A 72,089-nucleotide genomic window follows, 5' to 3' on the forward strand; every position below is an offset into this window, starting at 1 on the left:
CAAAGTAATTACAAAGAAAGCAACAAACGGTGAATTTTTTTGACGCACATGAGAGAGACGCTAATGAGGGAGTTGTCTGGAGACACGCCATTTATTACAACCGCTGCCGTCACTCCAGGGATTGGGCTTCCCATTAGAGGCGTGAAACGAAGATATACTGTCCGCCCCCGCGTTCCTGTTATGTAATAGACGAGAGGACTATGGACTCGGGAAGAACACAACGCACTCGAGTGTGATCTTGTTGTTGTTTTACCGATAATGACACAAATCATACGTTGCCTTAGCAAAAACTGATTATGCCTGTAATTAAAGACGACGATGTGACAAAAATCATAACGTAGCTCATAAAATTAAATGATTCACTCTGATTACTGTCTGCACAGTGGTTTATTTTGTTAGTTAATTTACATTTTCAACCATAGCGGGGTTTTTTGTTACTACTGACTGCGATGTCAACGAAACCGATATTCGTATCGGTGGGATTTAAGGCAAATTTTGATAAAGAATGGCACAAAAATCACGGTAGACAGTATGGGTACTTTAAATGCATTGTGAATCTTGCTTCTTGCTTGAACATGACTTCGCGCTGTAGTTTTTTTTTCCCTCGCGTTATTTACGAGTACACTAAAAACGTGCTGTCTTGCATGTGGACATGTCCGAAAGAACAGACACCACGCTTTCATATAACTGATTCGCCTCGATGAGCAATCAATCCATCACCTTCAGTGCGGCTGCACAGTTAAGTTCGACCTCCTGCGGGAATCTCAAAGTAGCGAGCATGGAGTGTGTGGACGGGGACAGCGGCCTGGTGGCGCTAGGCGGGAATGTGGGTCAGCCGGGAGGCATGACGAGATATTCCGCGCAGCTGCGCTAATTATTGTGTCCGGGTGGCTAGTTATCCGCAACTGCCTAGTAAGCAAGAGGTCCCGAGTTCGAATGTCCACACATTTTCACTTGTTGCCGCTGATTCCGCACAAAGCTTCGAAGCAGCTGATTTCAATATTTCCTTCCATTTACTTTCCTTTCTCCACGTTCAAAAAATGGTTCAAATGGCTCTGAGCACTATGGGACTTAACATCTGAGGTCGTCAGTCCCTTAGACTTAGAGAGCCGGCCGAAGTGGCCGAGCGGTTCTAGGCGCTACAGTCTGGAACCGCGCGACCGCTACGGTCGCAGGTTCGAATCCTGCTTCGGACATGGATGTGTGTGATGTCCTTAGGTTAGTTAGGTTTAAGTAGTTCTAAGTTCTAGGGGACTGATGACCTCAGAAGTCAAGTCCCATAGTGCTCAGAGCCATTTGAACCATTGAACCTAGACTTAGAACTACTTAAGCCTAACTAACCTAAGGACATCACACACGTCCATGCTCGAGGCAGGATTCGAACCTGCGACCGTAGCAGCTGCGCGGTTCCGGACTGAAGCAGGCCTTTCTCCAGCTTCACTTTACACAATGTTGTCTTTATTTGCTTGCTATAGAAGGAAAAGCCAGGCTTCTCGTTATATGTTTACACGGGAATAGCCGATTCTCGTTTCCATGACTTTCAGTACACTCAGCATTAGCACATTCCTGAGATACACTAGCAGAAGTTTCAACGTTCAACATTAACCCCCTTTAAATCATTGTACACTCATTGCCAAGAGCTTCTCAATACTACAAAAGAAGTATTATAAAAAGAGGTATTCGTTCCAATATATTGATTGATACGAAACTAAGCGAGTCTTCTTCTTCGCCCTTCCTTTCCCTGTGCCTCTGCGAGGTCGGCATTGGTTTATAGGCTGAGGCAGTGTTAGGGACAGTGGGTGGTCAGGTGTCCTTGACGCCACAACTTCCGCCGGTGCGGAATCTGAGTACCCCATCTGCCTGTGTCCAAAGTAATCTCATATTCAGGCTTGAGAACGTTTTCTAAACGTTTGCGTTGCGGAACGTGGGTACCCGCCTTGCATTCACCAAGCTGAATGTGGAAAATCGTCTAAAAATCACATCCGCCTAGCTGGCTAACCAGCGCTCGTTAATCCTCTGGGCCAGGGCTGGGAAATTGTTTCGGCTCAAAGGCCCTTGTGGAAGCGCAGCGTGGAGGAGGACCACACCTTCCAAAATAATAGTATTTATTACTTAACGTTACATTTCAGAACGCGTCTGTTCTTCATTAAAGACACAACATTTATCATTTATTCTACGTTTCTTGGGAGGGTTCACGCTTTCACTGAATTTGAAAATTTATATGTTTACTGTTGCACAGACAGAACAGAAATAAGCCACACCAACCGGAATCGTATTGTTCGCACAAAGCATGTTGACATTCGGCGCTGTGCCCGATGGGAGCGACAGTAAATTGGTCATGCTCCTATCAGCGAACTCGCCGAATGTCAACACGATTTGCTCGAACAGTATCTACACTGCGCATACGTCTTGATGTATCAGTCCTGGTTGACATCTGTCGCGCACGGGTAGCAAATGTCGATTCGTGGCTGATTTTTGTGACTGTCTTGGCGGGTCGCTTGTGGCCAACGGGCCGCTATTTACCAACCCCAACATGTTCCGTGTCCCGGCGGATCATACAAAATTTAAGGAGTATTAAGCATATATTTAAATTGCTCACCCATGTTTGTTCTCCAAGAGTTTTCCATATCGGCGGTTCTGAACGCCCTGAGGGTGCTGGCATTCTCACATACGTTAATCACGGACGGTATAAGCGACTACGTGTTCCGTCTATGAAGAACGCATCGTAAAAATGTAGGTAGGCTTTTCGTGTTGGATAGTAACGCCAATTAAGAGCTCCCGGGCAGAAATAACAACATAAAGCGTATTAGGATCTTGTAGGGCTAAAGAATACATACAAAGCCTCCAACCTAATGTCCTCCATACCTGTTACCGACGTTAATGCGGTACTTCACACTCACAGTATCTACTTCTTAACTGATTTTCCTTTTATGGCTCAGGCTTTCTCAGCTTGGTGCATTACCTTGGTGCAACAGCTAAGGAAATTTTATAGTTCCTTTCCTTTTCTCGGAGATGAGAATGGGAGGAAAGATAATTAGTTTTCTTTGGTGCTTTGTCTGTCACTATAAAATTAAGAGATATTAAAAAGAATAGACCACTACACAACTTTGAAGGAAAAAGGACGGGTTATTGGCGTCTCTGCTAAAACACTGAAAACTAATTAGGCGCTCTAAAGGAAGTGTAAGAAGAGAAAAGAAGGTAGTCACATATTAAGATTGTATTGTACTGTAGATTGTCAAACATGCTGGATGTAGCAGGACTGTAGGAATTTGGAAAAAGCTGCATTAGAACAGGAAGAGATCGACAACTGCATTGAAAATACAGACGACTTTAGAACGAAGCTGTGAAAGTCACGATTTCTCGAGATCTTCCCGTGATGGGCAGTTTCTCTTTCTGCATTTAGCGTTACTTGTTTTCTGTGATTGGATACCTATTCGGTCTCCACCGTGTCGTGAAAAATTCGCGTGGGATGGGCAGAAGCAAAGCACGGTCTACACGTGTATACAGTACAAATGTTGGTCTGCTTCTTAACTGTTTACGTGATGTTTCTCAAGGCCGGAATGGCGATGTAACTAAGCATGTGTCTGGACCGGTGTGGAAAACTGCCCAAAAACCACACACATCCTGGTTGCGTTAGAATAACAACTGTAATTTGACGCGTGTTATGTCCATGTCTGCATTATCTATCTGTATGCCAGCGCAGCGTTCTTCACTGTACACTGTAACAAGCGTCTATTTTTTTTTTTTTTATAAGCTGGGCTTAATTATAAACGGAAGTCACGTTGTAATCTACCTGACTGCGCTGTCTGCATAAGCTGAGATCATGCTTCGCGTTTTGTAACGCGGAACACGTAGTACCAGCTCCATAGCAGCTTCCTGTTGCGAGCGAGGCGAATGGCTGGTCACGAATTCGCCACGCACTCTCTCCAAAGCAGGTAATCAAGCAGTCTTCGCCCTTCTCGTGTGTCGGAAGGACGGGGACAGAGGGCTCTCCTTCTGACGGCCACAGCTGTTTCACGCATATAAACGCCGGTGTGGCGTTGGCTACATCAGCTGGCGCCAGGTCGCTACTCGTTCCGGCGCCAGTCGCGCGTTAGTCGTCGTGGCGTCTATTTCTGGGCCGTTTTCCCGTCTCGCGTTCCGCCCTAACGCGACGTGTGTCTGCAGCCTGCGCTGCCTCAAGAGCCGGGCTATAAATTACAGTTACCGCGTTTCTTCCCCGCCCTGTCAGCTGTCGACGACTGGCGCCTTTCCTTTCATTATGCGCCCGGTGTGCGTCCGTCGATCATGCGCCGTGAAATGTGAATAGGCCGCCGAGACGCACTGTCCGCGGGCTTGCACAAGCACGGCCGCTGACGTTTGTTTTCCGTCAGAGGATAAACGCTGCCAGCGTTGCCGGCCGCATGGAATTACTGGCGGCCTTGGCGCCACGCCGCCGTCCCAGCGCGGCTCAATGAGGTCATCACTGTGCGACGTTTCTGTTTATTGTTTTTATTTATTTGATTTTAGGCGTAGTCCATTTCACCAGATGAAATTATGTCACATAATGATACTAACAGGACATATGTCTGACGTCATTTCCAAATGTAAAACACATTATATTACAAAAACAGATTTTGTAAAGATAAACAGTAGTCTACAAAGTGGATTGGTTAGTCTTGAATAATAAAATCTTGAAGCAAGTTAAAAAAAATGGTTCAAATCGCTCTGAGCACTATGGGACTTAACATCTGAGGTCATCAGTCCCCTAGAACTTAGAACTACTTAAACCTAACTAAGCTAAGGACATCACACACATCCATGCCCGAGGCAGGATTCGAACCTGCGACCGTAGCGATCGCACGGTTCCAGACTGAAGCGCCTAGAACCGTTCGGCCACAAGGCCGGCTTAAAGCAAGTAAAACCGTTTAAATATTTAGGATGCGACATCACTTCCGAATATAACCATGATGTGGATCGAAAATTAGATGAATTTACTTCCATATGTGGAACCACCGCAAAAAGTTTGCAGAGTAAAGAGAAGAAAAAAATCAGCGGAAGTTTTATACAACAGCCCTTACTTATCTAACAACTTATGGGCAACAATAAGACAGCAAGAATGTGGAATACAAGCTCAGGAAAAGAGATCTCTAAGAAGAGTGAAAAGATATACAAGGGAAGATCGAAAAAGAAATGAGGATACAAGGAAAGATTTAGCAATATAAAACTTAAACTAAAAAATGAAAGAGAATAGGAGAAAAGGGAAGGAACATGTAAACCATACAGATGGAGAAATATTCCAGGAAAAGTTTCTCCATTATTAATGCAATGGAAGGAAAAATGTAGGAAGACCATACAAGAAATGGAATACCGTACCAGACGATTTGCCTAATACATGAATTGAAGAAGAAAGAGAAGGAGGTGGAGGAGGAGAAGAGTTGTATATTCGTCTGAATGCAACATTACAATAATTTTAGTAGAAAAATCTACTACACAGATGTCCCGACAAACTTTAGGTACTGGTTCTTTACATCAAAACAAGAAATAAAGTCTAGTCATTTTGAGAGAAAGTAGTATGAACCAGAACAAGAAAAAATATAGTAAACATGGGCTGTAAAAAAGTCATACCTTAAGAGCCATGAGCACTTGCTTAGAATAAGAGATGTGTTTCACATTAGCGAAGACGAACAAATGCTCTTAAGGTATGCGCTTTAAACACCATGTTTACTAGACATTTCTTTCTTGTTGTGATCATTACTTCCTTCTTCCAAAATATGGAAAGCAAAGACCTTGCTTTAGAAGAGGTTTCATAATATCGGAGATCAAAAAGTACTCATACCTCTTATGGTAAACATTTTAGAACCCATATTTACTATTTCTGTATAAGAAACCCGTTCCTAAAGTTTGTCAGCGTCTTTTCTGGGACACCTTGTACATACAGGGTATCTCTCCTAAGATTTGTCAAGCGCGTTTTCTGTGGTATTTCGGCAGGTGTTTTCAATTTCGTTATTACAGTGCGTAGTTGCAGCTGGTCCAAATAATTACTGCTCACCGTATCTTTCACACTACGCCCAGTGTGAGCTGAAAACGTCGCTTTGTTTCCCTTTGCGAACAAAATCATTTTAACGGAGAATTTTACAAGGTCTTTCGATAGAGTGGTTCCCAATGAGTCTAGTGCGATATTCTTTTTATCGATATGTAATAACAGGAACAGTAAAATACGAGGAATAAGCTGTATCCCAGCAGCGACAGCAGCGTCCTTGCCCGCGCTGACATTTACCGCCTTGGAGCAGCGCTAATCAATCGCTGCTGGAGTACCTGTTCTTCGTATTTTACTGTCCCTGTTAATACTTATAGAAAAAACGAATAATGCACTACATTGATTTTGGGCCGCTATATCGAATGGGCACGTACAAATTCTCTTTTAAAAATGATTTAGCTTCAGACGGATAACAATGCGACGCTTTCCGTCGACACTGTGCGTTGCATGAAAGACGCAATCAGCAGTATTTGCTTAGAGGATTCCAGCTACACACACACTGCAAAAATGAAATTGCAAGTATCTGCCGAAACAGGAGAAAATGCACCTGATGATTCTTCGGACACCCAGTACAACAACCGACGAAATGCCAAGTACATTTGGAAACGGACCTCTTCTTGAAACTAAGAGAAAAATAACCCTTAATATTTAAAATATTATGCATTATAATTGTTCTTGGGTGACTGTACATATACTAATAGAATATTAGAAGTACAATGTCCTCTTCAGTGAGGCAAGAACTGCACTTTAGAGAGGGCATTAATTTTTAAAAAGTGACTAGTTTTTATAGCAACAGTTTCTTTTCTCGTGTTATCCGAACTGAGAAACAAGGAGTGGTATCTGTTCCCACGTGCCTTTGAAGTTACGGTCCACGTCTACTAACATGATCATTCCGTGTTTGCTTGGGTGGTGAGCGCATCATGAAAATCACTGTATGGTAGGGGTATTTCAGTGCGAAGTGGATGTTGATTTTCGCCAGTCGATCTATATGTTCATTTTCCATAGTAACCACATGTTCTGAAATCCACTGTAGATGAGTCAGTTGATGTAACTCCTGTAATCTGTCGAGACTCCCTAGTACATCGTGTGCCTGGGGATTTGCAGTCTTTTCCTCAGCTGCCATCGTAAGAGATTGCAAGACATTCGTCGAGTCGTTACATATTAAAATTATGCCGACTTGTAAGTCGACTGTGTAAGTGTGATAATTTATTGCGTCACGGTCGCTTGAAATATATAATATTCACATTACCAGTTTCGGCACCAAATTTCATCTTCAGATGTGGTTAATCCATTGAAAATCATCGACAAAATATGCAATAGTTGAGGCGTTGTCTGGAACAACGACTAAACTGAAATCTAAGTAATCACGAGGAGATCAGTGTCAACAACTTAGAGACGGAGCACGAGGTCGGATTAGGGAAGGGTGGCGAAGGAAATCACAAGTTCGGATTAGGGAAGTATGGCGAAGGAAATCGATCGTGCCCTTTCACAGGAACCATCCCAGCATTTGCTTGAAACAATTTAAGGAAATGATGCAAAACCTAAATCAGGATGGCCGGACTCGGGTTTGAGCCGTCGCCCTCCCGAATACAAGTGCGCTAACCACTGCGGCACCTCGCTCGGTAAATCCAGTCAGTAATTCTTACATACAGTGAGACCCATATAAACCTGGACTACTTTAATGAGTGATAACATGTGAACAATAATGGGACAGATGTACAATTTTGGGATACTGTAACTCACAATTTGGAGATTACACGCATACATACATACATACATACATACATACACAAGGGGTCACAGAAAGCGTTGGAAGAGCCCTCAACAAGCATCGATGCACAGCTGCACTCGTTTCACCATATTCTACAAACGTTCTGCCAAGTTTATCCACGCCAGTGTTGCTTATTTCGTATGTAATGATGGCCTCAAGGGGTTCTGTAGTTGTTCGTGATCTCACCTTTTAAGATACGACCGCAAAAAAAGTCCGGGACTGCGGGGGGATCAGGTGACTGGGAGGTCCAAAATTTTTTTCAGATTGTTCTGTCATTAAAAAAACCGGTTACTAGAAGCTTGGAAGCGTTAGACGAGTGCCATGTTGCTCCATATTGTTGTAATTAACTGTCTGTAAGTTCGACGTCATCTATCTGCTGCACGAACGTGTTGAAGATGCCCTCATAACATGTAGTGTCTACGGTCGTATCAAAGAAAATGGAGCCAACAATTCTGGAAGCTGACATGGCACACCACACTCCACTCTTCTCATCACGCAGTGGTGTTTCGTGGATGATATGGGGGTTTACATCAGCCCAGTATCTGCTGTTGATATGTGTTGATGTAACCTGAGAGATGAACCATTTCCCATCTGTAAACCACATTACGAAGAGAATGTCCAGATATTGAATAAGAAACTCCTGAAACCATGGATGGTAATGCATTCTTTCATCACGATCTTTTTCTTGCAACGCTTGCATCGTGTGCCCTCTGCATGGTCACAATGCCGATTTCTTCTGAAAACATATGCCATATGAAACGCCTGTTTCCTGGCTCAATCGACGGAACAATTTCGTTGGAGAGTTCTCCAAGCGTCTTCGAACATTATTAATAACCGCTGCAGTCAGTAATTATCTATGTTTACCCCTGTCACTGTTCAGTAAATCAGTTGTTTCCAGCTTCCTTACAGTTGATATTGTCGCCGTTGCTGGAACATCGCGCATACTGAATTCTCTCCGGAGTGGCCCTTGTGTTGTAATCAATTAGTATATTTTCACAATAAACACCCGCTCTCGAACTGTGTGCAGCGTGTTTCTGCCTACTAAAGACTGCAAATGTGTGGTGTCACCGCCAGACACCACACTTGCTAGGTGGTAGCCTTTAAATCGGCCGCGGTCCGGTAGTATACGTCGGACCCGCGTGTCGCCACTATCAGTGATTGCAGACCGAGCCCCGCCATACGGCAGGTCTAGAGAGATTTCCTAGCACTCGCCTCAGTTGTACAGCCGACTTTGCTAGCGATGGTTCACTGACAAAATACGCTCTCATTTGCCGAGACGATAGTTAGCATAGCCTTCAGCTACGTCATTTGCTACGACCTAGCAAGGCGCCATTATCATTTGCTATTTATCTTGTGATGCATGTACCGTCAGACCGATGTTCACCAATTATGGATTAAAGTTAAGTATTCCAGAAACTACGTACCTTTTTTGCTAGTCTCAATTCCTTGTCATTTTCCAGACCTCACGCCAGCCTGCGCGAGTTTAAACGCGTGCCTTTCGGCTTCCTGTCATAGTGGATTGGCTGTCTTGCCAGTCCACAACAAAATGAATCACTAATTTGCTCGTTATTGTCAAACGGGGCCGAACTACACACTCACAGTCTTCACAAATCGTTGCCGACGAGGCTGCGAACGAAATACGACTAACGGGGAAAGCCCAGCATCACACCCAGGGTTACTGTAACTAGCTGAGACCTCGTCAGGACAATCTAAGATAGGGTGTAGAAATGAAGAAAACAATTAATTGAATATAATCACTTTTTACTCAGAAGACAATTACATGGAACTTATTGCTGCAGTTTTTGTTGGTACATCACATTTTTCGAAAGATTTCACCTTTTTCAGCAAGTCCTTTTTCCGTTTTGCCCATACTACTGGAGAAGTCTGGTATTTTATTGAATGATGGGGCTAGATCTAGAAGATGCTTACTTCGTCGATACAGGATGTGCCACATGCAACACCGTATTTTACGCGACCTAGTCGACATAAATTTGTTGACATAAATAAAATTAACTGAGGCTGAATTTACATACTGCGCTAACAGATAGCGTCACTTTAATACTTGAGCCAAGCTGATAACAATATTTTGCAAAATCGGAACAATGTAGGGTCTTGTCGGAATATCGTGACAAGACGGTCCGTAACGGTGAAGGTCCCGCTTTATCGGGACGGATGGCAATCTTAATTATACCGGACAAAGTACCTCATGCGCAGTAACAACAATCGGCTTGTCGTAAACGTGCGGTGCTTCTGGTACTCTTAGAGCTACTGCGATCATTAAACCAACTGGCCGGCCGCAGTGGCCGAGCGGTTCTAGGCGCTAGAGTCTGGAACCGCGCGATCGCTACGGTCGCAGGTTCGCATCCTGCTTTGGGCATGGATGTGTGTGATGTCCGTAGGTTAGTTAGGTTTAAGTAGTTCTAAGTTCTAGGGGACTGATGACCTCAGTAGTTAAGTCCCATAGTGCTCAGAGCCATTTGAACTGTTAAACCAACTTTCCCGTTTCTATGAGCTTTCGGAGGGAAATAATGAGCCACTGAAGTAGTCCAGGCTGGTATGGATGGCTCTGAATTACACTCACGTTATATATTCTAAAACCGCAGTATTTTGTTTATCGTATTGGCTCGATAATAAGAGGCCACTGCGTCTAAGGCGTCCTCCTAAATTTCGAGGAAAAAAAATAACTTTGCCCGAAAATAAGCTGCACGCTGAATGACAACAAAAAACTAGCAGAAATTCTGTTGTACTTAAACGTAAGACACAGGTACGTGTCGTAAATATAAGACATTGGAATGTAGCAGATTAGTGCCGTGTTTTGTGTTATTCACTCTCATCACATTCAGTACCGTTGTTCATTCTACACTTTACTCCCAACATTTTCTTTACTGTCTTCTCACAGTGTAACATCCTCGCTGCCATCCATCGCATTCGATATAGAGCATTTCCTGCACCCCTAGGCGATGGACTCTAATGAAGTGGAAGACAAGGAAGCGAGAATTCACTCCCACAGAAGGGTGACAGGAGGTTTCTTAATCTTATCAGGTGATGTAGTGGCATGGATGTCTTCCAGCAGCCAATCTGAATAAATTTTTCGAAAGTTGTCTTTGCATAGCTTAATTATGGCCACATCTAGCACCTGTGTTTTTGAAGCCATTCCTCCGTGAATTACTTCAAGGTCGGTCTATTGTGCAACAAGTTTATCTTTTACTTCAATAGTTAGATGTCCCTTAAAAGCATCAAAAACTACGATGGCTCTCTTAGCAAACAGCGCCACAGGTATGCGGTTAAAATCAATAGCTAGCCAGTTTGCGTTGTTCCGTAATAAAATACCTTGCTGTCTGTTCGGTTAGACGCTTGTTCAGTTGTTGCAAATGACCTTAAACATTTTACAGCAAGGGTATGGTAGCGGTTATAACTCGCACAATAACTTCTCGAGGGTCTAATTTGGATAAAAAGTGCGACTCATTTCTTATTTTCTGATCAGTACACTATGTTGTTGTGGTCTTCAGTCTAGAGACTGGTTGAGGCAGCTCTCCATGCTACTCTATCTTGTGCAAGCTTCTTCATCTCTACCTACTGCAACCTACATCCTTTTGTATCTGCTTAGTTTATTCATCTCTTGGTCTCCTACGATTTTTACCCTTCAGTCTTCCCTCCAGTACTAAATTGGAAAACCCTTGATGCCTCAGAACGTGTCCCACCAACCGATCTCTTCTTCTGATAAAGTTATGCCACAAATTCCTCTTCTCCCCAGCTCTGTTCAGCTCCTCCTCATTAGTTACTTGCTCTACCTATCTATTCTTTAGCATTCCTCTGTAGCACCACATTTCGAATGCTTCTGTTCTCTTCTTGAACTGTTTATCGTCCATGTTTCGCTTCCATACGTGGCTACACTTCATGCAAATACATTCAGAAAAGACTTCCTGTCACTTAAATCTATAGTCGATGTTAGCAAATTTCTCTTCGTCAGGAACGCTTTCCTTGCCATAGCCAGTCTACATTTTATATCCTCTGTACTTCGACCATCATCAATTATTTTGCTCCCCAAATGACAAAACACATCTGCTACTTTAAGTGTCTCATTTCCTAATCTAATTCCCTCAGCAACACCTGATTTAATTCGACTACACTCCATTATCATCATATATCCCCCTCTGAAGCCACTGTCCATTCCATTCAACTGCTCCTCCAAGTCCTTTGCTGTCTCTGACAGAATTACAATGTCATCGGCAAACCTCAGGGAATTTATTTTTTCGACATGGATTTTAATTCCTAGTCCAAAGTTTTCTTTTGTTTCCTTTACTACTTGCTCAATATACAAATTGAATAACGTCGCTACAACCCTGTCTCACTCCCTTCTCAACCACTGCATCCCTTTCATGCCCCTCGACTCTTATAAATGCCATCCGGTTTCTGTACAAATTGTAAATAACCTTTCGCTCCCTGTATTTTACCCCTGACACTTTCAGAATGTGAAAGTGAGTATTCCAGTCAACATTGTCAAAATGCTAAAACCGTAGGTTTGCCTTTCCTTAATCTAGCTTTTAAGATAAGTCGTAGGGTCAGTATTGTCTCAGGTGTTCCAACATTTCTACGGAATCCAAACTTATCTTCCGCGCGGCTGGCTTCTATCAGTTTTTCCATTCGTCTGTAAAGAATTCGTGTTAGTATTTTGCAATCGTGACTTATTAAAATGATAGTTCGGTAATTTTCACAGCTGTCATCACCTGCTTTCTTTGGGATTATAATTATTGTATTCTTCTTGAAGTCCAAGGGTATTTCGCCTCTCTCATACATCTTGCTCACCATATGGAAGAGTTTTGTCATGGCTGCCTCTCCCACTGCTATCAGTGGTTCTAAAGGAATATTGTCTACCCCTGGGGCCACGTTTGGACTAAGGTCTTTCAGTGCTCTATCAAGTTTTTCACGCAGTATCATATCTCCCATTTCATATTCATCTACGTCCTCCACCATTTCCATAATATTGTCCTCAAGTACATCTCCCTTGTATATACCCCGTATACGGTATATTTGACTGAAATTTAGCACATGTACGAGATTTTGAATTGAAGAAAATTATTTGAACCGTTGGATGCTTCGTATTTCGATCTGAATGTACTTCGGTTAACTCGCTGTTCCAGAGAACACCTCAATTACAGTTAGGTGCTTTGAACACCGTGAAGCCGGCTGGAGTGGGCCTTGCGGTTCTAGGCGCTACAATCTGGAAGCGAGTGACCGCTACGGTCGCAAGTTCGAATCCTGCCTCGGGCATGGATATGTGTGATGTCCTTAGGTTAGTTGGGTTTAATTAGTTCTAAGTTCTAGGCTACTGATGACCTCAGAAGTTACGTCGCATAGTGCTCAGAGCCGTTTGAACACCGTGAAGTCTAAAATATGTCCTCGAATGTACATCATATCGTCACACGACAAAATAATGATAATAATATTAATAATAAAATACAATAAAATAAAAAATAAAAAAATTAGAAAGGGCAGTTGTTGCTAATGTGTATAAAAAGTGGTTGGCTGTATGTTCATGCAAAAAGCCAATAAATAAATTTAAAAAAAACGCCAATACCGTAGTTCTTCCCCGCTCCCCAGCCGGCCGGAGTGGCCGAGCGGTTCTAGGAGCTACAGTTTGGAGCCGCGCGACCGCTACGGTCGCAGGTTCGAATCCTGCCTCGGGCATGGATGTGTGTGATGTCCTTAGGTTAGTTAGGTTTAAGTAATTCTAAGTTCTAGGGGACTGATGACCTCAGAAGTTAAGTCCCATAGTGCTCAGAGCCATTTGAACCATTTGAACCCGCTCCCCACTGCCCCCACTACCGCGCCATCTGAGCAGGTCCTCAGTTGGATCCACGAAACTGAGAGCAACTTGTTCCAGTCTTCGCAAGGCATAGCAGCGAGCAGTATCGGGAACTGTAAGACCTCGTTGTGTGGGTGCTCTACCTGGGGGGCGGCGTATACATCCCACCTCACACTTCCGCAAGTTTTGCAATACCGGTGGCTTCGGCTCATCCTTGGGTCACTCTCGTAGCCCAGGGTCCGAGACTTGCACTACGAACTCGACACGCCAACTGTCCAGGAACTTATCATCTCCCACACATGCAGACCTTTGCACAAAGTGGACACACTGAGGCCTTCGACAAGACAACAGGACTACATAGGTACAGTCGCTCCTGCACATTGGCACCGCGTTCAGGTACCTCGAGCCATCGTCGAGGCGCCACAATGAAATAGTAAATAGAGCAAAATGAAGTCAACCTTCATCTTATACAGCCGGAACGCCCACCGCAGAAGGGTTCAAAGACCTCTCCAAGCCTATAGCTCTTCTTATGCTTAAATAAAGTGTGAAAGATGGTAGCACTTCAGCACACAACTACCCAAAAAAAGAGGGGTGGGGGGAATTGAAACCGTGTGCTCTGAAAGGCAGTCCAATATACAGAGTGTTCGGTGGCGGACAAGTAATTTATTAATAAGTTTCTTAACAGCACACACTCAGTTGAAAGATTCATTATGTACGTAAACTGTAACGGAGCTCTAGAGATTTGCGTGTTTAGTAACTCTGTCTTCTCCGCGCCTCGTGGCAGCGGAGCGAACCGCCAAGAGACGCGGCTGTGGCAGACGAGTTGCGCATACCGGGTGCCTCTCGCGAAAGCTCGCGCCGATTGTCTGGGGCGTTCCGCGCACGCAACCCTGGCACGTCACGCGATCGGCTCGGCCAGGCGCCAGCGAACGACGAAAACGGCGGCGTCCAAGAGAGCGGCGCGACGCTACGGGCTGCGCCCAACAGGCGATTACCGCGTTAAAACTGTACGGAAAACACTCTTCCCTTCCCTGTATGTATATTTTTTTTCGTTCACAGCCGCCGAACATACCACCGCAGCGGCACACGTGTTGTTTTTAGCAGGCTGCGGGACCCCCCGCGGCGTTTCTCGCCTTTCGCGTAAATCACGCATTTTAATCTATATGCAAATTAGGGATATTCCAGGTGATATAGCGCTCCGCGCCAAAGTTCTGCGGTGCGGGGGCGGCCGGCCGCGCGCTGCCCACAGGGGACACCGCGTAGAACCGCGAAGAGCGTTTCTATTTAATACGGCGAGGCGCGTGTATATTCCGCGCGTCAAGTGCACGACGCGAGTTACGAGGTGGGGCGGCGCCGAGTGGGCTGTTTACCGCCGCGGGGCAAAAGTGTGCCGAAGCCGCCGACGGTCGCCGAGGCCTGTCAAGCCGTAACAAATGTCTAAATCCTTTCTCTGCCCGGCAGCCGAGGGTGGTGGATAAAAATGTAATATTCATTTCTTTTAATTTAACTTTTGTCAGGGAACGGGGCCGCCTGCTGCGGCTGTCTTTTTTAATGATTTATGCGTTTCCTCGCAGCACGCCGGGGAGAGGGGGCGCTGGGGGAGGCAAATTGAGATACTGGTACACGACGTTTCTCTGTGCAAAGACAGTTATCATTGTCCTCGTTGAAATGCCTGAAGATGGAAAATTAACTCTGCGGAAGAGGTAGCCTTTAATAAAGGTGTGGCACAGGTGGAGTTTTTATTTACTTTGATTTATAGAATTCCTTGCAATCGAACCGACTTCCTATCTGCTTCGGTGCCTGATTAAAGAGCCTAATTTCAGAGCTCAACTATGATTTGCACTAGGTTTTTGATTTTTTCTGTGTGATTCATCACAACGTTAAGCATTGCCGAAAACTGGCCAGTTGCGCTGTGGTTCGGGTTCAGCGTTAACCTGTAGCTTTCCCTATACAGGGTGTTCGAGGAGGAATAGCCAATATTCAGAGATGTGACAGAAACTATCTGTCGACGCAAAAATGTCCAATAAACTATTCTAACTATCTATCGCTTGAGCCTTGTCCTGCAGTTACACAGGGTCAGCCATTGTTAATCGCATTTGACATGTTCATGTTTAAGAGGTGGCCGGATACCCTTCCTGCCGCCACCCCGTACCCCCCCGGACGGAATTAGTGTACCCCAACTGTCTGCCTCGAGTGCAATCCATGGAATAGTGCAAACGTGTTCAGATGTCTGCACGCCGTGGAACTGAGGCGGAAGGTGGGGATCAGCCCTGTATTCACCTAGTGGAATGTGGAAAACCGCCTAAAAACCACATCCAGGCTGGCCGGCACATCGGCCCTCGTCGTTAATCCGCTGGGCGGATTCGATCCGGGGCCGGCGCGCCTACCCCAGTCCAGGAAGCAGCGCGTTAGCGCTCTGGGTTACCCTGGCGGGTAAAAATGTCCAATAAACGTGGGCTCTAAAATGCATGCCTTGAACGCTACGAGTACAACACTGTGAAACAAGTCTCTTACTGCAAGCAAAAATGTTCAGTGAACATGGGCTTGCCTTTAGAGCTCTAAGCATTTCTCCATCTTGATTACTGGTCTTCATTACTGCGAAATACATCTTATACTTAACAACTGCTCATAGTTCTTAAGGAACTCATTTTCCAGTCCAACTTTACTGATTTTTCCTTGTTTTGGCTTATACCACATCTTACCAATATATGGCAAGCGAAGAGCTTGCAATAGAAGGGATTTGTTTCACAGTGTCGAAGAAGTGCTCATAGATCTTAAGGTATGTATTTTAGAGCCTTTTTTACTTCGAAAGATCGTTCCTGCCATATCCCTGAATGTTGTCCATTCTTCCTGGGACAGCCTGTATGCAGCTGGGAGAGTCTGGTCACATATCACGGTAATGCAGGGCTGCCTGCTTTATCTCGGTGGCAGATATCTCAATGTTGACAGGAGTAGTTTAGAAACCGAGATTCATGCGCTCAGATTTTGGGCAGTAAGAAGAAAAGCACAAGAGGATATAGCTGACGAGTAGCGCATACCCGAGATGAAGCGTTATTTTTACCGTGGACTTCCTTAAAATTGGAGCAAAAACTGTTATACGGATTAGAGAAGCAAGATATTCCCGAGGATGACTTGTACATAGGTGACATACTAAGCGTTTTTCTGTAGGAGTATATTCTGAGACTGGCGTTCATCCTTCACTTCCATTCTCACTGAATCAACGCTGTAAGATAATCTAGCCTTTTCATTGATAAGTTATTACCTCGGATGTCCAAGAAGATCGTACCTTCTTAAGTACTGCGGTGCTCATACCGGTCTCCCGTCTAAATGCGTTTATATTCTTGAGATAGTAGTCTGTGCTTTGTCGGACAGATACTAGAGTACTGCCTTCAGGAGAAGCAGCTCAGTATTTAGACTGTGGGAGATTTCTTATCCAGGGGCCTAAGGAAACTATCGGAAAATACAACTTCCTTTCTAATTGGACCCCTACTTTCGGTGTTGCGTCTGGAACTGCTGTGTACTCTGTAGATGCTAACAATTTACTGTTTTTATGATGTTTTCTTTCTCGTTTCGTACTTTTCAGTTTCGTTTATACCACTTTTGCGTCCTGCATCCTCTTTCAATTGAATCCTCCCCACAGTAATAAATAATGGAAATTGCAGAACTGAGTATGTCCTCATTGTTTTATTTCTTCATTTACCTTCTAGTTCTGCAGATTTTTCCAGTGATCAAAACTACTGTATTTATACAGCACTGTGAGATACGTCAGATTTTACACAATTAAACAGGTTTCGTAGACTGTTGATCACAAAACCGAATATACAGTATCTAACTGAATAGAAGTACTTATCAGCCGTAGCAGTTAAATAACCCGAATTGAGAGACACTGGCTCCAACTACCACAACATCACATTTAGTTCGATAACCACATTATTATTATTATTATTGTTATTATTTTTAATATTATTGTATTATCTAAAAACAACTGGCTTTCTTCGATTAATTGCTTTCATTATACGTAACAGTCTAGTAATATCAATATATATTATTGTCATTCGCTCATCAAATTTCCACGCTGCGTTATGTGCATCAATATTAATTCTTCAAATTCGTCCTCTTTCATTTTTTATCCACATCCGACTTCTTGTGTCACATAGTGCTACCTCTAACATTTATTTCACGGTACACAGGTCGGTAATCAAATATTGAATTATACTGCACAAGCTTCTCATAAATAAAACATTAAATGGAAAACATTATAACAGCTCTACTTAAGAAAAAAACATTCCTAGACGGTTACTTCTCGTGCCACAGGATTTCAAACTGTGATTTTCTTAATAGTGACAGGTGGATACAAGTTCTTACTAAGACGAACTTGAAACATTTTAGCACGTGGAAGTAAGCGTTGTACAGAGAAATATTAGTAACTGGCAATAACAGTTCTTATTAGTATTTGTTTTAACGTTATTCGAGAAGCAATACAAAGAACAGACGCGAGGGGTCAGTAAGCATTTAGCCGGTTTCACAATACTTATTAATTGAATCGCGTATGTATCTTGATCAAGACTTATCCTCTCACATGGATATGACCTCATTTTCCAACTGTCCTTTGTGATGAACGCTTCAGTTCTCCTTTAGCAGGTATTTTAAATTAACTGTAAGATTGTTGGTAAGGTTGCTAGTGAAGTGTCCCTCATTACGTCTCCGACGCAGTTTATTTCCGCTGTATGAGTAAGCACCGCTTACGATGCAGAGCTGACTAGCAATTATCTTAACGACCTCTACGTGCAAACACTGAAGTATGATTTACTTGCCGGGAAACGGAAGGTGTCTGCCGGCACTTATTACTGTGCGAGTTATCAGATATATTGTTAATGTTGACTAAGGACACAGTTTCTTGAATATGAATGCATAACATTTTTCGAGAATGTTCATTTGAGCTGATGAATTTTTGTGTTTTTTTTTTTTTAAAAAATCTGCCTTGTGAGACTTCAAGTCCCCCTTTGCAACACCTGTGCGGTGGCGCGCGACTCGGTTGTAGCCAGCTCGAATCCCGGTGGTGGAAGAAATTTTCATTACTAGCCTGTGAGAGGAGGAGAGGTAGTGGAGAAAAGGTACTGCTGGCAGAATTAGCACGAGTCTCCTGGATTAATTTCCAAATCTTTCTGCAGGGCCTCTTGACATAAGGACATGCGATACTGCTGATGACGACTCGTTTTTAGGACAGGGTGTTAGGCGTGGCGGCCTCCATAGTGTTCTTCGTGCGAAATAGGCTGTGTGCCGACACCTGATTTATCTTCTCGCTTCTCTCACCATCAAACCACACAAACATGACATCACACTTTACACACTCACATCACGGCCATTACACACAAGACACGGCTTTCAAACACCACGTGGAAAGGGGTATTGTACGCAGAATACGTAAATCCTTTCCGATCAAGCGACTGAACGGTGTCCGGAGGTATGCGGACACGGAGATTTGCGGACATTGGTGATTTCCGGTTGACGGAAGGATTCACCTGGTCCGTGTACCCTCCTTCTCCTATCAGCCTATGTTTTGGGCTTTCTCGCCCGCTGGTGAAACCACAAATTCCTGTACTTACTTTGCTTCCGTAGCAAGGCTGGCGTTTAACATGAAAAAGACAAATTGCTCACACAATAGTTCCATGTTTTCTAATTTAGAAACAAGCAGAGAACATTGTTTCGCCTCTGAATACGCTTGTAATAGCAGTATATGCATCCATTCACGTTCTCGTACTAGACATTTAAAACAAAACAATAATCTCACAAATTTCTTTAAAAATTTTCTATTAAAATATTCTGAAAAAACTCACAGAAACCTCATTAGCTGTTGATAACCCTTCATTCTAAGATTATATATGACTGTTTTCGTGATGCTGTGTTCGCATCCTCGGGTGAAAAAATCTACAATAACTAATAATGTGGATTAGGAGCAAATTATACATGGTGGGTACCTGGACCAAAAAAAAAAAAAAAAAGAGAGTGAAATAGTCATATAGCTAATTTATCAGTAGGCCAGTGATGCAATAGTCTCCCAACGTTTGGATGGCACTTGTCATCAACACTGCCAGTTAAAATGGATGTTGAGAAATCTAGAAAAAGAAAACCAAGAATTAGTGGTTATAAGCCGCGTACCAGAACACTAAGTCGCGATTTTAGACCTTGAAAGGGGGACACGAAAAACTATAGGAAAACCAGCTTACGCTGAAATAAAGAAACAGTGTCTCACCAGTGCTGCAAAATCGGCCATAACAGAAAAAAGCCACATCTAGTGGCCGCCACAGCAGGAAGGTTGTACATCGTATGAAGGGGTGGACGCGGCCAGTTGTTGGAGAAAACTGACGATGGTCAGTGCACCGCGAGAGGGCAAAGTGAGAAGTAATGGAATATGTCGATTTAGTGCGCGAAGATGGCGAGGAAGTAACACTGACATATTTGTAAAACGAAGGTTGGAGGCCGCTATCCAGACAGGAATGCCGAAATAGAAGAATGTAGCGTAGGTAATATAGCAACAAAACGGTGGCATATAAACTGATGGGATTACGGTAATGTTGTAGGAATTAATAAGATATAATTATTTAAAAATTATTTTGATGGAACACCATTAATGTGAAAATTACGAAATTCCCTTAAAAACAAGGTTGGTTAAAATTATTGAAAACTCCGATGGGAATTATATGGGAAAGATACTAAAAGAGGATAAATAAACGTTGCAATAGTATAAAATAATAAGTAGACGTAAAAGTACAAATACTTGAAAAGGTAGGCTGGCAACAGAAAACAAATTGCAAGGACCGTTATGCACTAAAAAAGCAGAATCAAACAGTCGTGACGAATAAGATTATTGTGAGAACCTAGTTTCAAACACTGAATTTTTTCGACAGTATTTTAATACCAAATGAAGCAACAATCATCTTATTATTTAGGAATATACACTCCTGGAAATGGAAAAAAGAACACATTGACACCGGTGTGTCAGACCCACCACACTTGCTCCGGACACTGCGAGAGGGCTGTACAAGCAATGATCACACGCACGGCACAGCGGACACACCAGGAACCACGGTGTTGGCCGTCGAATGGCGCTAGCTGCGCAGCATTTGTGCACCGCCGCCGTCAGTGTCAGCCAGTTTGCCGTGGCATACGGAGCTCCATCGCAGTCTTTAACACTGGTAGCATGCCGCGACAGCGTGGACGTGAACCGTATGTGCAGTTGACGGACTTTGAGCGAGGGCGTATAGTGGGCATGCGGGAGGCCGGGTGGACGTACCGCCGAATTGCTCAACACGTGGGGCGTGAGGTCTCCACAGTACATCGATGTTGTCGCCAGTGGTCGGCGGAAGGTGCACGTGCCCGTCGACCTGGGACCGGACCGCAGCGACGCACGGATGCACGCCAAGACCGTAGGATCCTACGCAGTGCCGTAGGGGACCGCACCGCCACTTCCCAGCAAATTAGGGACACTGTTGCTCCTGGGGTATCGGCGAGGACCATTCGCAACCGTCTCCATGAAGCTGGGCTACGGTCCCGCACACCGTTAGGCCGTCTTCCGCTCACGCCCCAACATCGTGCAGCCCGCCTCCAGTGGTGTCGCGACAGGCGTGAATGGAGGGACGAATGGAGACGTGTCGTCTTCAGCGATGAGAGTCGCTTCTGCCTTGGTGCCAATGATGGTCGTATGCGTGTTTGGCGCCGTGCAGGTGAGCGCCACAATCAGGACTGCATACGACCGAGGCACACAGGGCCAACACCCGGCATCATCGTGTGGGGAGCGATCTCCTACACTGGCCGTACACCACTGGTGATCGTCGAGGGGACACTGAATAGTGCACGGTACATCCAAACCGTCATCGAACCCATCGTTCTACCATTCCTAGACCGGCAAGGGAACTTGCTGTTCCAACAGGACAATGCACGTCCGCATGTATCCCGTGCCACCCAACGTGCTCTAGAAGGTGTAAGTCAACTATCCTGGCCAGCAAGATCTCCGGATCTGTCCCCCATTGAGCATGTTTGGGACTGGATGAAGCGTCGTGTCACGCGGTCTGCACGTCCAGCACGAACGCTGGTCCAACTGAGGCGCCAGGTGGAAATGGCATGGCAAGCTGTTCCACAGGACTACATCCAGCATCTCTACGATCGTCTCCATGGGAGAATAGCAGCCTGCATTGCTGCGAAAGGTGGATATACACTGTACTAGTGCCGACATTGTGCATGCTCTGTTGCCTGTGTCTATGTGCCTGTGGTTCTGTCAGTGTGATCATGTGATGTATCTGACCCCAGGAATGTGTCAATAAAGTTTCCCCATCCTGGGACAATGAATTCACGGTGTTCTTATTTCAATTTCCAGTTTATAAATGATACTCCGAGACAGTGTCTTGATTTTATATATTGAAATACAATTTTAGCTTCTCTGATTAAATCAAAGTAGTATTCCACATTGCAGCTACGGGCAACTGCTTTCACTTCGAATATTTGTAGAATAACCACTAGTCTGTAAAACGCACATCAGTCTCACAAAATTATTTTAAATAGTTGACATCCAGCTGTAACAATACCTTGTTACGTGCTTATCAGAATATAAATCTGTATATATTTAAGGCCCCCCTTTTTTGTTTATTTTTACATATTACTTTAGAGTAGCAGTGGTCAGGCAATACTAAACAATAACCATAAAACGCAAAAAAATCTTTGCTTTTCTTTAATTAACTAAAAACATTATTGCGTGACAGAGGTAACTGCTGTGCAGCTTCCCATAAGAAACTACTGGGCCTGCCGCGGTGGTCTAGTGGTTCTAGGCGCGCAGTCCGGAACCGCGGGACTGCTACGGTCGCAGGTTCGAATCCTGCCTCGGGCATGGGTGTGTGTGATGTCCTTAGGTTAGTTAGGTTTAATTAGTTCTAAGTTCTAGGCGACTGATGTCCTCAGCAGTTAAGTCGCATAGTGCTCAGAGCCATTTTAACCATTTGAAACTACTGGCTTTCACTGATGTTACGACGCTAGACATGACTCAAACGTTGTTCCTGTCGCCAGAAATTTCAGTTCCTCCTAACCTTTTTAGAACAGCAATTTCCTCTCTAATTATGATGTTCCTTTTCTCTATTATGTCCCGTAACATCATTGATAATTTTTCATATGCCGTAAGAGACATCGGACTTCAGTGAGCTAATTAACGTGGAATATGTCGTTCATTTTTCTTAACCATTCACATGTCCATTTTTTATGTGCTTACTGTTTTTTGACATAATTGTTAATCAAATAGCATCAAATGCTTCATAGTTCGTGATTTCTTGAAATCGTGTTTCCATACAGAAATAATGAGATAATTGTTGATGGTGTGATGGTAGCTTCGATATATTGAAGTACAGTACTGTTAATAAAATACTGAACGTGTATGTGTGCATGGAGACTCGTGATGTTCTGGCTGCGTTGAGAAACGTGCCGACACGACGGCCTGAAAGCGGAAATTTGCGGAACCAGTAGCTCGAGGAAAAGATCGAGACCCAAACCGCAAGGCACAGACGGTGTCCCCAAATCTGCGGCAAACCTTGCTGTCAGCATATCTAGCATATCTCCATGTCCGCATGTCTTCGGCATTCGTCTGAACAACCTCTTGGGACATCTTAGTCAAAACTGGCTTACGAATCTTCCATCTTTAAGAAACTTTAATGAGAGAGAATTTGGAAAGGATACTTACGAGGGTCTTTCTCTTTGACAGTGGCAGAGATACAGCGATTTCACGGCCAAAAAAAAAAAAAAAAAAATAAAATAAATAAAATAAAAGAAAGTCTCCTAGCTAGTAATTGCAGGTGCCACAAAATGCACTCAAATGCATAATTCGTGGTTTAGGATTACTGATTTGTGCAAAATCGACAGTCATATCTCAAGCGAATGTGATTCTGGCGTTCAGGGACACCGCATGGCGTTCTGTAGGAAATCAGGAATGCCCTACGAACAAACGAGTAATAATGATAGGTATAAATGCTCCGAGAGTCTGTGACATAAAATAGATGTGTGGCTGATGATATGTCACAGACAGTCTCAAATAAGACTTGGAACATTAAACTCTACTTACGAAGCAGTTCCACAAAACATACAAGCTCGACACACGTGTAGAGAAATAAATGTCGGCGACGTCTATACGTAGCTGTAACACTCCGAACACATGTAATTGATACTTAAATGAAGGTAAGAAAATGAGGGAAATAGTAACTGTTCCGGTGTAACGACAAGCGCCGGCACGAAGATCAAGAACGTTACAGTAGGCAGGGCTGTGAGACGGCGTCAGCCAATAGCACGTTGACTAGGACGTCACCACGACAGGAGCGGCCTCTACACGAAGATGATAAAAGCGACGCGCCGGCTACCCGCTGGCGCACTAGAAACCGGTCACTAAAAGAGAGGCACTAGAAGACGCACTACAAGGGCCGCGCTAAAAGACGAGCAGTGAGTTATGAACTTGTGTAATCTGTTATTAATTAAACTAAAACTAAACTCCTCCCAAACAGACCATGAAGGCCCAACGGTACCGACCGGCCGCCGTGTCATCCTCAGACCACAGGCGTCACTGGATGCGAATATGGAGAGGCATGTGGTCAGCACACCGCTCTCCCGGCCATATGTCAGTTTCCGAGACGGAGCCGCTACTTCTCAATCAAATAGCTCCTCAAAAAATCGTTCAAATGGCTCTGAGCGCTATGGGACTTAACATCTGAGGTCATCAGTCCCCTAGAACTTAGAACTACTTAAACCTAACTAACCTAAGGACATCACACACATCCATGCCCGAGGCAGGATTCGAAACTGCGACCGTAGCAGTCGCGCGGTTCCGGACTGCAGCGCCTAGAACCGCGTGGCCACCGAGGTCGGCCAAATAGCTCCTCAGTTTGCCTCACAAGGGCTGAGTGCACCCCGCTTGCCAACAGCGCTCGGCAGACCGGATGGTAACCCATCCAAGTGCTAACCCAGCCCGACAGCGCTTAACTTCAGCGATCTGACGGGAACCGGTGTTACAACTGCGGCAAGGCCATTGGCGGTCTGTTATTAATTGCTTACATGGAAATTGCATGCATTGAAGGACGTTGATTATTCGCATGTCGTCAATTGCTTGCGACACCACCTTGTACATACGCAAGTTAAGTATTGTCAATTCACTTACATAATAAACTCCGTTAATATGATTTGCTTGTGTGTTGTCTAGCTATTCGAAAAAACAGCTGTCTAGGCACCCTACAAGAGACGAAAAAAAATGGTTCAAATGGCTCTGAGCACTATGGGACTTAACATCTGTGGTCATCAGTCCCCTGGAACTTAGAATTACTTAAACCTAACCAACCTAAGGACATCACAAACATCCATGCCCGAGGCAGGATTCGAACCTGCGACCGTAGCAGTCGCGCGGTTCCGGACTGCGCGCCTAGAACCACTAGACCACCGCGGCCGGCTACAAGAGACGAGTGGGCAGGATCCCACAGTAACTACTAAACATGTTCAGAACAAGTGAATGAAATGGAACGAATCCTTGAGTTGACTAGGAAATATACCGACATCCACAAAAATATCTGTAAATCATTGCGAAGTGCATGGCAGAGCGTATTTAGCATTTTACAAGAGGTCATTCCTGTTCCAATCGCGTATGAGGCGCGCGAAGAATGACTACATAAATACCTTGAGAAGTCTGATCTTGTCATGGTTGTCCCTATAGAAGTGACATATAGGGAACTGAAGTATATTTCTAGATTTTTCACTATGCTGGTTCATTATTTTTTGTAAGCAGACCATCTCAGGTTAACTAGCGTCTTGTGAACAATATAAGAATAATACAGATTAGTAGACACATACCGCTGCATTAACAAACGCATTGGAAATAACAGATTATTAGGAAACAATAGCGAATTTTAGAATCCAGGCGCTGAGTGTCACTTAAAAAGTTTCAAAAATAGATACGTGTGCTCTGTACGTCCTAACTGCGGCCACGCTGATTATTCGATCTCTTTATGCAATCTGTTCGTCTATCAAACTATGATCACACTGTCTTTATTGTTGACTAGGCTCTGCCTCTTCATTTCTACACAGATGCTCGTTGAATTACCGTTGGGTGCCTCAACAGTTGTAAATACATGTCGTTACCACCGTATTCCCGTAAAAGTGATTAACACTAAATTGATAAACAAACTTTCCTGAAATAGCACCGACTCGGAGTCGAATACACAATCTCTCTCTCTCTCTCTCTCTCTCTCTCTCTCTCTCTCTCTCTCTCTCTCTCTCTCTCTCTCCCTCCCCCTCCGCCGGCTGGTGTGGCCGTGCGGTTCTAGACGCTTCAGTCTGGAACCGCGTGACCGCTACGGTCGCACGTTCGAATCCTGCCTGGGGCATGGATGTGTGTGATGTCCTTAGGTTAGTTAGGTTTAAGTAGTTGTAAGTTCTAGGGGACTTATGACCTCAGATATTGAGTCCCATAGTGCTCAGAGCCATTTTTTTTCTCTCTCCCTCCAATGCTCGCTTACAAGACAAACAGAATATAAAATAAATAATAGTAAATTACGATAATGACTAATTAGTTCGTATTGTATATGTGAGTATCTTTTTAACTGATCAGTGTCCAGATCTGCTATGATGTACTGAATTATGCAAATTGTGGTTTATCGGTAACGTAATATTCTGGTACACAGTCAGTAGGATAAATCTTACATGGCATGAGACCTACTGAATTTTGTCTAGTTAGAAAAACCTTAACACTAAGTTTAGCTACCTGCATTTAAATAAAAACTTAATATAATTTAGTGTGAGGAAGAGCCTTGTTTTTGCTGTAATACACGAATATTTTAGCTACTGATAAACAGCTCACTCTCTTTCAAGTTCTGCCTCAAAGAAGGTATTAATTAATCGAGCTGAAAGCGTCTTTTCAAATCTATAGCGTTCGTGTCGCCGTGTACTACCAAACTGTTAATTTTAAACCAAAGATGAGAAATCAGAGTTCTGTACCTTGCGCTATCGTGCTTCCGGATTCTGTGGCTGGGAGAGATGATCGCTTTACCCAAGCTCCATCGCTGTTTATCACTCACCGTTAATTTGGCGATGCGTCGTTTTGAAAATTAAATAAATTAGCTGAAAATTTACTGGCACCCAAAATGCAGCGCTGCAAAATATCTTGACAACACGAAACGTTCTAAACAGTCCAGACAGTATTTCTGAATACGTTTCGGTTGCAGACAACCTCCAAAACGCGACATACAAGTTTAACGATGAGCACTCGCACAATGGGGATATTTAAAAAGCGAGGTGGTCCATTTACTTTTATACTTTAACTTCCCAAATACTAATGTGTGCAAAGTCCTGACAATAGTAATTCTAACTTGTCTGCCAGGTTCCGCTTTCAACTACTTAACATGAAAGTTTTGCGTAGGCGTCACTTTTCTTTAGACACCGTTCATTCATCTGCCACAGTCCATCTATAGTTTTTTTTTCTCTGATGACTAAATAGGTTTGTAACTTCACCAGCCGTCGTCTCTTCTCTCCCTCTGTCCGTCCACACGTCTTTAATAAAAGCTCAAACATTTTTGATTTTTTAACTCTTCTTACTTGATAAACTCCGCATCGACAAATTTTAGCTCATTTTTCTCTCTTCTGGTCTTCTTCTCTTCCCTCTTGTCACGGACTCTTCTCCGTCTAATAACTTAGAAACGTAATATTACTCCAAAATACTACTGATTCAAAGTCTGACCTGCATGATCCCACTACACCGTTCCTGCAACCTCTTCGTTACGCTACCACAACTTCAAAAAGAAAATTAGTTCTTTACTTTCCGCTAACACTCTTCCCTTCCCTTTACAGTTTATCCATTGCAACAAAATACGCCTTCCTTCCACAAAATACAGCTCGTTCCTCCATCGCCATATTTCCGTGTGCTCCACTCTCATTCCGACCCCAACTTCAACTATCTGCGTGTTCGTCTTTAATTTCATAGATGTTAATTTCTATCCTACAAAACCATAGCACATCTTTTACATACAACATAAAATTTACATTCGCATTACAACAAAACACACATTTACAACTGATATTCATTCAAATGCAGCCTTCTTTTTAGGATCTGTGAAAAAAATAACCGTGAATTCTATCGACATTGCATTCTTAAAAATAAATGAAAAAAGAAACTAATCAGATCGATCTTAGCGGAAAGAAACTCTTCGTCGAAAGCTGGATCATAATTGAAGACACATGGAATAAATTTATAATTATTAAATCAGCACATCATCCTAATCGCTTCCTGTAATTGCAGTTTATGAGTAATAAGCAATCACAGATGATAAAACACGATTGAAGCATCAAGTTCAAGTACGTCCATAAATAACATTGCTGACAAAATAATTATTTTTGTCAACATTATTGTAACACAGCTGCAATATTTGAAATGTAAAAAAAAATAAAAAAAAAAAGAAAGAAAGAAAGATACATCACGTTTCCGTTACTAAGTATAAACAGACTAGAGGAAGAAATAGTCGCTGGTTTGGCAACAGCTGAAATTTGTCGCGCCTGCTCTGTCTGAGAAAACTGCAGTAGATATGGAAACTGCAATCGTTGTGACGTCAAGGGTGATAATCGCTGCAGTCACCGAAGTTTCAAACACCTCTCCTACGGCTATGCCCCTTGCATTCCTGCGTTGTCTCGGCGGCAGGGCAGTGTTGGTAAAAGTAGTTCCTAATGAGTGAGTGGAAGGATTCCTTACAGTGTTTGGACGAGACTGGGGCGGCATAGGCGTGCTTAGTTGACTGCCACCTTATGCCCTATGAGATAGGAAGGCTGTTTTCCCGTCGATATCCTTAAAGTAGGAGCGGTATCTTATTGACAGGAAGCTTAATGTATTTTTGGAGATGACCCGTCCGTTGGGTTGATCCTATAGATCATACAGGGAGCGGTTTCAGGCAGAAAACACTGTGTGCTGAGATTGGTACAAACACTATGAGGTACCGTACCCTCTGCACTGATGGGACACTTTTCTTGAATACGTACTTTGCAGTCAAAAATTCACTTGTATGGCGTCAGAACAGACAGCACTTACCTGCAAGTCCGATAAGCCTTGTCGTTCTGCAGCCTAACGACGATATAGGGACTTCCAGACAAAAATAGTGTGTAGTGTATGGCTACCTGCCTTTGACATTGCGTTGTTGACAACGCCAATCATTTGAAATGCATTTCGTGAAAGCAAGACCATCTCCGCTACCCTGAAGTGGTTATTTGCCATGCACGAAATTGGCGGAGCCGGCCGGTGTGGCCGTGCGGTTCTAGGCGCTTCAGTCTGGAACCGCGTGACCGCTACGGTCGCAGGTTCGAATCCTGCCTCGGGCATGGATGTGTGTGATGTCCTTACGTTAGTTAGGTTTAATTAGTTCTAAGTTCTAGGCGACTGACGACCTCAGAAGTTAAGTCGCACAGTGCTCAGAGCCATTTTGAAATTGGCGGAAGTTGCGACTGCCGTTTGCAATTTCCTTGCATATTTTTAGATATTAAGATTTGATTAAGACAGCTTAATAATCTGAGAAAAGTGCTCATCATGCCGGTTACATGGACCACTGATATTCCTAAGCCTTCCTGGGTTGCTGATGTCTCAGTTCCGTGACAGTGTAGAACCTGACTAGTAACGCCTGTTGGTTGTATTTCGCGCATGTTTTCAGCTTAGGTCTACTGCGAGCGGCAGACAGTAAGACAGCTGTGGAACAGAAACAGAAACAATTCATTGTCAAGATTTATTCGTGATCTGAAAGTAGTACTGGAAGTAAATTAAGGTTTCCAACATTTGCAGCGGACTTTAGCATATCTTCGCCTTCCAGTTTGCCGCTGGTTTAATAAGTTAAGCTTCAGGAAAGATTCTTTTGAACACAAAAGTCGGTAGGAAAGTCCCGTAAGCGCCGCCAGTGAAGAAGACAAGCTTCTCGAAATTGTACTGGCAGCGCTTCATAAGAATCAGCCTGTGAATCTGCGAATTAAACACATCTATTTTCGTATGATGCTACATCTTTAAATAACTGAGCAAAAAAAAAACTATGTGTTGAATTCCGCCAGTGAAGGCTAAATTTCGTCGGTCAGAAGCAGTATTTACTATTGCAGCTAGCGAGGAAATACGGCTGACCTCTGAAACGAAGTAACAGTCATAGTTTTAGCTTCCTCACCACAAAATTAATATAGCTCGAAGCGTCCGGAAAAAATGGCGTACACATCTTTGCGACAGACGGTCCCGTCGCAGCCATTGTCGTGCTCGATGGCAATATTATAACTTCGTCCAAATTCGGATGATACTCCATCTTAGCAACGCACCAGCTCTCTGCACGACGACAACGGTGTCGCTGGATGAGTAGCTTCGAGTTCAGACACTTTCACATCCATCCTGAAAACCTTATCTGTCTCCGTGGAACAACCTTCTAATCCCAACAACTAAAGAAAGCAGCCGCGGTCGTCGAACTGAATATTCAGAAGTAGCCGTCTCGACGTACGTTGCGTATCTAAATGAACTTTCGAAACTAGCGTTCTGTGAAAGCTTCACTTAATGGATGGAACGTATGCAGTGGTGCATAGAATATTAGCGAGCCTACTTCGAAAAGATGAAGGCTTGAATTTCAAAGAATGGTTATTAAGACGTCTCAACTTTTCAGTGTATCTCACGCTTCTTCAGGTACATATAATGCACTCGTCGTCTCTGAGTGAACAGGCAAGAAGTTTGAGAGCGCTGGTGGGCAGAAGCGCGAGGAGACAGCTGACCCAAGCTTCGAAGGGGAAAGGAAGAAACACGCTAGCTGGCCGCCCGAGACTTGACGCAATACGGAGTTGACGTACACAGCCGAGGTCGTCAGTTTTCTTTCCGCTCCTACACGGAGCCCCACGACCGACATCTTGCCACGGGGAGACATTATGTACGCATGAGACTGCAAGATGTTCACTGGAAACACAGCAATGTCCGAGGATTCCGTGGTACCGTTGCTGCTGTAGGTAACGCAAAGCGGCTTATGAGGCTTGACAAGAAATAACATCAGTCACAAATTTCTTAAAAGACAAGTTTCTTTTCACTTTGACTGTAATCGCAATACAGTCAACGCGGAAAATTGAATTGCCTTTTAATATAATTGTAAAGCACCTCTTCGTCTTTTCATGATCAAATAAGCGAGGGAATTTATAATTGTAGTCTACAGATCTGACCAGGAACAGTCAATACAATTTACCGTGAACTAGTTAGAGAAGCATCGGAGGGGTAAAGGGTAGAGGAAAGTGCCTTAAACTGCAATCACCACGCCGGCCGTTGTGGCCGAGCGGTTCTAAGCGCTTCAGTCCGGAACCGCGCTGCTGCTACGGTCGCAGGTTCGAATCCTGCCTCTGACCTGGATGTGTGTGATGTCCTTGGCTTGGGTTGGTTAGGTTTAAGTAGTTGTAAGTGTAGGGGACTGATGACCTCAGATGTTAAGTCCCATAGTGCTCAGAGCCTTTTTTTTTTTTTTTTCAATAACCACTACCCCCTAATGTTTAGAACCAAACGGTTTCATTTAGATGTTTGATTAAGCATTTACTTGGCTAAACAAATGTAGGCCGTAATTAAGTAAACTGGACTCCCTTCAGTGCTTGAACCGGTATCTTTACTGTGTCATGTTTAAAGTGTGCCTGTATTGATACACACACTCATTCTGTTTGAATCATATTCCAGATTCGAACAGGATTTTGAGGAAGGCTAATCAAAGAAAGGGTCTCCCGATAATATGACTAAAACCATTGATGCAGTTCAGAAAAGGACGAGGAGTCGGAAGAAGGCCAGTTAACAGTTTAATGTTCCAAAAATAACACTTACGAAGCCGTCCAGCATGAAGTACGGTGCACCAGAGGAAATCCCGGAAACACAATAGTCAGACCTACAATTCCGGGTAAAGATGTTGCTATGTAAGCTAAAGACTTGTGGAAATGGCCGTAAAATTGGCAGAGAAAAATAATACTGGCGAAAATTGCTGGGGAAAAGCGTATCATTCTGTTTTTTTAAACGCCACAATACAGAACTGTCAGAAAGCAAGCTTACAGGAACATTCTACAGCAGGGCCCTTCGGTTCGTCAAAGGAAGCACAGAGAAATTCTGTAAACTTCTGAGAGATATATTATACCTTCCCTGCAGCTAGGTTATTATTATTTTTTTTTCAGTTTTCATGAGGGCCGTCTTGCTTGTTTTTGTGATGGACCCAATTGTGGCAACTATTTTTCACATTTCCCAAGTGTAAAGTTTCTGAAAATAATTTTTTTCACAGTAACTTTTAATAACTCTTCTGAGATTAAAAAGTAAATGGTGCTTAATATTATAAATACTAATGCTTCAAAATGTAATTTTTTTTACTCTTTTCTATTTCGTGAAACAAAAGGAAGTTCGGTTTCGGGCACTTTTTTCGTTTGCTTTACGCAATATGATGTTATTGTCGACTTGGAGAGGTCATGGTTGAGAAACGATTCTTCTTCTTCTTCTTCGTTTTTTGTCATGTCTGATAACAGTTGAAAGCAGTCACTGTAAAAATAGAACCACAGTTTGTCATTTGCTATAGCAAAAGAAGAAAGTGCTGCATATTTTCAAGAAAATAACAAATTGCCGAAACTGCTAATGTGAATTTTGTAGTAAGTAGTCTTGTTAAAATGCATTATTATGTAAACATTTATTAGCTCATATACTCCATTTGAGAATACCGGTTTGTCAGTACTTGAAAGACTGCGTGTCCGATCACTATCGGCCACATTTAGTTTCCCTACATCGCTCCGGGCAAATGCCGAAATTGGAAGAAGATTCTGTTGATGTCCTCCCCTGTCCTCTTCCAATACGGGCTTCCGCTCCGTCTCTAATGGCTCTGTAGTCGACGACAGTGAAGAGTGAGGGTGAATAGCGAAAGTAAAGAAAAAAGACACCTCGTACATCGCGACATTGACACCGTTTTTTGTATTAAGGCGGGTCGTAAACGGATTTATTTGATACACAGAAATTTAAAAAATTACGAGAACTTCCGTCAACCCGATGAGGCAATGCAAATTCCTCCTTTAAACACTCAAACAAGTGCGGTCCACGGACACTACCATGTTTATGAAGCTCTTTCTCGTACGACAACGTGGCTTACGGCGTGCTCGTAGGAAGAATATTATTAGTTAACGTCCCATATACAACGAGGAATATATTACAACCCCTAATTATTGCTCCCGATCGCGAAGACAAGATTAGGCTAATTACAACGCACACAGATCGTTTACGCAATCGTTCTTCCCACGCTTTATACGTGTACGGAACGGCGAAAAGCTCTACTAACAAGTACAACGGGACATATACCCTTCACAGTAATTTGTGGAGCTTGGCTGTAGATGTACAGCTCATTAGCGACGGTGTATCAGTTCGAACTGAACAAGGTAACTGTCTCCTTTTCAAAGGGATCAAGTTACCATACACTTTAAACGACTGACGAACCATCAATAAAACTGAATCTGAATTGTTATTTTTTCGGATTTGTGTCACAATTGTATAAAATTTCTTGTTGGTGACTAGTTACGGGACGCTCACGTTCGTTCTCAAACCACTGCCTGGTCACTTTGGTTCACTCCAAGACGGCTGGACAGAATGCGGACGCGATCGAACCTCGGTATTGACCGTCTAGGCGTGGTTGAACTACAGACAACACGAGCCGTGAACCTCCTTCGTGGTGGAATGACTGGAACTGATCGGGTGTCGGGCCCCCTCCGTCTAACACGCGCTCCTCATGCATGGTTGTTTACATCTTTGGGCGGTTTTAGTGACCTCTCTGAATAGTCAAAGGGACTGTGTCTGTGATACAATATCCACAGTCAACGTCTTTTTACATGAGTTCTAGGAACCCGGGTGCCGCAAAACTTTTTTGGAAATGTGTAGTTGTCAGTAATTCCACTACCCAAACATTATCAACCATACATCAATTATTATACCTTTCCTTGTATCTTTTACTACAAGAAATTTCATCTCAATTTACGTTGCGTATCCTAGCAACACAGTGTCCACTAAGAAAAAACATGTCCATACACTTCTCTATCCACTCACTAACTGCTGGTCCGTCCGACCACAGAATCTTTTGCCTTGGGCGCAGAGCGCTGTCAGCGATATTAACACAGTCTATAGTGCTGTCCAAAATAACTGATGATGGTCGAAGTAGAGAAGATGCAAAATGTAGACTGGCAATGGCAAGGAAAGCGTTTCTGAAGAAGAGAAATTTGTTAACATCGAGTATAGATTTAAGTGTCAGAAAGTTGTTTCTGAAAGTATTTGTATGGAGTGTAGCCATGTATGGAAGTGAAACACGGACGATAAATAGTTTGGATAAGAAGAGAATAGAAGCTTTCGAAATGTGGTGCTGCAGAAGAATGCTGAAGATTAGATGGGTAGATCACGTAACTATTGATGAGGTATTGAATAGAATTAGGGAGAAGAGGAGTATGTGGCACAACTTGACAAAAAGAAGGGAGTGGTTAGTAGGACATGTTCTGAGGCATCAAGGGATCACAAATTTAGCACTGGAGGGCAGCGTGGAGGGTAAAAATCGTAGAGGGAGACGAAGAGATGAATACACTAAGCAGATTCAGAAGGATGTGGGTTGCAGTAAGTACTGGGAGATGAAGAAGCTTGCAGAGGATAGGGTAGCATGGAGAGCTGCATCAAACCAGTCTCAGGACTGAAGACCACAACAACAACATACCGCTGTCAGCGATATTAACACAGTCTATAGCGCTGTCAACATACAGGTACTTACACATGTTGGTGGGCCATTTGCCTGGAGCTTATTGCAGGGTTCGGTTCAGTGTTCTGTAGAGCCCCGTTCTCCAGCTCTGGTGAACGCACAGTCTGCCTCCTTCCTGCACGTTCGTCTGTCTGAAAAGACCAATGATCACACGAATGCCAAAAAGGGCTTGGAATACTGTGTGATGTGGTTGCTATCTGTGAGGGCACTTGTTTCGATATAGTCATGCTGCCTCTCGACCATTTTCTATCAGTTTGGCTGTACACAAACCCTATCTCGGCTTATTCCCATCGTGAATAACGAAGTTCTCTGCTGCTAACAGCACGCTGCGTCAATCACGCAGCCTGGAACACCCAAGCAACACACGGCATGTGGTCAGAGGAACTGTCATTTGTCAGCGCCATCTACCTTGGCAACGGTGCATTTCCGGACACATGTTCAATTTCCAGTCAGGAATCCGTCCAAACAGTTTTTCGGTTTTATTAATGTCCACCCTGTATATTCTGAAGTGATCGAGATTTTTGAATATGCGGCACTTCGAAATGATACGTAACATTAAACGAATTGAGAAGCACATTACAATTTCAATAGGCCTGTCAGTATGAGAGACTGAAAATGCTTTCTGTCTTATGCAAGACACCGTTCTAAAATTGCATGCGACCGCTGATATGCTTGATAGAGCGTGCCAGAATTTTCTACTAGTTTGTTATGTCAGTACTGAATGTAATGGTCTCTATTTTGAACACCTTCTGTAATGTACAACATTGTTGAGCAAACAGTACATTACCTTTGCCGAACTTAAAGCCTGTGTACAGTGATTGTTCTTGTTGTTGCCGAATGCCAAAATTCTCTTTGTCTCAGGATTACTTTTTAAAAAAAGTTGCCATTCCAAAGTTGTATTTCTGCTCCCCTGTCAGCTCCTTCAACTGGTGCGCAACATTCTGAGTCACCCTCCCCTAGGTGTACTGCTCTCAACCTCGATGATACGTTGAACTGGAGCCCCTCTCTTCTTTTTAATCATTCAATTTTCTAGCAATAATAATGCAGCTTAGGCAAACACAGTCTTTCGAATAGGGTGCTGGAGCAAGCGCAATTGGATAGTTGAGTGCAGCTCTCGTTCGTCGTGCGCCCGCGGCGTGGAGAACTTGCCCCCTGCCGCGCCGCGCTGTCACCCTATTAACCAGGGACACACTGCACAGTCCTCTAATTTCCGGTCGGTAATGCAAGCTGAACGCGGACGCCCGAAGCAGATGCAGATTTTCAAGTGTAAATTATCTGTTTCGATTGGATTCTTTCTGCAGGCGGAGCCGCAGGCAGGAGCAGCGAGTTATCTGTATTAGGCCTACAGGACAGTCAGCTGAAACAGGGAAAAAAAGCTAGCTTTTAGCGTGACGAAGTAGTGCGATTCCGCGAATTCTCATAATTAAGTTGCGCTGCTTTCTGTGATTATTAGATTCGGTGCAGCATTCCCCTCGCCTGTTCCCTTCATTATATCTAAGTTTTTAGGTTTGCACAGTTCGACGGGAAGGTTCCAGGGAATATTTTCCAGCGGTAGCGGGACTTCACTCTGGCCGCGGACGCGCTCGCAAATGCTGTTTCAAATTCAAACATGTAAATTGGTTTCACAGTCGATTCATCACAACGGCGCAATTGTTTTCTCTCTCTCTCTCTCTCTCTCTCTCTCTCTCTCTCTCTCTTTCGTCTCCCGGCGGACTTTTTGCAGTTTCCTGCCGTAACGGGATTTGCTTGTACCCTAGTACCGCTAATGGCTGCTTTGCTGGCCAATATTCGGTTATTTGTTTTTCGTTCTTTCCCTGTCTTCTTCTAATTTTGAGATTTATTTCGCTTCCTCTAAATATGAATGAATGTAGCGCGAAGATGCGGAAAGACAGGCACAGGGAGCACTTCTAGTGATCGTACACGGTCGTACTCCATGTCGTTCGAGCTAAAAACAAGAGTCAGTGGAAATTACAGTTAATACTAGGTCAAAGCAGTTCGCTCAGAGCTGGCGTTGCACGCTTCAGAAGATATGTGGCTGCTTAACTCCCAGTGATCACTGGCGTATCGTTTCCCAACATTGTGCTTAGGAGAAATGTTGTTTGAACGTAGCAACGATTTCACCAAAAGGAGTTCCGCGCAATGTCCGTGGTTCCACAGCAATTACAATCAGAGCCTGCGCAACCTAGATTCAGACGCAAAGAAAAGAAATAATTTTCTAGTTATGGATTGAATTAAACGATGAAATGTAGTGACGAGCAGGTTCCTTTACAATAACGCGTCTCAGGTTTCCGACTTGTTAAGATGACGTAATACAGTTACGTAATTACTGTTCTTTCAACGATTGCGTATTTTTTGCTGCAGCTGTATAACGAAGTAAATATGTGTAATGCTGAAAAACGTCCTATTGCTTTATTTTTCAGTTAATGAAACCACCATCCTCGCCATAACGACGATCAGCTAAGGTGTAGCGATCAATAATATCATTTATCGTTATTAGCGTTCAACTCCTGGAGTTAAATGACACGGTGTAATATAGACTATTGTACTCAAAGCATTAGAAAATTGCAAAGTTTTTTTTTGAAATCGGGTTAAGAAAACAGAAACTCGCTGAGCGGTTGATGCCAAGAAAAGTAAGAGATATAAATTTGCAAGGGAATCTGTGGCTGTTAGATCTCAACACGGCTATGGCCCGTTGTGCATTCTTAGACGAAAGAAATTTGAGTGTACACGTTTTTGTCATCACACTGCCACCCAAAACCTGTTGACAAAGGCAGCTGCATTTTAGTTAAGAGCTGCTAATAACTGTTCTTCAATACTTGAGGATTCTGGAATGAATTAATTAACTGTCAAACCATTCTTAAGTTAAGGAGTCATCCAACTGAAGTTTTCACTGAATCCGGTAAGGCAACGCATAGGAGCAGGAGAAACTATCTGGGAGCTGTTCGAAGGAAGGCAAAATGAGGGCTAGATCATTAGAGTCGGAGCAAAAGCTCGGATTGGGAATGGTTGGGGAACGAGATCGGCCATTTAGGGGAACCTCGGTAAACTTAAATCTGCACTATTGGATGGGTGTTTGATTTCCATTCCTCCAGAATGCAACTTCAGCGTCGCAACCAATAGGTCACCTCCCAGGATGGGAGCTATAAATTTTAAGGGTATGTGCTTGACTCAGTCATATCGCGTAAATATTTGGTAGGGCGTAGATATTCGCTATACCGTGAAGTAACATGAAGAGAGATCAACAAATTTGGTTGTATGGAAGATGAAAATGGTTCAAATGGCTCTAAGCACTATGGGACTTAACATCTGAGGTCATCAGTCAACTAGAATTTAAACCTAACTAATCTAAGGACATCACACACATCCATACCCGAGGCAGTATTCTAACCTGCAACCGTAGCAGCAGCGCGGTTGCGGACTGAAGCGCCTAGAACCGCTCGGTCACAGCGGCCGGCTGCATGGAACATGACTCCGATTTATTAAAAGTATTCTGGGAAAACGTAGGTCATCTGCGAAAGACAATAAAACTCTCTTTGACCCATATTACTGATTGCCGTACTAGTGTTTAGCATCTGTACCACATCGGATTATGCACTGTCCAGTTACATTAGTCTGAACACTTTTCAAAAGCCTGACCGCTGCGAGACGTGCAGGAAGAAAGTCAGTGAGGTTGTGGAAGGTATCGAAGCCGTGCCGGCAGCAGAGCCGAGGTCAACTGCGACAGGTATCCAGGTCGAGGTTCCATTGTGTGGACAGCTCGATCGAGGTGGTCTCACAGATTCTCGACTGGATTTAACCCTTCAACTACTGTGGACGTGTAACGAGGGCGCCTTTGTACTTGTCCCTGTGTGCTCTGAACGTCTTTAAGCGCGCCACCAGTCCTTCTACCTGGTACTCTGAACGTGTCTACGCGTAGACATGTTCAGAGTACCAGATGGAAGGACTGGTGGCGCGCGTAAACACGTTCAGAGCACACAGGGACAGGTACAAAGGGGTGCGCGTTAACACGTCCAGAGCAGTTAGAGGGTTTATACCCGGAGTTTGGTGGTCAGGGATTAAGGTAAACACATTCAGGTGCTCTTCCAACCACGCAAGTACAGTGCGAGCTGTGTGACACGTTGCGTTGTCCTGCTGTTAGATGCCATCATGCCGAGGGAAAACAACGCCATGTAGGGTGCTCATGGCCCCCAAAGATAGATGAATGCTTACGTTGATCCACTGTGCCTTCCAGAATGGTAAGATCACTCAAGGAATGCCATGAAAACATTCCCGAGACCATAACGCCCCTCGTCCCGTCTGGATCCTTCCGAATATTGCTTCAGGGTTTTTACTTTCAGACGTTTCACGCTGTACGCACGAAGGACCATCTGTCGTCCGAAAATGCCACCTGTCGTGACTCAGTGAACGTCCAGTTGCGGTGTTGGCGTGCAAATTCGAGTTTTGGTCGCAGTCAGCATGGATGCACGAATCAAGCGTCTGCAGAAGAGGTAAGTACGCAGCATCGTTCGTGGAACCCTCGCTGAGGAGACAATGTTGGTAGCCACTGGGTTCCTCTGGGCGGTCACTTGCTCAACAATTGAACATCTGAAACTTCCTGGCAGATTAAAACTTTGTGCCGGACCGAGACTCGAACTCGGGACCTTTGCCTTCCGCGGGCGAGTTCTGTACCAACTGAGCTACCCAAGCACGCCCCGTCCTCACAGCTTCACTTCTGCCAGTAGCTCGTCTCCTACCTTCCAAACTTTACAGAAGCTCTCCTGCGAACCTTGCAGAACTAGCACTCCTGAAAGAAAGGATATTGCGGAGACATGGCTTAGGCAAAGGTTCCGAGTTCGAGTCTCGGTCCGGCACTCAGTTTTAATCTGCCAGGAAGTTTCATATCAGAGCACACTCCGCTGCAGAGTGAAAGTCTCATTCTGGAATTAAACATCTGTTCGTCCGCACACATCTCAGCAACCATCGTTCACCCCTGTGATCTGTGGCCCACGGAGCAAGACAGTTGCCTGGGCTTCAGTTTCTGATAGCGCCATTTAGCCATCGTGCTAACCAACGCGGCATGTGAATGGTTCACAAAGTTAGCCATTTCGTAAATCCTACAGCCCTTGGCCCGAAGACCTATGATCAAGCCCTTTTGGATGTCAGATAAATAGCTCCGTTTTCACATTACGTCAACGATCACACTGTTGTCTGCAGCCCCCCTCCCCCTGCCTTCCTTCCCTTCTCCTCCCTCCCCCGTCCAATGCTAGTGCTGCCACCTCCCGTCTGTGAGTGGTTATTGCACTTTGATGTCGAATATAGGTGATGGTCACATTAATATGCTTGGACCGTATAGAAGGAAATAGAAGGAACTTTAAATTGGTTCAAATGGCTCTGAGCACTATGGGACTTAACATCTATGGTCATCACTCCCCTAGAACTTAGAACCACTTAAACCTGACTAACCTAAGGACATCACACAACACCCAGTCATCACGAGGCAGAGAAAATCCGGAACTTTGAGACATAGGTTCCTAAACACAATAATGTTTATCAACAGCCACTTTGGTCAGTACAAAAGTGTTACTGAAGTGCGTAGTTTACTGGGGTATTTTTCTTAAGAAAGACAAAATTGCTTTTGTGAAACAGGCCTAAACTTCGAGCAATAGCCTTAGATTGTCCGTCGTACATCCGTGGGAACAGCTTTCAGCTCTTCGTCGCTAAGCTAACATCGTTGAGAGAGTGTCGCCAAGGATGTTTACAGTATGATTTCTAGACACGTGATTTCAACTCTGGACACGTTGCTTTCACTTCCAGTTGCTCCATCGTCACCCGAACTACTTGCTGAATCATTTTCAATATTTTCACGCGTGACGCCTTAGGATTCTCAAGAAGGAACATTTCCTTGCATTCTAGTAGTAACCTATTGGAGATGACGTTCATTGTGTCATTAATTATGTAAGTAGGCTGTTTAGGTTTTTATGTTGGTAACGCTACGTAGTGCTCTGTATGAAAATCACTGGCTGTGCTGTGTGCGGTCTGTGGCTGGTTGGCTTAGTTGGAATACTCGCTATTGTAGTGTTGAGCAGTTGGATGTGAACAGCGCGTAGCGTTGCGCAGTTGGAGGTGAGCCGCCAGCAGTGGTGGATGTGGGGAGTGAGATGGCGGAGTTTTGAGAGCGGATGATCTGGACGTGTGTCCATCAAAGAAAGTAAATTTGTAAGACTGGATGTCATGAACTGACACATATATTATGACTTTCGAACACTATTAAGATAAATACAGTGTTTGTTCTCCATCAAAATGTTTCATTTGCTAAGTATGCCTATCAGTAGTTAGTGCCTTCAGTAGTTAGAATCTTTTATTTAGCTGGCAGCATTGGCGCTCGCTGTATTGCATTGCGCTAAAAATATTGTGTGTCAGTTTAGTGATGAAGAGAGAAATGTCTGAGTACGTTCAGTTTTGCTCAGCTGTTTGAAAATCAAATAACGTAAGGGGTTTACCAGCACAGTAATTCATTAATTTTTCTAAGGGGACGTTTTAATTAGTCTCTCTGGGTCTTATAGCTAAGTATGTCTGAGGTACATATTCAGTGTTGTGTAAAAATAGTCCATATCATTTCCAGTAATAAATTATGTTTGGGAATTTCCATTGTCTCTCTGCCGAAATTGGTCGTTTGATGTGCGTTGGACAACGGTCTTGCACTGTCAGATGCAATTTGTTTCCATCAGTGTTGTTCCACAATGACTGCCACGTAGTTACCCACTTATAGTCGGAATTTCCAGGTAGTCAGGATAGTAATTACTTCCCTGATCCTCTTTCTTTAGACAGTACACAGCAGCACTATAACTAAAGGGAACGTATGTCGAGTACGATCTGTGAGTTGCCCGTAGCAGCTCATTTGTGTTAGTCTGTGCCACCTAGTTTACAATATCCGTAGAGAGAAGACGTGGCTCTAGATGAAGTTGGAAAACAAGTGACAGCCATTCTTCTGGCAGTTCCGAGCGCGGCGTGGCAGCGCCAAAACAAACAAACAAGTGACGGCGCGCGGATTACCCTGCGACTGCAGACAAAAGTGGGGTCGCCGCCTCCGCCCCCTGACAGTTGGTGGGGAGGGTTGCGTCGGCAGGGGGTGGGTGGGGGAGGAGGGCGGTGTCGGGCCCGCGGATTTGCGCCTGCCTCACTTGCTACTGAGGGCTGCGTCGCGGAATGTGTAACATTGTTACCGCGACAGCAGCGCCGTCGCCTCGCGTTGTCCCAGCATGCGCCACGCGGGGAATGGGTGCCGCATTCGTCAGGCTAACGGACCTGGCGACGCAAAGCCACGTTTCCTTGCTTATTATATGCAAAATACCAATGCCTGTGTTATTGTGAAGTGCGACGCGGTTTCATTCGGACATGTATTTGTTTACCAACACCATTACCCTCGATTCTCAACAAATATCTCCATCCTGGATGGGAATATACGTAACATACAAGTGGAGCAGAGTTACTTTCCATTTAGAAAGCTGTTGCACTCAGTGACTGTTATATTGACTTGTAAATTATAGATTGCAGCGATCAGTCGTCCTTTTTTAAATTTTATTGTGCAGATCTAGAGAAGAAATATTCTTGTTAAAGCGCTACCGACGGTAGAAGATTAGAACTGCCATTTACCGATTGCTCTCGCAAACTTCACAGCAACGGTTGAATGAACGACTCAGCGTGACAAATATACTTGAACCGTTGTGCCAGGTGAGTGAATTTTTGTACTTAAAAGCTGTTAGGAATCACTCCTTTCCGGAAATGAAACATAAATAAGTGTTCATTTATAGGAGATAATTCTACATTACAAAGTATATTTGTGTAATTTGAAAGCCTGAAAGTTGCTACTGTAGTTCTGAAATTAATTCAAGCATGGCGATGGAGCACAGTTACACATTATTTTGCATTTCCATCCAAAAAAAAATTTAAGACAACAGCAGTTGTAAACGCAGCCTAAGAAAATAAAAGTACAGTAAAATAAAAGGTAGAAATAGCTAAAAGTGCTATTTGAAACTTATGCATCTCAAGCAAAAAGAAGAGATACTACGAGAGCAAGGACTGATAGGGGCAAGAAACTGCTAAAAGGAAGAATAGGGAAAAATGGGCAGAGACCTACTTCTGATATTATTAGCGTTCTGTCCAAGGGCAGGTTTTCACATGGTAACTTTCTACGCTCTCCTGTCTTCTGCCATGGATTTTACGTCCGCGTAATTTCCGCTTCCCTTGCTGTCGTCTGTCATCTTGTATCTCCTTCTTCTTCTCAATATCCTCTTACAAAGTTGTCCTTACAAAGTGTCTATTAGCTAGCTCTCCCATTTCAAAGAACGTCCCAACCTGTTCATCTTCCTTTCTCTTATAACCTACAGAACTCTGATGAAAAGGTTGAAAACTGCTTTTGTATTCACTGCTTGAAACGAAAGAACCAATCAAAAATAAATAAAGCATGCGCCCAGTTTTTTAGATGTAAATGGTTGACCCACGACTATTGTGTCACAAGAGACTTATTATTTTTTAGGTGCTTAAATTGCAACCTGGTCAACTTCTATGCTCTCTGTATTATGCTAACAGGATGAAGTTCGCGAAAATATGTAATGCCTGTTGGTCGGGCTTCATCTACAATTCACTGAATTCAATGAACTGTGGATGAAGCCCGACCAACAGGCATTACATGAGGATGAAGATTTCCTGGATCGTGCCGTCTCTAGTGATGAATCGGCTCTCAATGCGAACACACATAATGTACGTATCTGGGAATCAGCAAATCCGCCCAAGTTGGTACAGTTACGACGAGACTAACTTAAGCTGATTTTTTTTTTTCTCCATAGCCCGACAGAAAGTGCACGGACGGTGAAGCAACTATAACAGGCTCTTTCTTCATTTGGAAGAAACTGAACCACAATACTTTATTTGGCTCCATAACTCGGTACGTGATTGATTAAAAAACGTTTGATTGATTAAAAAACGTTGTACCCGACCACTGGATTGGCCACAGGGGGCCGAATGACGAGTTTGTTTTGCATGGCCTCCACGTCAACCGATCTGACACCATGCGACTTTTCCCTCTGTGTGTTCATAAAGGATCATGTGTACCAGTGTGCCTCTGCTACCAGCTGATCTATCGGACTTACGTTTAGGATAGAAGTAGTTGTTGCATCAGTTACTCCAGACACGGTGATCAAGGTTTGGGAAGAACTCGCCTATCGATTAGATGTGACTGAGGAGTGGTGCTCGCATTGAACACTTCTAAGAAAAACTTTTTGAGTTGTCCTATCATTTGATGTACTATTCATATTTGTAAGTTGACGGTAATAAATGCTACAAAGCCTTAAAGCCCCAACATTCGAAACGCCTGGCATATTCTAAATTAAGCTAGATGAAAATTAAAAACATAAAATTCAAGCAAGAAAGTCAGTTGCAGAAAAAACAGTTCGTTAGGAATTACAGATCAGCAAGTTCTGACGACCACTGCTGTGAGTAGAAAGATAACTACGAGTGAGGCAGTTCGCACGAGTTTCTCTGCAGTTATCCGTTTCTGAGCGCGCCGTAGGTGTCGAAGCACAGTTGTCGCAATTGGCACAGTTTCATTTTTTTTTTCTCTCTTTGCCTTCTTGTGACTGGTTGGATGCGGCTCGCCACGATTTCGTCGCACGTGTCAACCTTTTCATTTTAAAGTAACAATTACATCTAACGTCCTAAATTATTTCTTGCATTTATTCCGATCTCTGTCTTCCAGTTACAACTTTTGCGATCTGTGACTCCCTGTAGTACCACGTAATATATTCCGTAATGTTATAGTTTCATGTATAACTGTCCTCTCCGATTCTACGGAGACGCTTATTACTTAACATTCCGTTGAATTATTTTCTTCCTTCTGTAACACGATACTTCAGACGCATCGATTCACCTACCTTTCCGATTTTCCCGCAATACGTGATACACTTCTACTACAAAGCTGTGTTCCATAAGTACATTCTCAGAAATTTCTTCCTCAAATTAAGATCTGTGTTTGATGCTAGGGAACTTATTCCGTCGACGAATGCTCTCTCTGCCTGTGTTTGGGTACTAATGTCGTCGTTCGTTGGTCAGCTGTTGCTTTGTTTCCGAGGTTTCACATTATTCTCTATTATTTAGAAAACTTGTTATCCATTAATTAGTCACTGATTTGCAGCATGGCTTTATAGACCGAAACCGTAATCCAGACCGGTGTTCAGAACCTGCAAAACAGTTTCGATCTTTCGGATAACTTAAAAACAACGCACACTCCGCTTCGAATTGGAAGATGATTTCTGCAATTATTCTGTTATTTCTTCGTTTGATCCCTAAATAGTTTAGACACCAAATTAACTGTTTTTTCTACTTATTTAACGTCATTTCTCATCTGTATAAAACTTCTCCATTGCCTGGAACTGGATCTCTTTTATCTGTGAAGCTCTCAAGTGATTTTAAGACTACTAATTTTGCTTATTCAGCAATTTTTTTATTTTTTATTTTTTTTTTTTTACTTCTCAGATTCACTGCGTTTTCGTACCTTTATACTATACTTTACAAAGGAGGCAGCGCGTCAGAAGTTTTTCTCTTCCTACACAGAATTTTATAGTAGGCGTAATACGATGAAGCTGGCGCCAGTCCGTTTCAAGCAACAGACCGAGACCGGACACGCTTCATTTACAAAAGAGCCGCTATCTGCTGTATAAACAACTCCGGTTGGCGCCTTGCGTCTGCTTGCTCGCTGTGAGGTCTTCCACCCTCAAGTGCTTCTCTGTAGCTAAGGTCGGAGAAAGAATAAAAATTGTCTCTGCCTCTCTTCCCTTCACCTTTTCATTCAAGTGACTGACATTCGAAACTCTTCGTAACCCGAGTATATCCTCCGTAGTTAATAAGTTGAGCAAGGAAGAGCGCAACTCTCGCTACGGTAAGTAAGAACGGTCGCAGCAGAACTATCAACACTTAATCCAAGCTGTGCAGTTCATCCAAGCTGTGCAGTTAATCCAAGCTGTGCAGTTCATGCCTACACATATACCGTACTTCACAAGACATTGAAGACGACGTTGTGGAGAGTCCTAAGCCCTGTTATTATCCTCAGTCGCGTGCGACTCTACTGCACACACCTTAAAGCGTCTCATGTTGCTTGTACGGTCCTCATAAGAAATATTTCTTGAGGAAAGTAGCATTTTTTTTACAGACTTACTCGAATACCCGTTCTTATACGGCGCCCCTTAATTTGCCATCCTAGCTGGCAAACATTTATTAAGAAATAGTAAAACTACAATGATTGTGCTGCACCAGCAACAAAACACGTTTGGATGTAGACACATGGGTCCAGAAGAAAAATTAAAACTAATAAAAAGCACTTGGAAGCACTATTATGATTTCCTGTATAACGATTTCCCAGTAATTAAACTATCTGATAATATACTTCTGAATTTTTTCGACCATTTCCTTTACCTGATGGGCTGCTGATCCCAAGCTCCCAGAAAGTACACAAGAACTTGTGTTCTACTGAAGGTGTAGGTTTTTGGAACAAGTTTGTGGACCTTCTATAGGCTGGCACTGATCAGCTCTTTCCTTGTTCCGTTTCGCGGACACAAATCGAGGGCGTCTGCTACGAGTCTCAACTTGTGTAGTCGTGTTTCCGTCTTTGAAATGTTTCACCCTTCTCCTAACACTGCTGGCACGCACGTAGACCTCTCCATACGCACGTGGAAGTCTGAGGTGAATTTCAACATTACATTTTTCGCTCTTTAACCATCAGCATACCAAACGGGGTCATCTGGAGACCACAGACACATATTTTTGGTGATACTGTTGCAGTTGTAATAACCAATTTACTCTTGATTTTTGTGTGTGTCAAGTATTTGTTTAACATATCACCCATAAATAGATCTATGAAGCGTTCGTTAAAAAAAAGAAAATAAAAAAGTAAAAACACACTGGGGGTTGGGTTGCTTGGGAGAAGAGACCAAATAGCAAGGTCATCGGTCCCACCAGATTAGGGAAGGACGGGGAAGGAAGTCGGCCGTGCCCTGTCAGAGGAACCATCCCGGAATTTGCCTGGAGCGATTTAGGGAAGTCACGGAAAACCTAAATCAGGATGGCCGGACGCGGGATTGAACCGTCGTCCTCCCGAATGCGAGTCCAGTGTGCTAATCACTGCGCCACCTCGCTCGGAAACACACTTGGGGTCCTGACGGGATTCCGCTTGATAAGAGTTATATATTTTGATATATTTATTTTTTGTTAATTTTCATAATGTGATCACTATAAATTTTCAAAAATGACCCACAAGCAAATCTCAGATGACGACGTTCCTCGGGTTCTGGATGAACCTGATCTCAGTGACCTAGAAGATCTTTGGAGCGAACCTGATCAGGACTTCACTCCAGAACAAGATGTGTCGGAATCGGAAAATAATGTTGAAGTCAATTTAGAAGGAAGAGACACTGGCAGTGAAAATTCTGACGGTGTTTCCGGTGAAGGAGATGAGTTTATTGCAAAGTCAGGATGAAAATGGAGAAGTTCAGCATATCCGTGACTCGCTGTCGTCGGTGTAATGTTGTCGAAGGAACTTCCAGACCGAGACACTAATAACGTCACAATGTGACAACACGAGGTGCGTAAAGTCTGTGGGTTAAGAACCTGCATTCATTTTCGTTACTTTGTTGGAATTGGAATTTTAAGAACGAGTTGGTTACTACTTTCAGTATTGCACTCCTAGTTAGAATGAGTATCCATTGCCGACTTAGGTTTAGCTAGCGGAGGAGACATCTGCGCGTATAAAGATGCAGACCCCGCTTTGCCCAGTAAATTCGATTGACTCCTGACCTCCTCAGACACGGCTGCGCTGTGGCGAAGTGCGTGGAATAACCTCGCAGATGGCGGGTGGCGCCATGGCAACCAGGTTATCGACGAGCCGCAGTCTCCCGTTACAATAGTTCGTCAGGGCTTTTAAGAGAATGGAGCGGGGGCGATGATGGTGCAGTGGCGCGGGCTGCACGAGTTCCCGAGGGAGAGCAAGGGCGCTAAGTGGGAAGCTCCCAGCTACTACCTGCGCCGAAAACATCCGCTGACACGGCATCGTGTGCCTTGCGACCCTAGGCTTTGCGTCCCGTGACGTCAACGAATTGTTTCCGATCTCAAATGTTTCAGCCGTCTGTTTTCCGACCGTTAAAGGACACGCAGCTGTAGGTGAGGATCTGTCGAAAGTTTTGTAATAAGAACATAACTTCACATTTTATTCAGGCATAGTACAGGGTCTGCACTTAACGCATAGGCATGTTTCACCATTTTTTAGTTTTTATATCTTTGTGTTTTTATTTTTACCTTTTTTCCTTCTGCAACCTTACAAGAGCAAATTACTAAAATTCTTGTCTTCTAATATGAATTTGAAACTCCCACTGAATTGCTTCTAAGAAAGCCAGAGACTTTAAAAATCTTCTTAAATCCTCTGAGTCGTCACATGTTCTTATAATTTATTTTAACCTTGTTGAAACCTTTGCACATTTCAGTTCAGGATTTTCCATACCTTGGTTGACCATAAACTCTTCGAATTTTATGACCTTTTCTCCATTGCTCCACTGGGCATTTCCTCGATGATTACTATCCACGCTTCATCAACATTGTTCGGTGGAAGATGTGCTACTGCAGCACGCACGCAACACAACAGTCGGACCTCTAGTCTATGGCTGTATTCCTCTGTCGACCCCAGTTATTGTATTTTCTTCTACAGATATTCTTTGAAGTGAAAACTGCAGCTGGGAAGGGACGTTTTGGGAAACATAATTTTCGTAGCTTTATCTGTAACAATTTCAAAGTCTGGCACTGTAGTTTTCGGTGACCACGCAGGCATCTTATTTTACAGTACAGAAAAGAAAATCTTTCATATGTCTTTTCACTTTTTTTCTGGAAGCAAAGCACATAAAACAGAAAACAGTATCGGCTCTTCTTCTGTGCTTGCGGTGGAAACGTGTATGTTGTACAGTTATTTGAACTGTTTCGAACAACTCTCAAATGTCCCGTCCATAAAACAGTTCCATTTTCACACGGGATTTTCTCCGCTTCTTCACAACCGAACACCAGGTTTTTTTTTTTTTTTTTTTTTTTTTTTTTTTTTTTTTTTTTTTTTTTTTTTTTTCAGGAACAAGCCTATCGTCAATTTTCGTGAAACTGCTGCCACCAGTCAGTTAGAAAATGTCTTCGCAAAGGTGAATCTCCGATCTAGTACCAGGGTTCTGTGTCGTCCCATTTGCTTCCGTTCTTGCTTTACACAGTTCAGTCTTGGAGTGCTCATAAAAAGGCGTACTTGTGTCGAAATCTAAACCTGTATCTTTCACTCCAGAAATTCCGCTTTAAGGATTTGGAAAACAGACAGTGTCTTTTCGACGTCGACTCTTTTCTTATAGTTTAATCTACACATCTGCTTCGTCACGTCGGTAGGGAAATTACTGTTCAGCCACTATTCTGACATTTATATTTTTTAAACAGCCTCGGCACTTACTGCATTCGAAGTTCACGCACAGCCAATATGTATATGCATCACATTGTCTATGCAAGACCATCCTTGAGGAGACACGGCTTCCATTTCGTTATTATAATCATTTCCATTGTTCGTAGCATATAGAAATCAAGCAATGTAGGCATGCGAACGGCTGTGGGCGAGGGCGCTGCCTGACTGACGGTGACAAGACACCCGCTACTGGTGGACGACTGGCGTAAACCAGCAGTCGGGGCAGAACCTGGTTAGAAAACGCACGCAGCAAAACTGCTTGGTTGAAAGTCCCATGACACCTGCGGTACCTGCAAAAGGGTCCGAAACACCACGATCGGAAAGCCCATATAGTTGCTGACGTTCACCACGAATTACTGTGGCCATTTGTATTCCGGTTGTTCATCAAAGTTTTGGAGCTCTGGTTCAGTAGCGGCAGCAGTCCATTCTTTCAGTCTTAGTAATGGAAACTGTGGTATCGATAGCTACGATGCCACGGCGTAGGTGCAAATTCGTACGTTGGCACTACACCGACACCAACAACAGCGCGCTCTAGCCGGCGCTGTGCAGCTCTACGAGCGCCGCTCCAGATTCTGCCCGTTTGATGCCGATCAGACGACCATGCAACATTGTTCTATTTCACAGTGGGCTAGCCCCCTACAGATTTTGCCTGTGTAATTTCTGTGAGCTTGAGACATCCGGCTTCGCACCTACGTGCTCCTCAGTTCAAAGTTATGTTTTCATCTTCTTGCTAAAGTGAAGGGGATTTAAATTCACACTGCAGTACCGAGTGCTCTACCTCACCTGCTCCTACTAGCTTCCTACATTCGGCCTACCCTTCAGGTTACAGGAGCAGACCCACGCGCCGCCTTCCAGGCGGGATACAAAAGAAAACGCTCTTCTGGTGCGAAATAAAATGATGCATTCGTCGACACAAACACATTTCAGTTTCCAATAGTTCAGATTAAATTGTCCAACAACTTAGATGCAGTTTTCAAAACAGAATATGTTGCACTCTTGAGAATGTCATTATCTTTCGACTTTGAGCGGTGTTCTTAGTTGCAATTAAAATTTAGAACATGTTTCACTTTTACTCTATGGACGTGTCTCTTAAGTTAACGTATAAATTAAATCATTTCCTGTCAAACTTCATTCGCGTATTGAAGTTAAGGTGTAATCTCCCATCAGCGATGAATGTACTATACACAGAGCACAAGTTTGGATAAGAATGTGGGAAAGAAATCAACCATGTTATTTTAAACAAACCGTCTCGGCATTCGTCTAGAAAAAACTGGGGGAATCGCCGAGGGGAGCTGAAACCCCGTCCTGCAGCCTGCGAGTCCTGTGCCTCTGCCTCTGTGCCATCTCGCTCGGTTTCACGTATGGAGCGAGGGAGAAAAGTCGGTACGCCGCAATACGCGCTCTCATCTCTCTAGGCGAGACAAAGACAGTAAAGTGGATGCACAGTAACTAAACAGCGGTTATCTTAATCTTTACATTCTCAGTTGACTGAGGGCCAGAACTACGACGACATTGTTTTCCAAAATATTAGTAAAAGTAATCCAGTCAAGAGTAATTTCACATTCAAGCAGAAACAATTTATTTCACAGTTAGGACTCCAGAAGGGTTGCTGGGCTGAGATAGCTGGTTTGAATCATACTTAACAAACAGAATGCAAAATTTGTGACGAAATCTCCAGTGATGTTGGAAGGTGAGAAAATGTTAGTGTCTTGGTAAAAATCACGCGGGGGCTTCCGCAGGGCTCAATGTTGTGTCAACTGCATATGAACGAGTTTGCTCTTAACACTAATCAGGCAGAACTGGTACTTTTCGCGGACGATATTAGTCTTACAAAATGTCCCATTAGAGAGAAAGCAGCAGAGGAAACTGCTAATGATGTTTTGCAAGAAAGTATTAAATAGGTTTCTAAAAAGGGATAAAATTATGAGAAAATACACTATACTCTGTTCTGTACAACAAGTAGTCATACCAGCAATCAGTATATCATATGAACAGGAGTTAGTAAAGAGGGTAGATTGCTCCAAGTTTTTGGATGTACACATTGGCGCAAATTTGATCTCTGAAAAGCATACAACTGAGCTGCTCAAACAATTAAGTTCTCCTACTTTTGTTCTTCATACAGCTACTAGTCTTGGAAACAAAGGAATCATCCTCCTAAGATATTTTGTTATTTCTACTCAATAATATATTACGGATTGATTTTCTGGAGTAGCTTGTCACTTAGAAAGAAAATATCACTTACACACCTTCATTATCCGTTACTACAAGCGTCAGAGGTCCATTAATGGGTTCAATACACAGTAACAATAAAGATTTCTTATCATTTGCCCAATAACTTAAAATGTCTGATAGGTAGGAAAGCAAGTATGAAGTGTAACGTAAAATCTTTCCTTCTGGACAACTCGTTGTATTCCTTTTATTTTTATAGGAAATAATTCGTAGCTTGTAAAAAAAATTCATTCACTTTAAGACTAATCATGTATAGATATCCTGTATACTCACACGTTCTATATCGTTTCGATAGAAAAAAAGGAGCTCGAAGGGTATGTGCAAAATGCAACTAACAGATTAACTAACTTTAATGTTAGCTATATTGATCTATTACGATTCTAATAGAAGCTTGTGGATTTCTTCTCAGTTTGCCGTCACGGAAAGCTGATTTAAGGTCAAGAAACAAAACTTCGTGGAAGTAGCCTCATGACTGAGACACCGATCGGAAAGGCGACATTGTAAGACGGTGGACTCGTATTCGGGAGGGCAACTTTTGGGATCCTCGTCCGGCCGTCCTGATTTAGGATTTCCGTGATTTCCCTAAATCACTTAAGCTAAATGCCGGGACGATTCCTTAAATTATGGTGTAGAAGGTAGTAGCTGCTATGACCATATGGAGCCAAGCGGTATTAAATAAACTCATATTTGCATGAACTTTACGTGCAGTCCCTATGTGATGGCACTGCAAGGGAAATTGAGGCGACTGTCGTCGGAGAAATGTGAAGGAAAGCATTTAATAGCCCGTCCTCATAAAAGTTGTTAGTCGCTCAGTGGCTCCAATGAAGGAGGGTTACGAGCAAAACCGATTATGGTGCTCTTAGAAGAACAATCCCATCATACGTCTAAAGTGATTTATGGGAATCTGAACAACATCAGTGCGGAACAATGTTCCTCCTCATTTGGCTCGGCGATTTTCATCGCAGTATGGAAAGTTATCGGCATCACCATAGGTGAAGGCGTAACTTGGTATCTCATTCTCAGTGAGCAGTACTGCGGAAATAATCGGCAATTACCAATTCCCCAAATCGGTTTTCGAGTGTATGTCCGCTATTTCACTTGCATGTGAGCGCCAAATTCAGATACTTGCAACCCAATATCTATCAAGTTTGGATCAACACTTTTGTTCCATTTACAGTTCTTCGCGCTGTTCCTCCTAAAAGATTCTGTCAAGTTTTCGCCAAATGACTAGTCACTGGCGTGAAAAGTTTAGAGAGAGCAGGAGGTTCCAGGAAAATATGTCGTAAGAGGAGCTTCAGCTGCCGGGAATAGCTGCAGTTACATTGGCGTTGTGGTAATTGCAGTGCATCGGGTGGAACGAAGCTTGCGGGAGTTCGGTCTTAGCCGCGCGATAGGCGACGCAACGGCTGCTACTGGAATGAACAACAATACCGGGAAGCGGAACGGAGAAGACGTCACTGTGCACTGAGAATCTTCTGAGCTCTCCTATACTACAGGAGATTTAGACTTCCGGGGCTACTCCGTTTTCTGTTACTATGACGATCTGGCGTGCACGATTATTGTGAAACGTAGAACAGTGGTGGTCAACCTGCTCCCAAAGCCCACTACTGGGCGTTCCACCTTTCAAATGCTCAGATGTGTGTGAATTTTTAAGGGACCAAACTGCTGAGGTCATCGATCACGAGACTTCTGCACTACTTAAACTAACTTATGGTAAGAACAACACACACACACACACACATCCATGTCCGTGGGAGGACTCGAACCTCCGGCGGGAGGAGCCGTGCAGTCCGTGACATGGCGCCTCAAACCGCGCAGCATTCCACGTTTCGTTTGGACAATAGATGGTAGGTATTTAAGAAAAATTCATTAGAGTTTCATAAAATTTTGACATAAAGTACTTGGTAATTAATTATTATTATTAAATTTTATAAAGCTCCTTCCCTACCTTATAAATCACCGTTACTGTGGACCCGGTGGGTGGCTACCAAACGGGTGATAGATAAAAGAAGGTTGACTGCCCCTGACGTAGACAATTTATGATTTGGTTGGAAGGATCCTTTAGCATTTTGACCCACGTTGCGATATTTTGTGGTCACTTTCAATTTTAAACATTGTATGATGTTCATAATCGTTTCATAATGAGGCTTTAGTCACGAAGGTGGTCATGGTCAAATAAATAAAAATGTGACGTGTGGCCGTGGAAGATTTATTTCTTGACATACAACAGTACCATGTAGCCCCCATCTTTCACCGTTCGGACTTACAGAGGAATGACGCTGAACTTCTACTTTGCGGCCCACTCCCCCCCCCCCCCTTCTTTTTTCCCTCCCTCCCTCCCCCCCCCCCCCCCCCCCCGAGCTCTGTGTATATCCCCCCTTCTTTCTGTTTAATCCTCATTGCTATTTAGTCTGCTTATTCGTTCATCGGCATCGACACATTTTGTCACTGATGCTGTCAACATCGATACTAAAAATCTGTATTTATAGCGTCGTTTCGGCTACTGCCGTCATCAGATCGAAACCTAGACCTCATAAAACAAGTTCAGTGTCAATATCAAACACTTGTAAATCGATCTTTATTGGTATTTTATGCCCTGATTAGGCATCGGTTTTATTGATTCTGAGACTGAACACCATTTTACGAGTTACGAGTTTTGATCTGACGATGGCAGTAGCCGAAATGACGTTACAAATAATGATTTTTACTAAGTGAAAGAAAAGTGTCCAAATTCAGTCTCCAGATCGCTTTCCTTTATTTAAATGTGACCGGTTTCTGGTCATTTTCCCGTTTTCAGATGGAATTCGAAAGTTCACTGTCATATTATTAACTGAACTGAACGATTATATTCACAATGGTCGCGGACTCACACGGGAAATTTATTTCTTCTACAATAAGAGATTGTCTATCGCTTGCGGCTTGTCCCACGGTTCCGCACGGTCGGCGTGGTTAGGAACGGATTTGGCATGTTAATGTTAAGGGGTGGCTGGATGCCATTCCTGCCGCCACCCTGTACCCCCCCAGGACGGAATTAGTGTACCCCAACTGTCTGTGTCTAGTGGAATCCATGAAATAGTGTGAATGTGCTCAGATGTCTGCGAGCTGTGGAACTGAGGCGGAACGTGGGGACCAGCCCGGTATTCACCTAGCAGGATGTGGAAAACCGCCTAAAACCCACATCCAGGCTGCCCGGCACACCGGCTCACGTCGTCAATCCGCAGGGCGGATTCAATCCGGGGCCGGCGCGCGTACCCCAGTCCAGGAAGCAGAGCGTTAGCGCTCTCGGCTACCCTGGCGGGTCTTCTGTCATAGGAGATATGTAAGAATAATTGTAAAACATGGAAAAGGAATAGCCCGTGTTGATTTTTCTAGCAACGATTCATTTTCGATAAATGCAAAACTGTAAGAAATGCGTAATGTACTTTACATTTTCGTTGCGATATCTCTCTGGGCATAACGAGAGTGGGCTCATTTAATAGCTGAAAACATCACACAAGCGTCTCCGCACTAGGGAGACGTAGAGATGTTGCTCAACCCAGTCTGATGCTAAACTGCTCCTTTCGTGCATCTCCACCACCTTCCCATTTCAGAGCCCTCCAGTTCTTGTTCTTGTTTTCTTGTTCTCTTCCTCGAATTTCAACCTCCCCGTTTTCCGTTCCCTTCGCCCTTCCATTTCACAAAAAAGCGCTCCCAGGGGAACAGCGCAGAGGGCGCGCTCCCCTGCTGCCATATCCTAGGTACGACACTGCTGCAGAGTAAAAACGTAGATGTATTCTCTCTATCTACACAGAACCCTTCCCGCACACTTCTTCGTTCCTGGAGCCCGCCAAAGCTACCGAGCATTCCTCGGAGAGACCCACCGGAGCAGACGCTCCGAAAAGACGAGAACATACGTCGACCCAAAATCGCGCCCGTCCCACAGAAAGGACCAACTTTTATGTTTGGCCGCCCTCGGGCCCCTAAGCGCCACGCAGTTGGCAGCAATGTGCTCGGGGGAGTCCCAGTACCTCCGGCATGTGGCGATGCGCTCGCTTATCGCCGCCGCGCGCTTCTTAATGCATGCGCGCCTCCCGCGGCGCCGCCGTCTGGAGCAGCGTCCCTCCCCTTCCCCCCCTCCTCCCACACCCCTCCGGCCCCCTCCTACGAGAGGAACGGAAAAACTTTTCTCATTTGTGTCAGGATCTCCGGACCGGATTAGGGGCGCGAACGCCGGCGGCGCCTCGGTGCTCCCCGCCCGCCATCATCCCGGCCGCTCTTTGCATAGCAAACCGAGCGCGATAACTCCGCCTATCCGGCGCGGCCCGACCGCGGCGACATCTCGCGGACAGGCCCGCCCCGCTCCCAACTGCTCCAAATGTTTTAATTTAACTTAGGCCGCGAGATTGCGGCCGTGCTCTCGCAATTGTTTACAAGACGACTACGACGACAAGGAGCGCAGTGCTCGGCGGCCCGCGGGGGCGTGATGCGCTGCCGCCTGACAAATTTCGCCAGCGCCAGCCTCCCCCGACGACCCAGCGGCTGCCAGAGGCGCGACCGGGAAGAAATATTAGCTGTGCGACCGCCGCCGCCGCCTCCGGAGTTGATGGTTTTGTTATGAGACGCCCGCCCTCGATATGGCCACCACGTCCTGGGATATTCTTCTGGGAGGGACAAGCTGCTCTTCACTCATCCTGCGTGCAGAGCACGCCCCATGGCCCCGCGCAGAAACACTCTTTCGCGGTCCACTAGTAGCAGCAGTACACCCAACTTTCAGTTTTATTTGTTAGCGTCGTTACTGAAACAGCTTCTTTGGCAACATGTCATTTACGAAATGGTTCTGCATTTCTATTTTCTTCTGATCTCTTCCTTCTTTTCTTTTCCTTTCTTTTCAAATATAACTGTGATTTTTCTTGGTTGGGGAGGACAGAATATAATATACTTTCTGAATGAAATCATTGCCGCCATTTCATTGTACGTTTCTATTATTCGTTTGTCTCACTACAGTGACTTCAGCTACAGAGCCATTTTCAAGTGCAGTGTTGATAAGTGAAATTACACTACTGGCCATTAAAATAGCTACACCAAGAAGAAATGCAGATGATAAACGGGTATTCATTGGAAAAATATATTATACTGGAACTGACATGTGATTACGTTTTCACGCAATTTGGGTGCATAGATCTTGAAAACTCAGTACCCTAAGCAACCACCTCTGCCCGTGATAACGGCCTTGATACGCCAGGGCATTGAGTCAAACAGAGCTTGGATGGCGTGTACAGGTACCTCTGCCCATGCAGCTACAACACGATACCACAGTTCATCAAGAGTAGTGCAGTCACTACTCTTGATTGTAGTGACGAGCCAGTTGCTCGGCCACCATTGACTAGACGTTTTCAATTGGTGAGACATCTGGAGAATGTGCTGGCCAGGGCGGCAGTCGAACATTTTCTGTATCCAGAAAGGCTCGTACAGGACCTGCAACATGCGGTCGTGCATTATCCTGCTGAAATGTAGAGTTTCGCAGGGATCGAATGAAGGGTAGAGCCACGGTTTCTAACACATCTGAAATGTAGCGTCAACTGTTCAAAGTGTCGTCAATGCGAACAAGAGGTGACCGAGACGTGTAACCAATGGCACCACATATCATCACGCCGGGTGATAAACCAGTATGGCGACGACGAATACACGCTTCCAATGTGCGTTCACCGCGATGTCGCCAAACACGGATGCAACCATGATGCTGTAAACAGAAACTGGATTCATCCGAAAAAACGACGTTTTGCCATTCGTGCACCCAGGTTCGTCGTTGAGTACACCATCGCAGACGCTGTCTGTGATGCAGCGTCAAGGGTAACCTCAGCCATGGTCTCCGAGCTGATAGTCCATGCTGCTGCAAATGTCGTCAGACTGTTCACGCAGATGGTTGTTGTCTTGCAAACGTCCCCATCTGTTGTCTCAGGGATCGAGACGTGGCTGCACGATCCGTTACAGCCATGCGGATAAGATGCCTGTCATCTCGACTGCTAGTGATACGAGGCCGTTGGGATCCAGCACGGCGTTCCGTATTACCTTCCTGAACCCATCGATCCCATATTCGGCTAACAGTCATTGGATCCCGACCAACGCGAGCAGCAATGTCGCGATCGATAAACCACAATCGCGATAGGCTACAATCCGACCTTTATCAAAGTCGGAAACTTGATGGAACGCATTTCTCCTCCTTACACGAGGCTTCACAACAACGTTTTACCAGGCAACGCCGGTCAACTGTTGTTTGTGTATGAAAAATCGGTTGGAAACTTTCCTCATATCAGCACGTTGTAGGTGTCGCCACCGGCGCCAACCTTGTGTGAATGCTCTGAAAAGCTAATCATTTGCATATAAGAGCATCTTCTTCCTGTCGGTTAAATTTCGCGTCTGTAGCACGTCATCTTCGTGGTGCAGCAATTTTAATGGCCAGTGGTGTAATACGAGGGGCGCTCAGTACGTAATGCAACACTTTTCTCTGAAAGCATGTTGGTTTTATTCAGGATTCCAATACACCATGTTATTCCCCAGCCTTCTGGCTACAAAACCCTACTTTTCAACGTAATCTCCGTTCAGTGCGACGGCCTTACTCTCCCTTACTAGGAGGGCCTGTGTGCCAGGATGGTACGCTCTACTGGTCGACGTCGCAGCCAACGTTTTGCTGTGTCAATAGCCGCCCCATCATCCACGTACTGCTTCTTGCTGAGTTCATCCTTCATTGGGCCAAACACATGCTCCTTCTGATCTTCTGTTATGCGGCGAGGAACGAAGCGGGCACATACCTTTGAGTACCGCAGCTGGTGGACGACCGTGTCAGCACTACTAACATAGACATCCAGTTGAGCAGCGAAGCGTCTGACTGCGAACTGTAGATCACCTCGAAAGTGAGTGTCCGAACGTTCCAACACTCGTGGGAGTTCGAACAGGTTTGCGTAATGTTGTTGCGGTAATGATAGACGCCTCCCCCAGTCACTCACCGTGATTTTTTTTTTAACTGTCAGGTCTTCGTAGATATTCTTTAGGAGCCAGTCATTCTCAATGGAGAGAAGTCTTCCGAAGTAAGAGTGATTTCAGGTGTGCCGTAGGACCGTTGCTATTCACAATATACATAAATGACCTTGTGGATAACATCGGAAGTTCACTGATGCTTTTGCGGATGATGCTGTGGTGTATCGAGAGGTTGTAACAATGGAAAATTGTACTGAAATGCAGGAGGATCTGCAACGAATTGACGCATGATACAGGGAATGGCAATTGAATCTCAATGTAGACAAGTGTAATGTGCTGCTAATACGTAGAAAAACAGATCCTTTATCATTTAGCTACAATATAGCAGGTCAGCAACTGGAAGCAGTTAATTCCATAAATTATCTGGGAGTAGGCATTATGAGTGATTTAAAATGGAATGATCATATAAAGTTGATTGTCGGTAAAGCAGATACCAGACTGAGATTCATTGGAAGAATCCTAAGGAAATGCAGTCCGAAAACAAAGGAAGTAGGTTACAGTACACTTGTTCGCCCACTGCTTGAATACTGCTCACTGGTGTGGTATCCGTACCAGATAGGGTTGATAGAAGAGATAGAGAAGATCCAACGGAGAACAGCGCGCTTCGTTACAGGATCATTTAGTAGTCGCGAAAGCGTTACGGAGATGATAGATAAACTCCAGTGGAAGACTCTGCAAGAGAGACGCTCAGTAGCTCGGTACGGGCTTTTGTTGAAGTTTCGAGAACATATCTTCACCTAGGAGTCAAGCAGTATATTGCTCCCTCCTACGTATATCTCGCGAAGAGACAATGAGGATAAAAATAGAGAGTTAGGGCCCACACAGAGGTATACCGACTATCTTTCTTTCCACGAACAATAAGAAACTGGAATAGAAGGGAGAACCGCTAGAGGTACTCAAAGTACCCTCCGCCACACATCGTCAGGTGGCTTGCGGAGTATGGATGTAGATGTAGATGTAGAATATCTGCGATGCTCTGGTTTCCTCCAAAAGAAACTTAATAACAGCTGTCTGCTAGGAACTAAAGCTGTTGGTAAAATATCGATACATCTATACTTTCCCATTCTATATGGTTACATGCCTACGATATTTTTTCCCGGATATATCGATGTTGTAAGACATTTCCAGGGGCAGATGTGGACTCTGACCACAATCTATTGGTTATGACCTGTAGATTAAAACTGAAGAAACTGCAAAAAGGTGGGAATTTAAGGAGATGGGACCTGGATAAACTAAAAGAACCAGAGGTTGTACAGAGATTCAGGGAGAGCATAAGGGAGCAATTGACAGGAATGGGGGAAATAAATACAGTAGAAGAAGAATGGGTAGCTTTGAGGGATGAAGTAGTGAAGGCAGCAGAGGATCAAGTAGGTAAAAAGACGAGGGCTAGTAGAAATCCTTGGGTAACAGAAGAAATATTGAATTTAATTGATGAAAGGAGAAAATATAAAAATGCAGTAAGTGAAACAGGCAAAAAGGAATACAAACGGCTCAAAAATGAGATCGACAGGAAGTGCAAAATGGCTAAGCAGGGATGGCTAGAGGACAAATGTAAGGATGTAGAGGCCTATCTCACTAGGGGTAAGATAGATACCGCCTACAGGAAAATTAAAGAGACCTTTGGAGATAATAGAACGACTTGTATGAATATCAAGAGCTCAGATGGAAACCCAGTTCTAAGCAAAGAAGGGAAAGCAGAAAGGTGGAAGGAGTATATAGAGGGTCTATACAAGGGCGATGTACTTGAGGACAATATTATGGAAATGGAAGAGGATGTAGATGAAGATGAAATGGGAGATATGATACTGCGTGAAGAGTTTGACAGAGCACTGAAAGACCTGAGTCGAAACAAGGCCCCCGGAGTAGACAATATTCCATTGGAACTACTGACGGCCGTGGGAGAGCCAGTCCTGACAAAACTCTACCATCTGGTGAGCAAGATGTATGAAACAGGCGAAATACCCTCAGACTTCAAGAAGAATATAATAATTCCAATCCCAAAGAAAGCAGGTGTTGACAGATGTGAAAATTACCGAACTATCAGCTTAATAAGTCACAGCTGCAAAATACTAACACGAATTCTTTACAGACGAATGGAAAAACTAGTAGAAGCCAACCTCGGGGAAGATCAGTTTGGATTCCGTAGAAACACTGGAACACGTGAGGCAATACTGACCTTACGACTTATCTTAGAAGAAAGATTAAGGAAAGGCAAACCTACGTTTCTAGCATTTGTAGACTTAGAGAAAGCTTTTGACAATGTTGACTGGAATACTCTCTTTCAAATTCTAAAGGTGGCAGGGGTAAAATACAGGGAGCGAAAGGCTATTTACAATTTGTACAGAAACCAGATGGCAGTTATAAGAGTCGAGGGACATGAAAGGGAAGCAGTGGTTGGGAAGGGAGTAAGACAGGGTTGTAGCCTCTCCCCGATGTTGTTCAATCTGTACATTGAGCAAGCAGTAAAGGAAACAAAAGAAAAATTCGGAGTAGGTATTAAAATTCATGGAGAAGAAATAAAAACTTTGAGGTTCGCCGATGACATTGTAATTCTGTCAGAGACAGCAAAGGACTTGGAAGAGCAGTTGAATGGAATGGACAGTGTCTTGAAAGGAGGATATAAGATGAACATCAACAAAAGCAAAACAAGGATAATGGAATGTAGTCTAATTAAGTCGGGTGATGCTGAGGGAATTAGATTAGGAAATGAGGCACTTAAAGTAGTAAAGGAGTTTTGCTATTTGGGGAGCAAAATAACTGATGATGGTCGAAGTAGAGAGGATATAAAATGTAGGCTGGCAATGGCAAGGAAAGCGTTTCTGAAGAAGAGAAATTTGTTAACATCCAGTATTGATTTAAGTGTCAGGAAGTCATTTCTGAAAGTATTCGTATGGAGTGTAGCCATGTATGGAAGTGAAACATGGACGATAAATAGTTTGGACAAGAAGAGAATAGAAGCTTTCGAAATGTGGTGCTACAGAAGAATGCTGAAGATTAGATGGGTAGATCACATAACTAATGAGGAAGTATTGAATAGGATTGGGGAGAAGAGAAGTTTGTGGCACAACTTGTCCAGAAGAAGGGATCGGTTGGTAGGACATGTTCTGAGGCATCAAGGGATCACCAATTTAGTATTGGAGGGCAGCGTGGAGGGTAAAAATCGTAGAGGGAGACCAAGAGATGAATACACTAAGCAGATTCAGAAGGATGTAGGTTGCAGTAGGTACTGGGAGATGAAAAAGCTTGCACAGGATAGAGTAGCATGGAGAGCTGCATCAGACCAGTCTCAGGACTGAAGACCACAACAACAACAACATATCGATATCGAAATGACGAACTCGAGAGCCGATATTTTTATTTTATATTGCTTTTTTCGCGATTTTGGGTAAATATTTGAAATAATAGTAGACCATAATTTTACTTTCACTGTGTGAAGGAATCTTACTTCTATTTGAGCGTTCATCACATGCAGTCTTTCTGTTTGACTGTGTGAAGCAAGTATAGGTAGCACAAAGAGAAAGCTCGATTGCACTGGGGGGTGGTAGTGTGATTGTAATAACAAGTTTTCCGATTTGAAGAAAGAGCGCACCAGTTGCGTCAAAAAACCATTTCTAACGCAACTAGTGCGTTATTTCCCCACATCGGCATTATTCGAAAATAGTCGCTGAAAATGATGAACAAAAATCTAAATGACGAGACTGGTCTTTGTTGTGGGCGGAGACATGTGAGGTTAAATGCTGAGGTAATCGGTGCTCGCTACCAGCAAAAACTGCAACGTTTAACTTCACCACGCGGTTTTGACTCTACAACTGATAGGTCGCTGGCGTTTACAGAAATGAAAAAGAACAGGGAAGTTGACATGAACTGTTTCGGATAAATCAGATATGTGACGAAACCGATAGACGGACTCATCGGACACCTTTTATTGTGCCACTTAACATGCTGTTACTATTGTTACCAAAGAGGTTTTCGCGCATCGTTTTCCTTTCAGTTCTTGCTCTAAGGGGAATAAGCAGTCGCGCGGGATTAGCCGAGCTGTCTGAGGCGCTGCAGTCATGGACTGTGCGGCTGATCCTGGCGGAGGTTCGAGTCCTCCCTCGGGCATGGGTGTGTGTGTGTTTGTCCTTAGGATAATTTAAGTTAAGTAGTGTGTAAGCTTAGGGACTGATGACCTTAGCAGTTAAGTCCCATAAGATTTCACACAGATTTGAACATTTTTTTGGAATAAGGAGGCTGATATCTTGTTGATGTGCAGAATACCTAATAATAAATCAATATTTAAATATGCGGCTCTAAAACCGGCTGTGTATATACAATGTGCAGCCCATATTTTTATAGGCTGGTTGGTCGACGTGTTAGTACTTTTTCTCGATGTGTCGAGGGCTTATAATGTTATACTTTTAAACATCGAGATATCGGATTCTCGATATTTTTAAAAATATCAGCAGTCCTACTAGGAACGCATCTCCGTTATGGACAACATTTTGAAGGCGCCGCCACCTATCACAACTTCATGAAGCTGTGGGAATATTCTACGATCGGACGGATCTATCAATGTCCACATTAACATGTGACGATTCAGTACCGGCTTACAAACACACAATATGAGGGGTATTACCTTGGCGACATGTAAGCCCAAGATTAATCGCCAAGAAGGGCAAACAAATGGGTCGCAAAATACCGTCGACGTTTCGCTGTGCTATAAGGGAACCGCGGATGACAACCAAAGATGTCCCGCTATGAAATGAAATGGCATCGCAGATCATCGCCCCTGGTTGTTAGGCCGTTTGGTGGACGACAGTCAGGTTGGTTTCCCTCCATTGTGTGGGGCAGTTCCAGGCACGTGGTAGGCTTGGAATCTCAATGACTGGACTGTAATTGTCTTCAGCGATGGGTCCCGCACCATATTGAGTCGCGATAACCGTGAAGGCGTGTCATCCACATATCCCTGCGCAGTACATCCCATCCTACTGCAGTCAGTCTTCTCCGAAGCGCCGAAGCACAACAAATGTTTTTGAACTATCCCTCGCTTCCCTATTCACTAATTTAAAATCATAGTTCCTTAACCATTCCAATTCCACTTCCCTCGTCGTAATCCTCAATGCTCCAGCTTTACTCGGAGCTGACCGTTAAGAGATCACACTTAGACATTACAGTTGCATCAGTCCTCATCGTCAGCAGTGAAACAACAACGCCATCATTCTCGATGTCGTCATGACATCAAGATGATCATTGTTTAGTTACATAATACGCTTTGATCATTAGTTTTTGTTCTCATTTTCAAGGGCCACTGTGTAATTTTAAATCTGTAAAAGAGCGACCTCATTCACCGCAGAAATGCGCGCCGTTGCCAGCTGACTCAATGCTAATACGTTATTTCCCGCAGCACAGCTGCATGACGCATCTCTGCTATCCATAGGGCGCCTCGCATTCTGCTTGGCACGTGCATCGTATCGATTTTGTCTTTGCGCGCTTTCTCATTGATGCATCTACTAATTAGCCCGAGACGTCTCTCAATGAGAACTTTTGCACCATCCACATCGTGCTTTGATACAAAATCGCCAAGTCTAGATTGTGAAATTTCATAAGCTGTGCCAGGAGTATATTAACTGGGTACAAAAATGAACTAGCTTCCACTGCAGTGGCATTTCTTTTGTTTGTATAGCGAGGGAGAAGATGGTGCTATGTTTTACGCATCGAAACCAGATTCTGTAATTGTTTAAAAATAGGCTGTCGGTATTTCCATCTTGCCTTTGCCGTGCCTTGCATGAAACTCTGCATTCTTTTCGGAGCAGGGTTTGGACTCTGCTGCCACCATTGTGTTTTCCGATATCCACTCCTTTCGACAGCTGCGGTTATCGAATTTCCTTCGTTTCTTGCCGATAATTCTGCTGTGGGGCGTAGATCGATAGGAAACATGTGGCGGGGTTACTCATTAGTACCACAAATTGAAACTTCAGAATACACTGTTTACTGTTTTAGTCACACTGATGTGCTGGAAATGATACGAGGGTAATTCCAAAAGTATGGTCTCCTATGTTTTATAAGTACATAGACCTGTTTATTTCTACAATGGTTTACATCAGTTTACAGCTCGAACATTTAGCTATTTTTCAACATAACCGCCATTTCTGTCGATGTGTTGTTGTAGACGCTGTGGCAGTTTTTGTATGCCCATGTCATACCAGCTCCCCGCCATGCTGTTCAGAAAGTTATGAACCTCTTCTTTCACGTCGTCGTCGGAGTTGAATCGCTTTCCGGCCTAGTGTTCTTTTAACTTAGGGAACAGGTGATAGTCACCGCGCGCCGTGTCAGCATCAGAGGGTGGGTGGGTGGATGGGTGATTATGTTCCACCGAAACTGTTGCAGGCGAACAACGGTTTGCCGAGCGATGTATGGGCGAGCTTTGTAATGGAGAATGTGTACGACCTTGCTCAACATTCCTCTTCTCCGGTTCTGAATTGCCCGTTTGAGTTTTTTCAGAGTCTCACAGTACCGGTCAGCGTTAATTGTGGTCCCAGTGGGCATAAAGTCGATCAAAAATACCCCTTTCCGATCCCAAAAGACGGTTGTCATGACTTTACCGGCAGACTGCGTTTGTTTGAAATTCCGCGTCTTTGGCGAAGAAGGATTCCGCTACTGGCGTGATTGTTGCTTGGTCTCAGGGGTAAAGTGGTATGCCCACGTTTCGTCACCCGTGACAATTGAGTCTAGAAAGTTGTCCTAATCGGCTGCAAGGCGGTGAAGAAATGCGCGGGAAGCATCAACTCTTTGCCGCATGTGGTCCTCTCAGTCAGCATGCGTAGCACTCATCGTGCGCACACCTTCCGGTAGTTCAATGTTTCCGTTAAAATTCTGTGAGTGGTGCTTCGGGAAACCTCAGGAACCAACTTGCAGAGATCATTCAGGGTGATCCGCCGATCTTCACGCATGCTTTGCTCAACCTTCAACACTGTCTCCTCAGAAACTGTCTCCGACTCCATTTTTCGTCGTAAATTTCGGTCCGACCAGCTGCAAACTCTCTTCACCACTTACGAACATTTTTGACATCCATGCACGACTCACCATACACTTCCGTCAATTGGCGATGGTTTTCAATCGGCGCAGTGCTCTTTGTGTTCCAAAACAGAATAACTGCGGGCAATTCGCACTTGGCGCACAACGGGAGCTCCATTCTCAACGGCTGCCAAGCCAAGACGGAGCGCCTCAGCGCGGCGTGCGCATGTTTACACACAGCGCGTGAAGCACTCTTCGTAACAGTGTGACCAACTGCCACAGAAACAGAGTTCTGTACTTACAAAAAAATAGGAGACCTTACTTTTGGGATTATCCCCGTAAAATGTGACACTAAGCGAAACGCTGATGCTTAACACTAGAAAACCAGATGCTAAAGATTTCCTGGCCGTTTTCAGTATGAATGAAGTTTAAATCTGCAGCGGCGCCTTCTAGGGTTTGCTATGTCAGTGAGCAGACATAATTTCTGAAGACAGGCGAAGATGTATGCGAACGTATTCACGCGTTGGTAGGTATTACACAGGACCTGAGGCAATAAGTTACGAGCAATGATTCAACTTTACAGATATGCTTGAATTTACCAACCGTCTTCGAGGGAAGTATGTAAAAGATTGATCAGTGTAAGTATTACTGAATTTTGGACTTTCGATTCCTATTTCCATCTACAGCGAAAAGCATCCAGTGTCGCATCTACGTCGTAAGTCAAATGAAGTGTTTTTTTTCTAACTTATAAAATATTAAGTGAAACGACTATTTATTTAGAGAGGTAAACATACGAAAATTAGTCATTCTGCTAAGTTATGCAGATAGCTTTTTTAGTTTTTTTCTAGTGAGTTACAGCAAAGATCTACAATTTTTTTAATATAACATTATTTTCTGTGCCATGTGACATACATTTAAAGTAAATGTGCACATATCACTTTAAATTATATTTCTACGAGCGACAAATTCCTCGATGCGCCACAGATATTGACTTGGAGTAAACGTGCTATACACGTCCAACCGCCGATGGTTCCAGATTGAACATCAAGGAAGCTTGTGGCTCTGGGACACTGGAAAATTTACATCTCGTCCATAGGTCCTTTAGAAAGAGCATTTAGTTCTTCATTCAGGAATATTGGCACTCATTTGAACATCTCACTTAATTAACACGCCGCCACCATCCTTCTGAACACAGCCAGATACGTACAACATGTTGCATTAACGTTTCTAACTCCCCAACTAAAATTGATAGAAATTTGATTTAAACTGGTTTGTACACAGTTGGTTCAAGTATATGAGTCATGAAAAAATGATCTTATATTTAGAAAATATATAAAAATATTACTCGTAGCTGTAACTCTGAAAAACAATTGAATAGACTATACTGCTTTGCAAAACTTAGGGACTAGATAGATGAAGCAACATAACATATTAAAAACTCGGTGGAAAAGAATGTACATACGGGAGCCTGCTGCCAGAGGTGTCCCAGTCGTGTACAGAAAGCTGGACGGTGCATGGTGCACGGTGCACCTGGCTCCACAACAGTGTGTGTGTGTGTGTGTGTGTGTGTGTGTGTGTGTGTGTGTGAGTGTGTGTGTGTGTGGCAGCATGTGGATGATGTGGATGACCACATGGGGAAAAACCATCGGGAAACTGGAAGCAGGACGTAGTGTGACAAGTGTAACCTAAGTGTAGCCCAAGAGTTGGGTATTACTCAGGTATTTGTTTTTCTTGGACACGGAGAGCGTTCCGAACCACAGCTGCCTGAGGAAGAGGAGGTGGCCAGCCACTGTCAACTACAGTAGGAGATAGCGAATGGACGAACGAGGAGTGGGGTAATGTGCTGTTCCCGGATGCGATCAGATTCATTAGTGATTCTGTAAGTACCCTCATATGAAGAGAGGCGGGGACACGTAATGCACCCAGAAACATTGTCGAACATGATCGTTTTGGTGGCCCAAGTTCCGTGGAGTGGGGAGGCATAATGTTGTACTGGCTTCCTGACCTCCAAATCTTTGATCACGGTACACTCACCGGTGTCAACGCTATTTTGAGACTGTGCGCCTTCCCCCTGTACACCTTTCCAGGCTTGCTTTCGGCGCTGACTTCATTTTTACGGATGGCAATGAGTGACCGCAAAGAATAGAGCAGTTGGAGGAGCTCTTTTAATGAGAGGATGTTTGGCGGATGTATTGATCTGGAGGATATTTGGCGGATGGACTTATCTGCCCGTTACCTCGACTGAATTCCCACCGAGCACGTGTGGGATGCGTTGGAGAGACGTAATGCGGCACGTCCACATGCTCCAGCGAGCGTACAGTAACCGTTAACCGCACCTAAGGAGGAATGGAACGCCCCACCATAGGAGCTCCTTACGAATCCTGTAGCCAGCATCGGAGCGTGGTGATCACACACACTATTAAGGACCATTTCCCACCTTTTGGAATATCCAGCAGACCATCATAAATCGAGGTGATTTCAGTGTAGTCACTGTCTTTGAATAAAAATGTTATTTTGTTCGTCTCATTGCGTATTTTACTGTACTGTAGCAGTTATTTCTATTTAAGGGCCTAGTTCCAGAGCTGTGTTACTGGGCAGTGATACATGATGCGCAAATTACTTTCGTTCTTTAGTTTCGCACGCCAGTGTATGTTCATAATCCCGCAGAAAGAGTAACGTTTCTTACGCTTGCCTCTATAAATAAGTACTCCTTTCAGTTATTATTTTGTAAATAAATGCCGTATCTGAATTAACCTGTATGCTGTTTTCAGTGGTTGCTCTTAGTGATTCTGTATTTACGTAAGTCAACAGTGGGCACCGAATTTTCGTGATTAATATTATTTATCAAAGTTATCATTGTAACTCTAGCTTGCTCCACTCAGTAATCTTCATGGAGACCACGGAGAGCAATCACAGTGCTACTAACAACCTTCTCTCTCTCTCTCTCTCTCTCTCTCTCTCTCTCTCTCCCTCTATTATCTACCTATTTCTCCCCCTCCTTTTCCCTCCTCTCTCTGTCTTCTCCCTCCCTCCCTCGCCATCCCCATCTGTCCTCTCCCTCCCCCGTACCACTCATGGCACAGACGGACACATGAACTGCAAAACACAGGTGCACGTTAGCACGCTTCGGTCATCATATCGCCTGCGATCGGCAGCGGCATACTCGAGGCAAGCCGGCCGGAGTGGCCATGTGGTTCTAGGCGCTACATTCTGGAGCCGAGCGACCGCTACGGTCGCAGGTTCGAATCCTGCCTCAGCCATGGAAGTGTGTGATGTCCTTAGGTTAGTTAGGTTTAAGTAGTTCTAAGTTCTAGGCGACAGATGACCTCAGAAGTTAAGTCGCACAGTGCTCAGAGCCATTTACTCGAGCCAAACCAGTATGACATCTGCCCTCCGAGAGACTGGTTGTGGGCACGTGACGCAGTGATACAAGTGCACAAGCAGACGGAAATGGGGCTCATGGTAACAACGATATAGGCAGCATATGAGGAAACAGAGTAAAGTGAGAGACTCTGACAACGGGCAGATTGTCATGGACAGTCGCCTGAGAGCGAACGTCATGGAAACGTCTGAAATGATCGGTTGTTTACGTGCTACCGTTCGGACCATCTATGGAAAACGGTTGGAGAACGACGAAACCACGACTAGGCGACAAGGTCGACGATTCACTACAGACCGTGGGTGTCGGGCGCTTGTCCGCTCTGTGAAGCCGAGTAGGTGACGAGTACCGTGCTAGTGCAGCCAGGTGTTTCAGAACACACCGTTCAGTGCACATTGTTGACCATGGAGCTCAGCATTAGATGAACGTTACATGTCCCCATGTCGAAGTATCGACATCGTCTGTTAGGATTGCTGCGCGCACCGCATCATACAGTTACACCGTGGTTCAGTACAAATACGTCACCTGGTCGGATTAATCACGTTTCTTGTTACACTAGGTCGAGAGTCGACTCCGGATGTGCCGTCATGTTCGGAATGTCTTATTGTGAAGCAAAACAGTCTCGTGGATCACTTGGAAACTTGGTAAATTTCGTGCAGGTGCAGAAACATTCGATGTTATCAGATAAGGCTGTACCAATTGAAACTAATATTTCACTCAACTGTTTTAGGGCCTATTGTGTACGCGTCTGTATTTCGCTGTTCTGTTCTGGTTGTATCGGCTTCGCGTCAGTGTTGTTAGTAGGATGTTAAGGTTTGTTACTTACACCTGACAGATTATTTTGAATTTCAATCTTAACTACGTTAAGATAACAACAGTCGGTGGTATTCGCTGGTCTAATTACTGCGGTACTGTAGCGCGCTAATGGTAATCACTAACTACCTTATCTGTAGTGGGATTACAATGAGTGATGTACTTTGCAGGAATACATTTGCGCTTGGGTCTCGCCAATTACCGCGTTAAATTACGCTATGAAACTTCCTGGTAGATTAGAACTCTATGCCGAGCGAGGATCGAACCTGGGCTATTTGCCTTTCGTGTGCAAGTTCTCTAACAATAGAATTAACCAAGCTCGAGTCATGACCCTTGGTCACAGGTTTACTCACACCAGTACCTTATCTCCATCCAAGCTGTGAGGAATGGTCCTGAGTCGTGCTTGGGTAGCTCTGTTGGTGGTGCACTTGCCCGCGAATGGCAAAGGGCAGAAGTTCGAGTCCTGGTCCGGCACACAGTTTTAATCTGCCAGGAAGTTTCATATCGGCCCATACTCCAGCACAGAGTGAAAATTCATTCTGCGTACGTTACACTGCTCTGGCAATATTGTTATACGTCAGACTGACTTATGGCACGTATTTTCAGTACAGCTGTGAGGGATATTAACTCATAGCCTCCAGTCCCCAACTAATGTCAGACTGACCTTTTGCATTCGTCATTCGCCCTTTCATTGTCAGACTTTTATTGAGGCTACTTCATTACTGACTCGGCCATACCTACTGACAATTCGCAATCAGCTGATTGCATTTCACGTAATTCACTAATTCCGAGAGTTTAAAGATGATGATGATGTGGCAAATCTTATTGCCTTCTTTTATTTCTTTATGACGTAATCACAATGGCCAACGGCCTTGCCGTAGTGGTAACACCGGTTCCCGTCAGCTCACCGAAGTTAAGCGCTGTCGGGCGTGGCTAGCACTTGGATGGGTCACCGTCCGGTCTGCCAAGTGCTGTTGGCAAGCGGGGTGCACTCGGCCCTTGTGAGGCCAATTGAGGAGCTACTTGACTGAGAAGTAGCGCCTCTGGTCACGAAAACTGACGACGGCCTGGAGAGCGGTGTGCTGACCACGTGGCCCTCCTCATCCGCATCCAGTGACGCTTATAGGCTGAGATGACGCGGCGGTCATTCAGGACCGTTAGGGTCTTCCAAGATCTGTTCGGACGGAGTTTAGTAATCACAAAAGCATTTCATAGTTTGTAACCGTTTTCGACCAGCTAGTGTTCATAATCAGATTAAAAACAAGTGCTGCAGCAACGTGACATTCTTTAGTAAATCGTTTTTACAAACGACTAGGAAAAACTGCCAAGGCAGAGAGTCCTTTCAGTGACTGGAGAGAATCTGTGTCTCCTCTGTTTCCGTAATCAATTTAGCTGCTGCATTCCACGTCATGTACTAGCTCTACATGATCTGCCACATACAAATCTTTTTATCTAAGTATAATTATTGCAACCTATATCTATCTGATCCTGCTTACTGTATTCAAACCTTGCTCTCCCTCTTCCATTTTGGCTTCTCTCATTCCCTTCAACTGCTAAATTTACCATTCCTTGATGCTTCAGGATGTGTTCTATCAACGTATCCTTTCTTTCTGTCAAGTTCTAGTGCAAAGCTGTTTGCTCTCAAATTCACTTCAGTCCTTCATTTAGTCGATCAACCCATGTAATTTTCAGCACTCTACTGTAACAACAAGACGGACAGATGGACTTATAACTGTTGTGCGCTAAACGACGTCGTCACCATCGCCTTTTATGAGGATCGTAGTTTAAACAATTCTAACAATACATTTCAAAAGCCTATATTTTCCTCTTGTTTGTATTATCGTCTACGTTTCACTTCCACATGAGGTATTACTCCAGACAAATACTTTCAGAAAAGACTCTCCAGCGCTTAAATTTATTTCAATGTTAAGAAATTTATCTTTTTTAGGAGAGTCTTCTTGTTATTGCCAGTCTCCAATTTAATTTCTCTTTACTTAGCCATCGTTTCACTGCCCATATGGCGAACCTCATCTACAACTTCCAGTATGTAATTTTCTAATTTCCTCAGCATCGTCTGACTCAATTCCACTGCATTCCATATGGTCTTGGAAAACCCCCAGAATATTTTTAAAAAGTTTTATTCTTATGGGGGCCCATAGTTTCAGAGCACGAAAACGTGGTCCAAGAACGATGTAATCTGTTTATTAATCGTGCAATTGGCCACTTCCAACCATGGGTCATTTCAAGCACTGTAGTACGTTCAAAAATCGTGAAATTGGTCACCACTGTCACCATTTTTGAACGTGTTGCAGAAGCTTGGAAATGACCCTCGGTTGAAATTGGCCAACTGCGCGCATGATACACAAATTACAGTCTCAAAACACCTCCAGAAATCCTCGATTCCGCTATAGATGCTAGTACTTTTGCCCTCTATGGAGGCCAGACATCGGCTACTGCAGAGATCGGTCAGCTACAAACTCTACACTCCCCAATATGACAATGCTGGCCATTAAAATTACTACACCAGCAAGGATTTTACTAGATAGCAGGAAGAATAAATGATTAAATTTGTAGGTGCTTCTGGAGTGTACAGCGTACGAGATTTAGTACCCAGAGATTCCACCTCAAGCGGCAATGACGGCCCTAACTGGGCTGGCCATCGAGTGTAACTGAAATTGGATGACAGATACATCATTACATGATGCTCGTATTTTGTGCAAAAGATCATCAATCGTAGTGCCTGACGAGTGGTGGTTTGCCAGCCCCTCGGCAA

The 72,089-nt window shown here is 44.1% G+C and overlaps 2 pseudogenes; one reads left to right on the forward strand and one right to left on the reverse strand.

Annotated features, from left to right (window-relative positions):
• Window positions 1–24,536: 24,536 nt before the first annotated feature.
• LOC126419717 (5S ribosomal RNA) lies at window positions 24,537–24,654 on the reverse strand (annotated as a pseudogene).
• Window positions 24,655–70,178: 45,524 nt separating this feature from the next.
• LOC126429106 (5S ribosomal RNA) lies at window positions 70,179–70,296 on the forward strand (annotated as a pseudogene).
• The last annotated feature ends 1,793 nt before the right edge of the window (window positions 70,297–72,089 follow it).

The sequence above is a fragment of the Schistocerca serialis genome, chromosome 1, assembly GCF_023864345.2.
Source record: "Schistocerca serialis cubense isolate TAMUIC-IGC-003099 chromosome 1, iqSchSeri2.2, whole genome shotgun sequence".
In the NCBI taxonomy this organism is placed as follows: Eukaryota; Metazoa; Arthropoda; class Insecta; order Orthoptera; family Acrididae; genus Schistocerca; species Schistocerca serialis.